General features: G+C 40.9%; 1 protein-coding gene and 2 pseudogenes across 2 annotated transcripts; 1 reads left to right on the top strand and 2 right to left on the bottom strand.

Annotated features, from left to right (window-relative positions):
• Positions 1-4,340: 4,340 nt before the first annotated feature.
• On the top strand, positions 4,341-4,944 carry LOC118629826 (annotated as a pseudogene).
• A 9,270-nt stretch (positions 4,945-14,214) lies between these two features.
• On the bottom strand, positions 14,215-61,071 carry PTPDC1 (protein tyrosine phosphatase domain containing 1). Of its 2 annotated transcripts, XM_036261159.1 has the most exons (10): positions 61,030-61,071; positions 56,496-56,583; positions 33,907-34,078; positions 31,607-31,687; positions 31,264-31,382; positions 30,119-30,256; positions 26,840-28,056; positions 18,596-18,781; positions 16,640-16,750; positions 14,215-14,536 (listed from the first exon to the last, which is right to left on the bottom strand). In XM_036261159.1, exons 2-10 carry the CDS (start codon positions 56,575-56,577, stop codon positions 14,420-14,422), a joined length of 2,223 nt encoding a protein of 740 aa, XP_036117052.1. In that variant the 5' UTR covers positions 56,578-56,583; positions 61,030-61,071; the 3' UTR covers positions 14,215-14,419. The 2 variants fall into 2 exon arrangements, with proteins under 2 accessions (XP_036117052.1, XP_036117053.1); XM_036261160.1 differs by lacking the exons at positions 56,496-56,583; positions 61,030-61,071 and adding an exon at positions 34,549-34,766 and having other exon boundaries at positions 33,907-34,080.
• LOC118629648 lies at positions 22,148-23,159 on the bottom strand (annotated as a pseudogene).
• Positions 61,072-64,109: the final 3,038 nt, after the last annotated feature.

Raw genomic sequence — 64,109 nt, 5'->3', positions numbered from 1 at the left:
ACAGCAAAGTGGGAGAGGCTGCTGGCTTCAGATTCATTGCACTGGTTAAACAAGTAAATCCCTCATTAGAAATTGAGGCACAATGACAAAGTGAAAATTTTCAGTAGAAATGTTCAGGGACAGAAGAAACTTCCAAGAGACCTTTTTGAGCCTGGCTCTGCCCCAGAGTGTGTGAGAAGCAATAGTTGGGGAAGTTGAACCTTCTCTTTCAACTTTGAACAACAGGCCCATGGAAGCAAACACCCACACTCCACCCATGGGCAGAAGGTCTGTTCTGGACACAACGGCCCCCGAGGATGCTTGTGGTAACAGTTGTAACTGACACCCATGAATGGGGCCCAAGTCTAGGTGAGACCCAGGACTGCCCAGTGAGCTCTCCAGGACAGCTACCCTGTGACCCAACAGGTTTTTGTATTTTTTCTCTTTTGTTCTTCCTTTAATAGCTCCCATCTCCTCAGTTCTTTTAAATGACAGAAATGATATCATCAGCACAGAGGATGAGCCCTGCATACCATGGCCTGTCAATCATGCAAGTAGAGTCTTACTCTGATCAAATAGCCTACATCATGAATATGTCAAACATTCTATTTTATTTCCCTTTAGTTATTGTTCTAAGTGCACATTCCAAAGACAGAGGAATGAACAATAATAAACATATCTTAGAGGCAAGTCTGTGGTTGACTCAGCAGGATTTAAAAAATTCCTAGTAGGAGACTCTAGAAACCATCTAGGCTGCTCTCAGGAAGGAATCTGACCCAGAAGGTAAATTGACCCAGAGTCACCAATGCAGTGTCAGAGCCAGAGCTGAACTAGAAGCCCTAGCTCTAGCCACATCACAAATACACACATGCGTGCTTTCAACCTACTCCTACCTAGGAAAATACTAATATATCTTAAGAGAAATTATTTTTTTTCTAAGTTTGGTACACTACTAATGAAAACATACTTGATACAACCACACTGAGATATTTTATCTCATGGACTGACATTCTGGGTAATTTCATGTGGACTTGGGTATGCAACAGTCACTGCTTTGAATATTCAAGTGTACATGTATATACACTTTTGCATATAAAAATGCACATCAAGGTTAGGCTTCGGGTTTGTTTGTTTCCTCTATAAAGTTCTACTTTAAGCTGGCTTTCTTAGCTAGATGTATAAATTAGAAGTGACTATTAAATGGCTTTAATTTTAATGGCTTTATTTTTTACACTTGAATTATTTTGAACCATATGATATTCCTTTTATTACTGGATATTAGCAGTTTCTTTAATGGTTCAACCAAATGCATTGGGTAAAGAGTGAGAATTTAGAGATTCTTACTTTGTGAAACAATGTTTACATTGACTTACCACTTCTTAGCAGAACGTTTTGCACAAAATTTTGCTGTTACTCTGACATTCTAGAAGCCTACAGGTGTTACCAGAATACAAGAGTTCCATTTTAGCAGAAAAGACAATAAAACATAAATAATTTCCAATAATCTATGCACTTTTTTCCCCTCCCAAAGGAAAATACTTTCTTAAGGAGATTGGACCATCATTCCACCATCACATCAAGGCAAACATCAACAAACTAAGGAAATGAGAGAAGAAATCTATTAATTTCATCACTATTCAAATAATATTATCTCATTATGCAGTGCTGATTGAGTCTGCTGACCCTGTCTGGTTGGTATTAGCTTATACTTGCTTGTTCTTATAAAAGTTACAGCTCTTCTCTTTTTCAGCCTTCCTGCAGTCTGACTGGGATGCTCATAAAGCCTAATATAAATCTAAGAGAGAAATTTATAAAATACTTAGAATGAAAAGAGGAAAAAGAATGTGTTCCTGCCCTGGCCAGTTTGACCCAGCGGTTAGAACGTTGGCCCAAAGACCAGACAGTCGTGGGTTTGATTCCAGTCAAGGTCAAGTACGTACCTGGGTTGTGGTTCAGGCTCTGGCCCTGGTCAGGGTTGTGCAGGAAGCAACCAATTGATACGTCTCTCTCACATCAATGTTTCTCTCTTTCTGTCTCTCTCCCTCCATCCCATTCTATCTGAAGGTAAGTGGAAAAATATCCTCGGATGAGGATTAAAAAAAAAAAGAATATGTTCCTTAGGTAGGTCTGACACTTCCTGTTCCATGTCCTGAGTAAAAATACATGGGTCACTTCTTTTCACATGAGCATGTAGATACCTATGTGCACAAACCATAAGAACAATAAAATTCAAGTCCTTTTCATCATCCTGCATGAGCACAATTATTTTGTGAGCATCCAACCATACCAAAACAGGGCTTAAAGGTTCATTGATTAGGATATAATGACACAGAATGTTGTTTATGATATGAGTCAAAAATCACATTGCAGAAAATATATGAATACGATTCCATTCATGTAAAACAGACACTGCACATAATCAAAAACACTATATATGTGTATCATGAAAAATTTTAGAATCCCATTCTGAATGTGGAATTGGGGAATGAAGACTTAAAATACGTTTGTATTGTTAGCATTTCTTAAATAAGCACATATTCTTTCCATGGTCATTAAGTTCATATGTTTCCACCCTTCAGTTTCCTGGCCTTGAATGGAATGTTTCTCTTGTCTATGGGCTGATGAAATTCTGTTCACTTGTTGAGACCCAAATTGAATGTCTCCTTAATTGTTCATCTGTTGGTGCTACTAACTTGGTAGCACCTTGTACTTATTCACCTCTATTCTGGCAGTTAGTGAAGACATGTGAATGTTTCCACCTGCCCTGCTCTTAGCATATTACTTTGTCCTTAATAGAGCTTACTACACATGAATAGTTTTATATGAATGGTATGTTGCTGAGTGAAATTCAAATTCAACTCATTTCATTAATCAGATAATATTGTTGAGGACTGACTTGTGACACCTGCCATACTCCAGGATCCCCTGAGGGGACAGTGATGAAAAAATGCTACCCCTGCCTTTCAGGAGCTCAAAGTTTATTCAGCGGGATGATCACAGAAGATTATTGTAACGCATTTTAAGAATTCACGATAGAGTTGAGCATATCTCTGGGCAGCTAACCTAGTAAGATGAGGAAAGAGAAAGATCTGAGAAGGAAGAAATGCAATTCAAGCTGGATCATAGTAAGTAGGAGTTTAGCAGAGAAAGATGAGGAGGGAAGGGGATTCTCGGCAGAAAGAATGCGACAACACCCACCAGTTCCCCCAGCTCAGTGCCCCTGGCTGCACTGAAAGGACCTGCTGGGGAAATGATTCAAGCCAGGGTCAGAGGGAGGAGGGACCACATCATGGAGAGCCTTCTTTGTTACTCTGAGGAGTGGGGATTTTATGCTACAAGCAGTGATGAGACTATGATATGCATAATTTATATATTATAAAGCAATTTGACCTTAAACCATGTCCTATTTTTGATGTTGGACAGAATTGCATAAGGTAATATAAGCAATTGGTGTTAAGAAACATGATTTTGTCTGGCTGGTGTGGCTCAGTGGTTGAGCGTCGACCCATGCACCAAGAGGTCGCCGGTTCAATTTTCGGTCAGGACACATGCCCAGGTTCTGGGCCCGATCCCCAGTCAGGGGCATGCAGGAGGCGGCCAGTTGATGTTATCTCTCATCGATGTTTCTATCTCTCCCTCTCACTTCCTCTCTCTCAAATCAATAAAGGAAAAAAAAATTTTTTTAAAGAAACATGATTTTCCCGTCCGGCTGGTGTGGCTCAGTGGTTGAGTGTCAACCCATGCACCAGGGGGTTGCTGGTTTGATTCCTGGTCGGGACACATGCTCAGGTTGTGGACCTGATCCCCATTGAGGGGCATGCAAGAGGTGGCCAATTGATGTTCTTTCTCGTCGATGTTTCTATGTCTCCCTCTCACTGTCTCTCTAAAATCAATAAAAGGATAAAAAAAAAAGAAAAAAGAAAAGAAGAAGCCCTGGCTGGTTTGGTTCAGCGGTTAGAGCATCAGCCTGTGGTCCAGAGAGACCCTGGTTCGGTTCTCACTGGGGGCGCGTACCTCGGTTGCAGTTTGTCCCCGGCTCTGGTTGGGTTGTGCAGGTGGCAGTCACTCGATGTGTCCCTTTCACATCGATATTTCTCTCTCTCTCTTCCTCTCTCTCCCTCCCACTCTATCTGAACAAAATATGGAAAAATGTTCTCAGGTGAGGATAAAAAAAAAAAGAAAGAAACTTAAGTTTGCCCTTAAACATGTGAACGTTTGCCACATCTCTAATAAACATGTGTATCTGTAAACTTCCTCCAAGACAGAATGCTGTAACCTTGAAACAACAAAAAACAAGGTATGTTAAAAATAGCTGGGTTTCGCTTTTTTTCCGTGTGGCTGCAGCCATTAGGTAAGCCAAGATGGGCGCTTACAAGTGCATCCAGGAGCTATGGGGGAAGACTCAGTCCGATGTCATGCGCTTCCTTCCCCCGGTGCACTGCTGGCAGGACTGCCAGCTCTCGGTGCCCCCCCCCCCTCCCCCCCGCCACTCCATAAAGCACGCAGGCTGGGATACACCGCCAAGGCTGTGTCTTCTATCGGATTCGTGTGCGCGTGGTGGTCGCAAACACCCTGTTCCTAAAGGTGCGACCTATGGCAAGCCTGTCCATCAGGGTGTTAACCAGCTCAGGTTTGCCCCGAAGTCTTTCAGTCTGTTGCTGAGGAGCAAGCTGGACGCCACTGTGGGGCTTGGAGAGTCCTGAATTCTTACTGGGTTGGTGAAGATTCCACATGCAAATTCTTCGAGGTTATCCTCATCGATCCATTCCGTGAAGCTATCAGAAGGAATCCTGACACCCACTGGATCACCAAACCAGTCCACAAGCACAGGGAGATGAGGGCTGACATCTGCAGGCCGCAAGAACCATGGCCTTGGAAGGGGCCACCAGTCCCACCACACTATTGGTGGTTCTCGCCCTGCAGCTTGGAGAAGGCAGTACTCTCCAGTTCCACCGTTACCGCTAACATAAGTAATGTTTGTAATGTTCTTACCTAATAAACAATTTAGGACAGCCAAAAAACAAAAAATAGCTGGGTTTCAAACTACCTCAACATAATGAAAACCATGTGTGGAAAGCCCTCAGCACGCATAACACCCAAGAAATGAAGCTCTTCCTCTGTGGTTGGGAACGAAGCAAAAGTCTCACTTCCACCACTTCTACTCAGCAAGTGCTGGAAATGTTAGCCAGAGTACACGGTCAAAATCAAAGAACTTTGGCAAGAAAAAGAAATAAAAGGCTGCCCTGGCTGGTTTGGCTCAGCGGTGAGAGCATTGGCCTGTGGACCAAAGAGTCTTGGGTTTGATTCTGGTCAAGGAATCAACATACTTTGGTTGCATTTTGTCCCTGGCCCTGGTCAAGGTCATATGGGAGGCAACCAATCGATGTGTTTGTCTCAAATTGATGTTTATCTCTCTGTCCCCCTCTCTTCCTCCCTCCCACTCTAGCTGAGATAAATAGAAAAATATTTTCAGGTGAGGATTAAAAAAATAAGTAAAGAAATAAAAGGCATACAAATTGGAAAGAAAGACGCGATCTCTGTTTGAAAATAACATACTTTTACATGTAGAAAATCCTAAGGAGTCCAAGAAAAAAACAACAACTGTTAGAACTAATAAATGAGTACAGCAAACTAGCGGGATACAAAATTAACACACAAAATTCAGTTGCATTTTGGTGCACTAAAATGAAAAATATTAATATAAATTTTAAGAAAAAAATTTTAGTTTCTTGAGAAATAAATGTGTTTGTTCTTTTCTTACAAATCCCCAATTATTGTCCATCACAGTCTATTGTCATCCTGGTCTTGGTTCTCTGATTAGAATGGGCCCTTCTAGCTGGAGTGGAATTTAAAAGTCCTTGCTGGGTTGATGTAAGGACCTGTCTGGCTTCCCACATGAGGATTCCATTGTCCTAGTATTGAGTTTACTTAACCTGAGCCTTGGGCTTGGGCTCCCCACTGGAGCTGAGACCTCTCTGGGCCCTGAAGAAGCAGACACGAGGGGCTGGCCATATAAATCTAAGAGTTTATTGTTTAAAAAGAATTCATAATGTTGGATTATTTACTTGTTTTACTATTTAATGTTTACTTTGTTTAGCTGTTTGACAAAGGGTTGTTTTTTAGAAAAGATGAGGAAACATAAGCTTTCTAGCTCAGTTAACAGTATCCACAACATAAACCCCTGTTCAGAGCACGTAAGCTCAGAACAGAAGCAGCATACCTTAACTGTAAGCAAGCTAAGATAAAAAGGAGACTCCCGAGGGCTAAGCTCACAAAGTGAAAATAGCCACAGTATGTACTAAGTTCCTCCTGAATCAGGTAATCCTGTCTTGCTTTTTTTTTTTTTCTTAATCCTCATCTGAGGATACTTTTTGTCTATTTATCTTCAGATAGAATGGGAGGAAGGTAAGGGGGGGCAGAGAGAGGGAGAGGGAGAGAGAAAGAGAGAGACATATCGACTGGCTGCCTCCTGGGCCAGGGATGAACCGCAACAGACGGAATTGAACCTAAGACTCTTTGGTCTGCAGGTCGACACTTAACCGCTGAGCCAAACTGACCAGGGTTGTCTTGCATTTTTAATGAACAACATTTTCACATGCAATGATAGAACCATTTTTGGAAAAACAGTTTTGTTACCAAATTCAAGGAGTTTGCCACTTGGGGTACTATATTCAAAAAGCGAGACAAGGTTGTTGCAAGGTACAGTAGTTCTATTTACATGCAGCATGTAAAGGAGACACAGGATACATATCCAAAGCCCTGCATCCCTGAAGGGAGGCTTAGTCATTGCTTATACACACTATTTGGTTAATTACATGTTGATGTCTTCTTTGCAGTTGGCTACATTTATCCAGTCCTACTTGTCAGCTCATCCTGTTTTCTGCTGCATCTGCAAAATACTGTGCTGCATTTTGACATTAACAAGAAATAACATTTAGAACTGACCCCTTTCCAAATAAAACAACTTAATTTATTATAGGATCAAAAGGTAAAATACTTACAAGTTGATCAAGGACATGAAAAACTTGTACAGTGAAAAGTACAAAAGATTACTAAAATAAAGAAGATATAAATAAATGGAAAGACATCCAATATTCATGGATTAGAAGACTAATATTGTGAAGATGTCAATACAACCCAAACAGATCTACAGACTCAACATAACCCCTATTAAATTCCAAGTAGCACTTTTTTTCCAAAATAAAATAAGCCATTTTAGAATTTATGTGGAATCTCAAGGAACCCCAAATAGTCAAAACAATATTGAAAAAGTTGGAGCCCTGGCCGGTTTGGCTCAGCGGTTAGAGCGTCGGCCTGCGGTACAGAGAGACCCGGGTTCGGTTCCCGCTAAGGGCACGTACCTCGGTTGCAGTTTGTCCCCGGCCCTGGTTGGTCGTGCGGGTGGCAAACACTTGATGTGTCCCTTCACATCGATGTTTCTCTCTCTCTCTCTCTTCCTCTCTCTCCCTCCCGCTCTGTCTGAACAAAAAATGCAAAAATGTCCTCGGGTGAGGATTAAAAAAAAAAAAAAAAGAAAAAGTTGGAGGTCTCACACTTCTTGATTTCAAACTTACTACAAATCTACAATAATCAAAAGAAGGTAAGATTGTCTTAAAGACAGACATATCAACGAGTAGAATAGAATAGAACAGCAATAAATCCTCACATATATGGTTAAATGATTTTTCACAAGGGTACCAAGATTATTTAATGGAAAAAGGACAATATTTTCAACAAATAGTCTGGGCAAACTGGATATTCATATGTAAAAGAATGAATTTGGACTCTTATACCATATACAACAATTAATTTAAATAAATCAAAGACCTAAGTGTAAACATAAAATATTAAAAGTCTGAAAATAAAAATAGGACAAAATTTCACGATGTTGTGTTTGGCAATGATTTCTTGGATATGACACCAAAGGCCCAGGCAACAAAAGAAAAAATGGACAAAGTAAACTTCATCAAAATTAAAAACATTTTGCATCACAAAAGCACTATTAACAAAGTAAAACAACAACCCACACACAAAATGGGAGAAAATATTTGCAAACCACATATTCATAAAGGGATTAATATCCAGAATATAGAGAGAACTTCTAAACTCACCAACAAAAAAACAGCCCAACTAAGAACTGGGTAAAAGTCTTGAATTTCAGTTAGCTAAAGTTTGCTGATTCTTTCTTCTGCCATCTTTTACCTACTGTTAAGTCCATCTGCGAAATTTTTATGTCACTTACCGTACTTTTCATCTGAATATCTCTATTGAGATTTCTTATTCATTGAATCTTTGTCATATTGTTTTTCTATAATTCTTTAAATATACCTTGCTACTATTCTTTTTAAAATATATATTTTTTTATTGAGGTAAAATTCACGTAACACAAAATTATCCATTTTAAAGTTAACAACTCAGTGGTATTTAGTACATTCAAAGTAATGTAACCACCACTTGTATCTAACTCTAAAACATTTTCATCATCCCAAAAGGAAACCCTGTACCCATTAAGCAATTTCTCCCCACTTCCCTCTGCCATCAGTCCCTGGGAACCACAAATATGCTTTCTGTCTCTGTGGATTTACCTATTCTGGATCTTTCACACAAGCAGAGCTGTGGTCTGAATTTAACTAGGCAAGTAAAACTATGAAAACTATGACACACTGCTGAAATTATAGAAGACACAAATAAATGGAAGGACATCTCATGTTCATGAATTGGAAGACTTAATAGTGTTATAATGACAACATTAGTCAAAGTGATCTACACGTACCGTGCAATCTTGTTTTTTATTGTTTTGGATGCTTATTGTAAATGGAAGTGTTTTCGTAATTTCCTTCTCAGATTATTCATTGCTGGTACTTCTTTGCATGTTTCATACTTTGTTGAAACTTAAACATTTTATAATATAACATTAGAAATTATAATATTATAATGTAACATTGAAAATCTGACTCTTTTCCCTCTTCAGGGTTTGTTTTTTGTTGCTTGCTATAGGTTGTAGCTGTTTAATGACTTTTCTACACTAGTTTGGTGAAGTCTGTATTTTCTGTCATATGTCATCTCTGAAATCTATTCCTTTAGCTTGTGTTCATCTAGTATTTGGATGGAACTTCTTGAACACTAAGAGATAGAGGGATAACCCTGGCTGGTTTGGCTCAGTGGTTGGAGCATCAGCCTGTGGACCAGAGAGTTCTGAGTTTGGTTCCTGCAAGGGGCATGTACCAAAAAGAGAGAGAGGGGTGGGAGAGAGAGAGAGAGAGAGAGAGAGAGAGAGAGAGAGAGAGGAATAGAAACATATACAACATATAGATAAGTAGGTAGGTAGAGAGAGAGAGAGAGAGAGATTGAAACCCCAGCCTTTGTAGATTGGCTCTGAGCTCTGTACTTCCCCTTTAACACCTAGCCAGGCTATTTACTACTCTGCCCAAGTCTTCATTTCTTGCTTCATTGAGCCAAGAGGTCAGCTGGAGGTAAAAACCAGGGTCTTCTTGCCCTGGCCGATTTGGCTCAGGAGTTACAGCGTCGGCCTGCAGTCCAGAGAGACCCGGGTTCAGTTCCTGCTAAGGGCACGTATCTCCATTGCAATTTGTCCCCAGTCCTGGTTGGGTCGTGTGGGATGCAGCCACTCGATGTGTCCCTTTCATGTCGCTGTTTCTCTCTCTCTCTCCCTCTCACTCTATCTGAACAAAAAATGGAAAAATGTCCTCGAGTGAGGATAAAAAAACAAAACAAAACAGGGTCTTCTCGGGTTTTTCTGAACATGCATCATGCCCAGGCGTGTATAATAGCTTTCTAAATTCCCTAGTATACACTGGCACTTTTGAATGTACTGTTTTTCCAAATGAACGCTCCCTAGATTTTCCTCTCAGGCTCTCAGCCCTCTCTTTTTGCCTCAACTGTGCCCAGGCAGCTGCAGATGATGTGTTTGCCTTACAGTGTTCTCAAGGATTGCTCATGACTTTCCCATCTAAGAGAGTTACAAGTTAGGTGAAACAGAGACAAACACCTTCCATCAGTCCTTCAGGCAGCGATTTTCCTCCTTTTTCAGTTCATGGCACAAATGAACCAGTTACTAAAATTCTGCTGCACACCAAAAAAAAAAAATAGATTTTTTTGCTGATCTGACAAAAGAAATAGGTATAATTTTGATTCATTCACACCGGATGGCTATTGTGTTGGCTGCTGTCAATTTTTTTTTTTTATCCTCACCCAAGGACATTTTTTATTTTTTGTTCAGATAGAGTGGGAGGGAGAGAGAGGGAGAGAGAGGGAGAGAGAAACATCGACATGAAAGGGACACATCGAGTGGCTGCCACCTGCACGACCAACCAGGGCCGGGGACAAACTACAACCGTGGTACGTGCCCTTAGCAGGAACCGAACCCTGGTCTCTCTGGACTGCAGGCCAACGCTCCAACCGCTGAACCAAACTGGCCAGGGTGGTATTTTTGTATTTATCTTCAGATGGGGGGGAGGTGAGGGGGTAAGAGAGAAATATCAATTTGAGAGACACATCGACTGGTTGCCTCCTGCATGTCCCTGGCCTGGAACCTCAACCAAGGTATGTGCCCTTGACCGGAATTGAACCCGTGACTCATTGGTCCATGGGCTGACGCTCTAACCACTAAGCCAAACTGGCCAGGGCTACATCTTTATTTTTTAAGAGAAGAAAATGACAAAGCAATGCACTAAAACACAACCGAGGAGTGTTTGCAGACTGTGTTCAAATGGTCATGTAAGTAGGAACCTTTTCCAAAAAATAACCTTCTCCAAATAGGCAATCGTAAAACATTTTGTCATCATAATCAAGAATGCTAGGCAGCAAGGGCATAACAGCCTTCTGTTGTGATATAAGTTGCAGTAGATACATAAAATTTTTTTTTAAAGATTTGTTTATTGATGTTTTCCAGAGAGAGGAAGGGAGAGGTAGAGCAACACTGATGTGAGAGTGAAACATGAATCGGCTGCCTCCTGCACCCGCCTCCCCAACTGGGAATTGACCCTGCAACCTAGGCATGTGCCCTGACTGGAACTGAACTGGCAACATTTTGGTGCATGGGACGACGCCCAACCCACTAAGCCACGCTGGCCAGGGCTGAAACTTTTATTTTCAATGCAAAAGGGCTTATGATATTCAAGTCTTCTTGCGACATTATTTTCAGTGACTGCATGTTTTATTGGCTGGCTTGGAACGAAGGTTCACCACAGCTCCCCTAGTGAATGGCCCCATTGTGATTACTTATAAATCAGTTTTGTTGTGTCAGCTAATTAAAGATCAGCTCATGCCTAAAAACATGACTAAAAAATAATGCACCATTACATAATAGGATTTGTGGCACTTTCGTCCTGCCATTTTATCTGTACACAATGATCAACCATCTAACATCGAGAAGACTCCTTAAAATAAGATGCTAATCCTGGGCCACATTTACAAAAGTAAATAGCACCAAAGGGAATATTGTTCTTGATTTACTTGCACTGAAAATATATCAGTGCTTACTAATTTGGAACAACAAAGATCCTATGAGTAAACTGTCTCTTTTAACTGAGCCCCAAAATTATTTGGGGGCCTTCGAATATCAAGAATCTGAGGCATGCACTCTGTCTATAACACAGTTTCTGGAACTCTTTTCAGAGAATAGCCTGAAATAGCACCCAGGCGTAGGAGTAAGCTTCTCCATTTAAGAGATGATAGAACTTTATCTCTATTGGAGTATGACATATGGCTGTTTTCATGGAGTCCAGACTGATGAAGGCACATACTCTTTGTCAGATAATACTGGGAAGCTGGCTAAAGATATGACTAAGTCGATCAGCACAGTACTTTTGAGTTATGCAAATACACAAAGCATTACTTCATCTCAAAGAGCATCAGCAAATGCTACAAAATAGAAAAAACCAAAACTGGCAGAAATCATGCACTTTCTAAGTGTGATATGCTGGAGGTCCTCTGAGGGTAACACACCCAGTTTAGCCTTTTCCAGGGGACCAAAAATGTGGGGTATTTCACTGCCCTTATGGACAAGATGATGCTCTATGACACCATAATAGAGACTAACGCTAAGAGGGCCTCGAGGCCCCGTATGGGCCCTTCCTGCTGGGCAGCTCTACCTGGCTAGGAGCTCCATGGGCAGGTGGCTTCACAAGGGAGAAGAGCATGGCTCAGTCAGTCAGACTGGGATTCCTGCCTCGGGCAAGTATGAGTAACATTCTCTCTTGGTCCAGTAAGAGAAATAAGCAAGACAATGCCTGAGCTCCTGGGGTAGTCACTTCTGAATGTGTGTGTGCTCTTGGTCCTTCCCACTTTCGTTGAGCTGAATTCTGTAACCCTGTAACTTCTATCTATAGGTAGATTTCTATTCTCTGGGCAAGAAAAAACTTCTCATCCATTCATATAGAAAGTCAGCAATCTCTTCAGCCTTTAGATTTTCCTCACCCATTCCTCTTAGAATTCTCCAATCCTGATCCCCTGACCTCTTGGGTCATTCTGAACCAACAGACTGGGGACTGAAGAGAGCTTTGCTAGCTGACTAGTCAGCCGACAACTTAGTTTTCTCTGTAGGATAAACTAACCACAACTGCACCTTTATCATCAGGATGTGTATGACTCTCAAGATAAAGAAGTACAAGACGAGGGTTTGGATTGTTGCTTTCACTTTTATTCAAATAAGTTCAATTGTACACAGCCTGATTAACTCCCCCACCTCCTCTCCTTTCCAAGCTAGTGCACTCAGATTTTAGCTGCGTAGGGCCAGGGTCACATCGTGGGTGTGTAGGATCTGTCCTTTAATTTTGTGACAATTATTTCAGACTCACGGCCCATATTCCTCACAAATGAGCCGTGGTGCCACTTGGCCACATGAGACCGACCAAGAAGAGAACAGACATCTTTTTGGGTAAAAAACATTTTTATAACTTACTTTGTATAAAATATAATTGTTTTCTCCCCTACTTTCCCAGATCAGGCACTTGAAAACAAGAAATGTCAGGAATGAGCAACCCAGCTCATTAAACTTTAATGGATCTGATTTCCTGAGAGACCTCAACAGCGTGGGAGAAATGGCATTTAGTGTTTGCCACCAGAGTCAGTAAGACCGATAATGACTAAAATGTTTTTAATGTGCTTGATTCACAAAAGCAGAAGTTGGAGAAATTTCATTTGTTGCAAATTAGCTTTTCCTGATATTCTGTCTTTATGATTAAGTAGTAACTTCTTTAGTTTGAAATGGGTTTAATATCACCTTTATCAGGAAAAACTTTGATCTTCTCTGGCTTGGCTTATGATACCCCAACAGTTTATTTGAACATTGGTTATGGCTTCAATAGCTGACTATAGTTTCGTTCTACAAGGAAGTAGTTGGTGGTTGTATCTTATCTACAGCCAGCAGGGTGACTGCAACCTAAGTGGGTAAAATTCAATAAAAAATCGTACTTATCCTAGTCCGAAGGCAGTTAAAGGCAACTGGGTCTACAGAATGGTAGCCTGGGAGGGGTGGGCCAGCTCTCACACCAGCCGCCATCAGACGCGGCTCTGGGAGCGGCTACAGCCCCAGAGAGCAGGGCTGCAGAGCCCACACGAGACCGAGACCGGCCTTCCAGTGGAGTCCCACTTAGAGCGGCTTCCCGCAGTGTCTGCCACTGACCCCAACTTCTCTGTAAAGATGCTACTTGGCACAGCAGCCCAGGGGATGGGAAAAGGCTTGACATGTGAGAACCACTCCTGCCATCTGGCGACAGCAGAGGTTGGCGACACTGTGTAGAAGCCTGAGCAAGTCTACTTTCTACAAGTAAAAAATCCCAACCATCTCAGTCATTCCTCGAATGGAAAACTAAACTACTCTGAAAAATAATACACTTTGAAACCCTTTGCCACACTTATAAAAAGAAAAAACAAAAAATCTCAGCAATTTAAAAAATCCTTTAAAAATGTTGTATCAATAGCCTTCTTATTAAGAAATATAAAACACTTGGTTTAAGACACTTGGTGACTTCCTCACATCATGCAGCAGGGATGGATACACAGTGCGGTGTGACTACTGATGTCTATTTGGTAAAAACTGTAGAAAGAGTTCCATCAACAAGATAATTGTTTTGGAAAGATGAGTTACAACTTTTTCCAAAATGTCAAAAAAAATAATAATAAATAAGGATGTAAATACTACAGACTTAAAATATTAATACAACAATATTAATTCAGTTAAATAAATAAAAGTGGCACCAACTTTATGGCAAATTTTTAACACAAAAATGTAGCTCAACACATTTTAAAATAAACAAGTGCTCCACACAGAAGCGGCCATTCTTAGCACAAAGCAAGAGCACTGACATGAGGCGCTGGGAGACACCGCCTCCACACTGGAACCTGTTCACCTATGAACAGAAATGTCGCCTGGACCTTCTGGTCTGAAATATTAGCCATGAAGGGAAAGTCAGAGGCACTAAACACTAATCTTTGGGTTGTCTTTCATCATTTTTCTTTTTTCTTCAAGTATGTGCTTAAATATTTTCCTTAGGGTGCTGTAAACAATTGGTCCATTTTCAGAATCAAAATTAACCTGGTGACAAAGAAAATTTATATTCAGGAGACTGTAATAATAATTTTAACCAGTCTAAGTTGGGAGAAAAGAAATGGGTAGGAAAAAACTAATACTTATAAGCAAAATAATATATAAATTTAAAAGTTCACACATTAATTTAAAAAAAGTATTAGAATTGCCAATAACATCAATGCCAAACTTATCAATGAAAACCTAAAGACTTAAGTCTGGTGCCTGGATATGCGGTGTTCTCATACACTGCTGGGAAGCAAGTCGACTGTGAGTGCAGGGAGTCTGGACCCAGAGACTGATCCCTGATACTACCAAGGAAGGGTCTCGTGCACCAGCTGCCAGTGCTGCACTGGGGTGGCCGGGCCAGCAGACTGGCTCCCCCACCTGCCAACCACGGAGCCTCGGGTCATCCCTGACCTTTCCGTGAGAAGAGGGTTTCTGTGAGTACTAAATATGAGAGCCTAACATGTGTGACACATATGAAAACCTATGTAGTGGTTTCCTTTCCCCTTGGTGGGAAGGCACCATGTATACACATGTGAACTGTCTGCCCAAGTTCATGGTGCTACAGGGTTAGGAGTGACGCAGGATGAGGAGCCAGAGCAATCAGCACGCCTCCACTCCACCCCGAAATAAATGTGTGACTCCTGTGACAGGTCTAGATCCTGCCAGTGGACGGGGGGCAGGCTCTCCCCTTGTGAAGGGCTGGGAAGGTCTGTGATTTCACTATGCTCACATGCTAACACGTTCATCTGCCAGTTTGGGGACACTGGGTCAGAGACAACCTTATAACTTGAATAACATAATCACATGTGGGTCCCCTTGCCCTCTGAGTCACACAGGGGTGATGCTCACAAGCAGGGCAATCTGCACCAGAGCTGAGGACCCCAAGGTGGGGCTGCAGTAGCCTGCCGAGCTCTGGCCTGAAAGGACACATGACCTTCACTACATGGGAAGCAGACGCCACACAGACGTCCTCAGAGTCCAGCACAAGGGCTGTCATGGACTCTGCTCACATGGCTGTGCACAAGGGGAGAGACCCAGGAACTGTCTCCTGATGTTTTACAGACAGATCAGGAACAACTGTATCCTCCTAAAAGGCCAAAGGAGTTGTAAAGAATTCTCACCACTTTAGGAGAGACCAATATTAAGGATTTTTTTCCCCCAGTTAAATATTGTCTACCCTATTTGCAGAAACTTCTTACTAACAGTTTCAGCTGTTATTTTGTTAAACACCAAACCAGAACCTTCCCCATACGGCAAGTAGCCTCTTGGTCTATGAAAGTCTTTGAAAACGTAATAAGATATAGATGTAAAGGATCACATGATTGAGGTTTGTGCTGTTGACTCAGAAAACTTGGTGCCATGGAGCTCCAGATGAGGAACAAGAAAGAACAAGAAAAAAACCTGCCAGAAAAATATCACGCTGGAAAGAGTGAAGGGGAGACTGGTGAATGAGCACAGATAGTAACTGCTATCATCACCAATGCATGCCACAGACACCGTCACTGAAAAGCTGGGTTCTTTGTTTAATGACATTTTCGTATCATAAGTGAGAGGTACCAACCAATTAGCTGAATGTGTGAGGGGAACCTTTTACTTGGCAGGAACCCGGCTCTTTTCTTCAGCCAGGAAAGATTGCTGTAAGCCAGAAGGATGTGCAAAGGAAATGTTTTGTACTGTGTGCTTAGGATTTGCCAACCAGGACATGCTACTGAATCGTCAGTGTTGGAAGCTGAATTCTCACTGGATGAGTTCTTGTTTAGATCCAAGGTAGAACTAACTGGCTCAACAACAAGAGTCTCCTACTAGCACATCATGTAAAAGTACTTTCTCAATACCCAATTGTTTCCCTCTTTATAAAAGCTCTTTGTTCCAATGTGCTCCTTAAAAAAACCGCACAGGTCAGCTTTCTCTAACATCACTGTTTGGAAACTGATATTTTTTTTTTACCAAATGTCTGCAACAATTTTCAAGAAATGTCAAACATTTCCATTAAGAGGAAACACTGTTAACAGTTTTATTTTAGAGGAGGCTGCTGACCTCTGGATTCTAACTTACAGAGATCATGCTGCTGTGGTGTCAAGGGGAAGGAAGACTGCCACCCACCTTAGTGAAAGCTTTAATGGCGTGGGCAAGGACGGCTTCCTCCACGTCCACGGGAACTGTCTGCAGGCTCACTATGCAGTGCAACACGCAAAGAATAGTCTGGTGCTTGCCCTGTTTTTGCAGAAATCAAAATCAAACAAATTTTTAAAAATGCCTCAAGAAATAAACTCAAAGCACATGCAGACCCAGGAACTGGCTTGTGACTAAGTCCTCAAAACCTCCCACACTACACTCTCTACTATGGATTCTACCAGTGATTACTATTATGTGTTTGAAAGCTTTCAGGAAATTAAATCAAAGCAGGTTAGTTATTACATGAAGCACAATTTCAAATGAAATGTCTGCCTTGAAGTGAACTGAAGGGATGAGCCACTTATTGTTTCTGGACACAATCTTGTCGGCTGGGCTGTGTACGCTGACACGGCACGACAACCAGGGACCTGGGTGCCCTGCCCATGCAGACCCTATGGAGGGAGGATGGGTGGAAGAAGAGACGATGCAGCCCTCTGGGAGCATGCTGGAACTTAAGAGAGAAGGTCTCTGTCAAAGGAGCCACAACTTGATTCCTGGGCTGTGCACACTGGAGAAACAAGGATACACCCCACCACTGCACAGTGAGCATCAGTACACACTGCCCTTAGAGACACGGGCTGCGCCCTGGACGGTTCCTCAAATGACACATTCTGAAATACAGAAACACCTGCAAACATAAAGGATCCAAACAGTGACGCTTACAAAAGTAAAAACCCTGACGTGATGTCAATGCCTACGTGTGGGCTAGGAGAGAGGACGGGAGCACACAACGCAACAGGACGCACAAGCTTTGTGCTAGGACCATCGAGCTGGCATCCTGCTCTGACACAGCCTGTGTACCTGGGGCATGTTACCTCACCTTCCCTTTTCAGTAGCACAGGCCATCTACCTTTCCAGGCTACAGGACTGAACAAAGATGAAAACAGAAATTACATCCTAGGAGGGGCCTGGCTCGCTATCACCCAAGAAGGGTAACCACCTCTTTCATCCCCTCTCCAGATTCATCTCTGTAATCTAACTGCTGAGAAAACAGCCTAAGAAAAGGACTCCCAGGACAGGCACAATCTCATCTTAAAGCCGCGTGTCACAACACTGCGTGTGTGTGCACTCTGGTGGTAGTATAAGACGAGGAACAGGAGACACGGCAGCACAGCAGGTAACACAAGTGGATTATGAGATAACACTGTTTCCTAAAACAAAAACAAAGCCCATTTTTAAGTGAAAATTATTTAACCTCTATATAGTTAAAAATATTTAATTGTATAAAAGGATCTACAATGACAAGTCAGTCTCCCTCCCTCCTTCCCTAGATCCTTTGTCTCCTTAGTACATTTCCTAAGGCAACCAACATTATTGTTAGTTTCTTGTTTTTCCTTCTAGTCTTCTACATTTTATCCGTGGATTATATACATATGTATGCGACACACTCCCCTTTCAAAGAAAATACAAATGAGTGCATATTCTAAGCTACCTCACAGCTCTTCACATTATACACTCATGGTAAATAAGTAGAAACAAATACTTGAAAGTGAAAATGGTTAATTATAATATATCCCCACCAAATTAGAGTATTATCTGTCCATCAATATTTATGAAAAACTTACACTAAACATGGGAATATACCTATGTTATAATTGTGAGCAAAAATGAAGCATGAAGTTGTATGTGAAATGATTTTTACCAAGTTAACATGAAGCGGTAAGTCTGAAAGACTAGAAAATGTTCTAAGTGGCTCTCCTTGGATTATGTGCACTTCCCTTTTTATTTTTGTATCTTCTATAGTTAGTATTTCTTCTTTTATCTTGGAAAAACTTAAATTAGACTCAGATATGGGATTCCACATGCATTCTCTTTTTATAATACATTTTTTAAATGTGTGAACTTATACAGTTGACTTCATCCAGTGGTCCACAGCTCCTTTACCTTCTCTAACAGAAACAGGGCCTCTGCTGCATCTGCACGCCTGCCAACCAGCATGCTCACGTCCTCTTGGGTTATCACAGGCTCCTTCAGCTGCTCCACCCAAGACCACATCAAACTGCACAGGATGAAAGGATCCCTCTCACCACATATTCTTTCCCAAGCTCCATCTCGGGAATTCAGCTCTTTCTAAAAAGAAAGAAAGAAAAAAAGAGGGGAGAGAGAAGGAAAAAGGGAGAAGGTACGTTCCTGTTATATGGAAAGTGTTCTACAAATACAGAATGGGTGAATGAATGAAAGGTAGCAATTACTATGCTTATTACTATTGTAAACATATATTTCATTTACTAAAACATAAATCTGAAATTAAATGTCCTGTCAGAAATTAAAATTCTTATCTTACTTTCCCCAGCTCTCTGTGAGGTCAAGTTTTTTATTTTTGTTTTTTAATAAATTTTCTTTATTGATTTTAGAGAGAGGAAGGGATAGGGAGAGAGAGATAGAAACATAAACATAAACGACTGTTACATCATTATGCTTTCTGAAATCTTCAGTGGGGTTAGGAAAGATATAAGAATGACAGAAAGTATTAAACACATAAGCTGTATCCTGGCATTCGGACCACCTGACCGCAAGCATGCCAGGTAACTCCTGGGACCCTTAGTTTCCCTGTGACACAAAGAGCCTGTAAGTAATATCATCTGTCTCAAAGGACTACCATGAAAATCATGAGACAAAAGACGTGAAATGGTCCAGTATAGGCACAGGTGGCATTATGCTACTTAAATCATATTCATTTTACTTTATCTTTTACATGCTTTTTTATTTCGCAATTACAGTGATGCACAATATTATATTAGTTTCAGGTGTACACCACAGTGATTAGACATTTATATAACTTACAAAATGATCACCCTGATAAATCTAGTACCCATCTGACACCATACAGTTATTATAATATTGACTATATTCCCTATGCTGTATTTTACATCCCTGTGACTACTCTGTAACTACAATTTTTACTTCTTAATCCTTTCACCTTTTTTCACCCAGTCCCCCAAATTCCCTCCCCTCTGACAACCATCAAACTGTCCCCTGCATCTATGAGCCTGTTTCTGTTATGCTTGTTTGTTTTTTGATTCCACATATAAGTGAAATCATCTGACATTTGTCTTTTTCTGCTTTATTTCACTCAGCACAACACCCTCTAGGTCCACTCATGTCATTGCAGATGGTAAGTTTTCATTCTTTTTTTTTTTTTTTTAGGGCTGAGTCATATTCTATTGTATATATGCACCACTTCTTCCTTAATTCATCTATTGATGGGGCACGTAGGTTGCTTCCATATCTTGGCTATTGTAAATAATGCTGCAATGAACACATGGATGTGTATGTCTTTTTGATTGAGTGCTTTGTGTTTCTTTGGATAAATACCCAGAAGTGGAATTGCTGGGTCCTTCTTTCTTGCTATAGCCTTTGTTTTAAAGTTTGTCTGGTATATGTATTGCTACCCCAGCCTTTATTATTTTTTTCATTTCCATTTTCATGAACTATTTTTTTCCATCCCTTTACTTTCAGTCTGTGTCTGTCTTTTGATCTGAAGTGAGTCTTCTGTGAACAGCATATGTATGGGGTCTTGCTTTATTATCCATTCAACTACCCGATGTTTTTTGATTGAAGCATTTAAACCATTTACAATTAAAGTAATTGACAGATATGTATTTACTGCCATTTTATTATTCATATTTTTTATCTTATTTTTCTTCTTCTTAAAGAACATCCCTTAACATTTCTTGTAATACTGGTTTGGTGGTGATGAAATCCTTTAGCTTTTTCTTGTGGGAAGCTGTTTAATCTGTCCTTCGATTCTAAATGATAACCTTGCTGAGTAGAGAATCTTGGTTGTAGGTCCTTGCTTTTCATCGCTTTGAATATTTTGCGTCAATCCCTTTTGGCTTCCAAAATTTCTGCTGAGAAATCAGCTGACAGTCCTATGGGAACTCCCTTGTAGGTAATTAAGTGCTTTTCTCTTGCTACTTTTAAGTCTTTGTCTTTAACGTTTAGCATTTTATTTGTTTGTTTTATAGTAGCTTTATTCATAACTGCAAATTCATAATTGGAAGCAACCAAGATGTCCTTCAGTAGGTGAATGGATAAAATAAACTTTGGTATATCCAGACAATGGAATATTATTTAGCACTTAAAATCTCATGAAAAGACATGGAGGAACCTAAATGCACATTACTAAGTGAAAGAAGCCAATCTAAAATGCAACATACTATATTAGCCTAACTATATGAAATTCTGGAAGAGGCAAACTTATGGAGACAGTAAAAAGATCAATGGTTGCCAGAAGTTGGGGACTGTGGCAGGGGTTAAATAATAAATAGATGGACCATGGAAGGTTTTTAGGGCAGTGAAAATATTCTGTATAATACATAATGATGGATATTATGTCATCATGCACCTGTCCAATGCACAATAAACACCAAAAGTGAATCATAATGTAAACTATGAACTTAAATGACCATGATATGTCAATGTACCATCATAATCACCCAAAGTTCACAGTTTATACCATGATTCATCAATTGAAACAAATGTACCACACTGCTAGGGGATGTTGATTATGGGCAAACTATATTTATGTTAGGGGCAGGTGGTATATGGGAACTCTGTATGTTGTTCTCAATTTTCCTGTGAATCCGAAACTATCCTAAAAAAATAAAGTCTATTTTTTAAGAAGTTGTCTAAAGTCAGCACAATACTGAAAAATTGCTTTTTAAATATCAGTTATAAAATAAACAGTAAGAATTAATAATAGTCTTTCTGATTGTCCAATAATGTTGAAACAATGAATGTACTGAAAACAAAAATGATACAGCACTTTGGCAACACCCAACAGAATAAACTTGATTGGCTAAATAAAGTGACTGCCTTTTCATCCTCATTTTTTCAAATGCCTCTGCACCAAGATATTACTGGCAGAGATAAGAGTAGGAAAGAGACAAAGAAAAAAATAATCCCGTGTGACGAAAGAAAAGAAATGTCACATAAACGAGGGTTGTATAAGCAAAAAGTAAAAAAAATAAGGCACATGGCATGTAGAGGACATAAATAGGATGTGTTAACAAAAGTCAGATTGAATCCAGAGTAACTTGACAACATAATGAACAAAGCATTCACATTTCCCCAATTAATAAATGGTCTATTAACTTTTTTGACCAATGTACAAAATTTCAGAGAGAGTAAGGGAGATGGAGAGAAAGAGAGAAACATGGAATAGAGAGAAACATCTATTGGTTGCCTCCTGCATGCCCCCTACTGGGGATCAAGCCTGCTACCTGGGCATGTGCCCTGACCAAGAATCGAACTGGCAACCTCCTGGTGCATGGGACGATGCTCAGCCAACTGAGCCAGGCCGGCCAGGCTGATGATATATATTTTTAAGAATCAAAAAATGTAATGAGAAAAAGCTGGACATAATTAAGAAAAGGCTATGTAATTTATTCACCTAAAAATGGGAGCTTAGTAAACAATGATCAAAAACGCTTCTTAAGAATTATGTATATTATTAGATCTTCTGTAGCTGTCAGGCACTGAGGACACCTTGTCCTCCAAGTACAATTCTAAAAAGCATAGGTAAGCCCTAGTCGGTTTGGCTCAGCGGTTAGAGTGTTAGCTCATGGACCAAAAAGTCCCGGGTTTGATTCTGGCCAAGGGCACAAACCTCGGTTGCAGTTCATCCCCAGCCCTGGTCGGGGTCGTGTGGGAGACAGCCATTCGATGACTCTCTCTCTCTCACATCGATGTTTCTCTCTCTCTCTCTCTCTCTCTCTGCCCCTCCCATTCTATCTGAAGATATTTAAAAAAATATCTTCGGGTGAGGATTAAAAAATAAAAAGCATAGGCAAGTCACAGGTGCAAATGCATCAGCTGAATGCATGACTGCTAATGAATCTACAATTATTTTCTTCTTAAATAGAGGGCAATCCAACATGAACTTTTCATAGTATCCACGTTCTCCACAAATATGGACTCCATACTTCTTAGAAAGCTCTAAGAGATAAGACTCCATTTGATTCAGGGTTTTCCCAAGACACTTATCTGGATCTAAACCCAAAGCTGCTACTTTGATGATGATTGCATGAAGGTCAGATCCTATTATCTCTCAGAGTAAATCTTGGTTTCTCTGCCAAAGGCAAGCTAAAGGTTGAAAATAAAGCCTTTTACACACATTTTCTACTCGAAAATGCTGATAATAAAAAAGTATAGAACCTACTTATATTCCTTCCACTTCTTTTTCCTTAACAACTTTCAAAGCTTATAGAGATCTTCAATATCATAACCTTCCTATTTGGGGCACACTTGTTCTTTATCCACATTCCTTCTTCTTACGGTACAGCAAGAGGGGAAGAGCCACTGTTTCTGCATACAAATCAATGGTACGATGACTCACTGTCTGATATGTGTAGCTATCTAGTTCATCTGACTTCACTTGGTTTTCAGCTGGTCTTTGATTTGCTAAAGCAATGATCTGATACCCAGCAGCAATGCACTGCATCATACTTTTTTTTTTTACTCTCATCCAAGGACATTTTTGCATTTATCTTCAGATAGAGCAGGAGGGAGGAAGGGAGGAAGGGAGAGAGAGAAACATCAATGTGAGAGAGACACATCGACTGGTTGCCACCCACACGACCCCAACCGAGGCCAGGGACAAACTGCAACCAAGGTCCATGCCCTTAGCGGGAACTGAACCCGGGACTCTCTGGTCCACAGGCCGATGTTCCAACTGCTGAGCCAAACCGACCAGGGTGCACTGCATCATACTTTAACAGCTGTCCTTCACACCACTGATCAGAGCCACCACCCTCACGCTGGGCACAGTGGCATGCATGTGGTGGGCCTAACCTTTAGCATTTTAATTACAATGAGTCTTGGTGTGGGCCTATTTAGGTTCATCTTGGTTGGGACTCTCTGTGCTTCCTGTATATCTATTTCCTCCACCAGGTTAGGGAAGTTTTCCATCATTATTTTTTTCAAACAGGTTCTTGATCTCTTGCTCTCTCTTCTCCTTCCAAAACCTCCAAGATGCAAATGTTGGTATGTTTGAAGTTATCTCAGAGGCTCCTTATACTGTATTTACTTTTTTGGATTCTTTCTTCTTTTTGCTATTCTGATTTGGTGTTTTCAGTTTCCTTATCTTCCAAATCACTGATTTGATTCTCCGCTGCTTCATGTATTCTACTGTTGATACCATGTAATGTATTCTTCATTTTTGACTGTTTCTTTCATATGATTTGTATTTCCATTTTTATGTTTATCTCTTTGTTGAAATTCTCACTGAGTATCCTTATAACCAGTGTTTTGAATGCTGTATCTGGTAGACTGCTTGTCTCCATTTTGTTTAGTTCTTTTTCTTAAGTTTTATTCTGTTCTTTCACTTGGGACATGTTTCTTAGTCTCATTTTAGCTGCCTCCCCGTGTTTGTTCCCATGCATTAGGTAGAGCTGCTATGTCTCCTGTCTTGGTACAGTGGCCTTATGTAGTAGGTGTCCTAAGGAACCCAATCGTGCAGCCTCTCCAGTGCCCCCTGTGTGGACTGTATGCACCTTCCTGTTGTAGTTGAGCCTTGACTGCTGTTGGTACATCAATGGGGAAAATTTACTTATTGGCCATTTGGCTACGAAGACTGGCAGTGACCACTGTGGAGGATCTGCTGTGCAGGGACTGACCCCATAGAGGACTTGCTTCAGTGAGTCTCTGGTGCTTACTGAGTCTGCACCTGGAATGTGTCACTTATGGAAGTGACTAGGTAGTGCTTTGGCATGGTCTGAAGCTGTCTACCAGGTGCACTGGCTCTGGGGCCTCCAGAAGCTGTGGGACAAGGTCAGCTGCTACCTGTGCCCTGCCCAAGGTCCCCAGGCATGAGCTACAAAGCAATCTGTTGATGCCTGCTACATATACTAGGCTTGGAGGTGCTCAGGACAGGCCAAGCTGCCTACCAAGGCCAGCTGCTGATAGTGCCAAGCTGGGAGGCAGTTAGCAAGAGGTATGGGGCATGCTAAGGCCAGATGCTGTTTGTTTGAGATTTCAGGAAAGTCTGTAGCACGAGCCAAGACAGGCCATTAGTATGGAAAAGCCACTGTAAACAGCTTAGGTGGGCCTGAAATTTGGATGGAACAGGGTCTCAGAGAATCACCAGGGAGGGGTGAACTGTGCTGGCCAGGTTGATAGAGATTCAGATATGGTGTCCACCTGTAGGCTCTGTCGGGACGGTTCAACAAAGGAAATATGGTCTCTGCCAGAGCTTCTGTCTGGGAGAAAGCTGCTCCTCCACCCCTCACTGGACAACTCAGTTCCTTCCCATATGTTCCTGGTGCATTTCAAGCTGCTGTGAGTCTGAGTAAGTGTGTACATGGGCCCTTTAAGTGGAATACCTGGGACTCCAGGAACTCTTTGTCTCACTTAGCCATCATCCTGGCTGGCTTTAACAGCCAGAAGTTATGGGAACTTCTCCTCCTGGACTGAAATCCTGGGCTGATGGAATCTGCTATGGAGCTGGGACTCCCTCACTCCTCAGTGGGGACCTCCACAGTGGAGATATCCCTCCTTATTTATAACCGCCACACCATGGGTGTAGGACCAGCCTGTTCTGAGTTCCATCCCTACTACCAGTCTCGACATGGCTTCTTCTTTATATCCTTAGTTATAGGACTTCTGTTCAGTTAGGTTCAGGCAGTTTTGAATGATGGTTCTTCTGTAATTTAGTTGTAATTTTGATGTGGTTGTGGGAGAAAGTGATTACCTTCTGCCCCCTCATTTTATTCTTTCCAGAATTCAACTAAGTTGTTTTTATCACCGAAAGGCTTGTAACATAATGTAGAAAAGAAAAAAAAGGCAAACATACCCAAACAAAATGGGTTATGTTCACCTCTAGAAAATGCCTTCATATGTGTTACATGTTGAAGCAATCTGGCCCGTGCACTGCACTAAGCAGTGTGGGCACAAGCAGGGCTGACCCACGAGGGCCACAAGCTGTTAGACCTAAAATCAAAAGGCCTGCTGCTAGCTACTTTGACACATGGCAATGCAGTGGCAAAACCTGCCCACTGGGTGGAAGGCTTGTTCAGGTATAAGTAGGGAATAAAGAACATGCTTCATGTGGAAAAAAAAGAATATATTTAACTATTTGCTAAGCAAAACACAATTCTGATGGAGAAAGTGTGTGAAGTGCTCTTGTCCTGTCCCGCGGTTTTAAGCTGGTGTGAGGCTCCACACCTATTTTCCTGCCTCTGCATCTGGAAGGTTCAGCCCTCCTGGAAAATACACACACTTTGCTTAATTAATGGCAGGAAGCAGAAGAGCAGCTACACAAATAACTTGTGGTAAATTATGGGCTAACAAGTCAAGATTTCACTAAGTCAAGCCTCCCTCGGTCAGCCCCACATCTGGGCAGTTAACTGGTTTCTGGTAACTAAATTTATAAGGCCTGCCTTTTCTCTAGATCAGCTGCTCATTCAGGGCAGAGAGTGTGGCTGATTTAAAACTACCTTTCTAATGAATAAAAAGGAGTTAAAAATCTAAATTTCAAGTAAAAGGCAAAAACTGGACCCCAAACACCTAATCTCAGAAACCAGCAGCACACAGGTACTCTGGAGCCACTGCCATTTGCTTTCCAGATCTAATAGCTGCCTCACTGGGGCAGGACTGGGAACCTGCAGAGGCAACACTTAGTAGACAGCGTCTGTCATGCTTCCTCCTGATCTCCTTCAACACTCCTGTGGAAGAGCTCTGGAAAAGAATTTGCTCTGATTTCATTTTTGTGTCAGTCATTCTCAAAATGTGGCTCCCTGCTAGGCCTTTGGTTGGCCTAGAGACCCTTCAGGTCAGTTTATAGCTGTCTACTATGGCCTGTGCATCTGTCTGTCAGTCTGTCCTACAAACCCAGCAAGAAAGAAGGAAGCTACCAATATCAGTCATACCCATGCCTTGCTCACTTGGGCACACTGCCAAGTGCTAAGTGCTAAGTGCTTTCTTTCGCAGGAGACTGAAGCCTGCACAAAACATATTGTCATCTCTATGACACTGGGCTCCAGTTACAGCAGAGAAACCTGAAGTTCCAAAGCATTATACCAACACGTCTTCAAATTCATTCATACAAGTAAATTTGGGAAAACTCATGATGTTTCACTCTGACATAAATACTTCCCAAGCATATATAATTAAATGACATGCAAATACCTTCCACATTTCCACCTTCCTCTTCACGTCCTCCTTTTCTACAAACTCACTTAAGTTTGCCAGGGCTTTGGCTGCCAGTATTCTCCTTTCTTCAACACTCAATTCAGACTGCAAAGCAGTGTGTGGAGTGACTTCAGGTACATCTTTGCTGCTCTGGGTTTTAGGTCCAATCAAAGACGGTGCTTTGGGGCTGGAGCCACAGTCTGCTGGGCTGCAGCCACCGTGGACTTCACACTGACACAGGGTCCCTTGATGGGGAAAATGGGGTAGTTCCTTGGGAATATCTGCAACATTGGTTGTAACTGGTTCCCCAGGGTTATATGAACTTAAAACACCTGAAGAGAAGGTCCTACTCCGCTGTACTTCCTTTGGAATAATCTTTTGGAAAATTGGTGACCCATCATCTTTGAGTTGTTCTAAGCCTCCAAATTTAGCTGGATTCCAGAAAGAAAATGTACTACAGACCAGCATTTCCTTATTTAAGTCTAGCTGTGGAGTCTGTGAGGCATTGCAGTGGCTTACAGGAGTCTGCTGTGTGGGATTGTGGCAGAATGAGACCTGAGCAGGCACCGTCCACGGAGTCCCCAGCTGCTCTGCAAGAGACTCAGCCCTCTGCAAATCTGACTCGCTGTAGCTGAGCTGCCTTTTCAGGTTAGTCAGAGGCTGAAGACACTCTACATTCCGCCTCTTCCAAAGAGGGTCAAACTCTTGCTCGCTGGAAAGAATCACCTCTTGATTCGCAAAATCCACTGGCACTGTGGTAGAGGTGAAGGAGTCCGACACCTCGCTATCGGGCCTCAGCAACTCTCTATCCAGCTGCATCGTGACCACCTCGGAAACGGTCTTCTCAATTTCAGCAGAGAGGTCAGGTGCTTCTACCACTTCTTCTGCCGCCACGAGCCTGTTCTCAGCTAAGTCCAGCAGCAGTTTGCACACGAGGTGAACAATTTTTGGCACGTGTTTCAGGAGTCTAGCCTCATAACCATGAAGCAGATGCCGCTGGCGGATCAGATACTGTGTTAAGGTGACGGCATGTGCTTTGGGATCACAGCAAGAGAATATGTTGCGAAGAGGAATCAGAAACTGAGTAAATTCCCTCACACAGAGTAGCTGTCCTCGAGTCTGAATGGAATTGGGACGCTTTGCCCGAACAAATATAATAGCTTGATCAGCAGTCATTCTTGTCGCAAAAACTAAGTAACAAGCTATTAAAACACCTAAGTAGTGAAGAAGAAAACACTGAATGAGAAAAAGCTTATAGTTTTTTATTTATCACTCTTTGATGATTTAAATTTGTTATGTGTTAGAAATGTTTTAAGGATAATTTGACTTTGTAACTTTTTGCAAAGGTGTCTATATATTTACTTGTCTACATGGTACCCCTCACCCTGGCTGAGAACACTCAGTGCCCCCTGTACCCAGGGGCAGGCACAGAAACCGTCCAGTGAGGCTAAGTGTGGACTGAGGGGGATGACGGAGTAAGATGAGTAAGGGAAAGTGATGAGAGTAACCGAGGAGTGATTGAGGGACAACTAAGTGTGGACTGAGGGGATGACTGAGTAAGTGTGAAGTGAGGGAGAATGACTAGGCGAGGAGAGAGGAAGAATGACTGACTGAATGTACAGCAAGTAAGAATGACTGAGTAAGGATCCGGTGAGGGGAGATGACTAAGTCAAAGTAAATGAGGAATGACTAAGTGTGGACTTAGAGGGGACGTCTAAGTGTGAAGTGAGGGGGTGACTCAGTAAGTGTGGAGTGAGGGGGTTAGCTGGGTAAGTGTAGTAAGAGAAAATGACTGAGTAACTGTGAACTAAGGGGGAGGCTGGTGGAGCAAATGAGTAAGAAATAATGACTAAGTATAAAGTAAGGGGGATGACAAAGTTAGTGTGGAGTTGGGGGAAGCACTGAATAAGTGTGAAGTGAACAACAGTCGGTGTGGAGAAGAGAAGGGAACAACAGTTGTTGTGGAGTAAAGGGAATGGCAGTCAGTGTGGAGTTGGGGGGAACACTGAATAAATGTGAAGTGAAGGGAACGACAGTCGGTGTGGAGAGAAGGGAATGACAGTCGGTGTGGAGTTGGGGAAACACTGAATAAATGTGAAGTGAAGGGAATGACAGTCAGTGTGGAGTGAAGGGAACCACAGTTGGTGTGGAGTGAAGGGAACGACAGTCGGTGTGGAGTTGGGTGAAGCAATGAATAAATGTGAAGTGAAGGGAACGACAGTCGGTGTGGAGAGAAGGGAACGACAGTCGGTGTGGAGTTGGGGGAACACTGAATAAATGTGAAGTGAAGGGAACGACAGTCGGTGTGGAGAGAAGGGAACGACAGTCGGTGTGGAGTTGGGGAAACACTGAATAAATGTGAAGTGAAGGGAATGACAGTCAGTGTGGAGTGAAGGGAACCACAGTTGGTGTGGAGTTGGGGGAACACTGAATAAATGTGAAGTGAAGGGAACAACAGCCGGTGTGGAGAGAAGGGAACGACAGTTGGTGTGGAGTGAAGGGAACGACAGTCAGTGTGGAGTTGGGTGAAGTAATGAATAAATGTGAAGTGAAGGGAACCACAGTTGGTGTGGAGAGAAGGGAATGACAGTCGGTGTGAAGTGAAGAAAACAACAGTTGGTGTGGAGAGAAGGGAACGACAGTTGGTGTGGAGAGAAGGGAACGACAGTCGGTGTGGAGTGAAGGGAACGACGGTGTGGAGTGAGGGATCTTGATGACTGAGTGTGAAGTGGGGAAGTGGGGGAATGACTGAGTAACTGGGGAGTAAACGAGCATGATCTAGCATGTTTATCCTCTTTATGTCCAATTCCCTCATGGGAGAAATAAAATCCTGCTTCTATTTTCCAGTTAACAGTTTCTGAGCAATTCCATTCAATGGATCCATATACTGCACTTGGAACTTCCCACCCCTGCCTTTGCCATCAATTGTTGGCACATTCCTGCCTGGCACTCTACTAACCTGGGCATTTTTAAATTTGGGAATTATTCACATTCACAGTCTTTTTTTTTCCTTACAATTCTTCTTACAGACTTGTCTCTACACTAATATGTTTATTTTCCCCATACTATGATGTAATTCTATATTGCTATAAGCCATTAATATGAAGGAAAACAGCCTTAACAGTATAAACAGCAAGTGTAAAATGCTTAGAACAGTTGGTAAAACAATGCTTGCTCTTCTCATTATTATTTTAAAAGACATTGGGTATTAAAATATATTATTCCTTATATGTTTAAATATACTACAAGGCAATAAAACTGCCTCATAGAATTTACCTGTTCTACCAAGCCCGGCGTGACAATGGACAGCTACTTTTCCTTCTTGTAAGGCAAATGTCATCACCTTCACCATATCTAAGATGGTGGTAAGCGACGCTACACCATAATCCTTCCATCCGAAATTGTAGAAATAAACTGAGCAATGAAAAAAAGAACAGGAAAAAATGTCAACATACAGGAAAAATACTGGCAAGGATATGTGAAGAAAGTGAGTGGATTCATGAAGAGCAGAAAGCTGTAAGGCACGCAAATCACACTGGGTGTGTAGGCCTAGAATAATAGGCTTTTTACATTTCCAGTAAGTTTATTGTTAACATTTCTTACAAAGCACATTCTGCATTACTTAAGGCATTTCCTGCTGAAACTTAGAAAGAATTATGTCAGAAAGACTGCAAATTAATAAAGTCAATAGATCTACGCCCAAACGCCTCAGCTATGGAGAGAAAGCATACAATCCTGTTTTAAGCATAGAAATGTGTCTAAATGACTGATAAATGGCAGAAGATGAACAGATTTTCCACCCAGTAGGAAAAGAGAGCTGGATACAAGCTTCTTAAAAAATGTTCCAAAATTGCACAGGCTGATCCTTTCCGGACTGGTGAGATTCCACCCCAAAGCTCCCATGACTAAGGAGCTTCTGGAATTCACATAAGGAGCCCAGCATCCTACCCAGGTACAGAACTGCTGTATGGCAGCAAAAGCATCAGTGAGTCCTGGGTTCCAATCCCACTAACACGGTTAGGCTGTGTGACCACGGGCAAATCAGAACTTGCTAAGCCTGTGTGGCCTCCCGTGTGAAGCAGAAACAACTACGTTACTTGACTGCTTTAAGGATAAAGGAGATGCCAGGTCTGACATACTGTTAATGTTAATGCAAGCACTAATCAAATGTTACCATTATTTCTACAGGGTCTCCTCCCAAGAGCCCGCTCACAGAAAAAGAAAGCCTGCACTTTCAATAGCAATACTACAGAAGGAGGCAGCATTCTTTAAAGTCAAAGTTAGCTCATCTGCATGTTTTAGGAGCACAACTACTATGCAGTAAGTGTTTATTTCCATCATTTTTTAATCCTAAGAGCTGAGCAGACAAAAGTCTGAGTGCTGTCTTGGTAACTTATGGAGAGGAGGGTGGAAAGACTTACTGCCGGCCTCCATGAAAGCTTCTGGAAGGTACGTGAAACCACTTTCTTGTTCCAGAGGGTTCCCACAGCTGGCATGCTCGCCAGGCCGCTGCAGGTTAATGATTGTTTTTAAGCCATGGCTTAAAGAAAAGAGAAAAAATTTAGTCATATTGGGAGTTAGCATGTTTTAAAAAAGTAACCACTTTTGGCATTAATAAACGTTACTAATTGTCCTCAAATTCCTTATTTGAAATAAGTTCTTTATGCCTATCATTAAAATGAAAACGCTGTCCATTGAAGTCAAAAGCAATGGAAGAGAAACACGAATGGGCTTACTGAAACATATGAACAATGTGGCGTTTACCTCAGAAACTGCTCGATGATGCGGTACTTCTCCAGGAGCTCAGTGGATGGGCGAGCCATTGCCAGGATGCTATCAGTGACCCTGCAGATGGGCAGAGGGACTGGTGAGATAAGGACGAGAGAGCCAGCTATCAAGCCACTACTTTTTGTATGCTTTCAATAACTCTGTAAGATAAGAATCTCCTTATCCAAATCTGGCTTCCATTTTGCATTATGATTAGGGCTCTAAGAAACCCTACCTAGCTGCTTAAATCTCTCGAAAAATTTCAGGGCATAAGTATTGATGGACTGCAACAAAGCATTTTCAAGGACACTCATGAGATTCTAGTGGACATGATGGAGAAACCTCAACTGGCAGCAAAGGCGACAGGCTAGGTTACCCAAAGGTTACTAATGAGGCGGCGAGGAGGCACTTCTAGTTCTTGAGCTGTCTGCAGTACAGCTACCTATGTGTTAAATGGGAATAAAAACACCTGCCCACACCCAGCGGAGTGGCTCAGTGGTTGGGCTTCCACCCATGCACTGGGAGGTTGCCGGTTTGATTCTTGGTCAGGGCACATGCCCAGGATGTGGGCTCAATCCCTGGTTGGGGTCATTCAAGAGGCGGCCAATCGATGTTGCCTCTCATTGATGTTTCTGTTTTTCTCTCCCTCTCCCTTCCTTTCTCCCTAAAATCAATAAAGAAAAAAAATTAAAAAACAAACAAAACAAAAACACCCGCCCACAATGTGGATGTGAAGGCTTCAGCAAAAATCCCCACATGTGGTCATAAATAAATGTTGAGTTATTGCAATTTAACAAAAAATAAGAGCTTTGGAATCAGTTGGGCCTGATTTTACATGCTGGCTCTTCTACTTTCTCGCTGAGTAGCACATTACTTAGTTTCTCTGGACCTCAATTCCTTCATCAATAAAATGACATTACCAGTGCCTACTTCATGAGAGTTTAATGAAGATGAGGTAATAATCTGAAAGTGTCTAGCACAGTGCCTGGCCTGTAGCCAAATGCATGTTTACTAACTGTACAAATGGACAGAGACCCACAGATGGCTGCCCCTCATTAGGGCTCTGGTTTCACTCCATTCTGGTTGAATTCTCAAGCAGTGTTCTGGTAAAAGGTACATCAGACAGTCTAACCCAAGTTGTGGGTCACAGGAACCTGAGAGTAGTAGCATTAAACGGACAAGGCAGGATCCAAAAAAATACCAACTTTCCCCCCAAGGCAATGCCTGAAATTCAACAGGGACCCCCAAAGCTTTGGAAGCCCCAAGATTTAATAGTACTTAGTACGAGATGAGAGATGTAACATGAAATCAGCAGAAGCAAAAAAGACTCAGATTGTTCAGTCAGCATTAATAAAAAATATTAATGTGGCCTTATGCTGCATTATTAGAAATTTACTTGTCAGACACCTCAGGAACAGAGTTTGCTTCTTCACAACACTCTTTAAGAAAGACAGTGACAGACTAGAAAATTATCTGTGAAGAACAGTGACAGTGGACCCCCAACTATATCACTATCCATGTACCCAGAAAATCTAATATGAAAGTTAACAAATGTCTAATCTGTAAATGGACTCTTGCTGTATAAACTGATTCACCACTAAAATTCTTTAAACAGTGATTTCCTCTAAATGAGTTTCAAATGGGATTTGGTTTGATTATCAAAACATTTCAGATATCAATACACTGAAAAGATATACTTAACATTTTACTATTCATAATAAAAAGCACTATGATTCAGTTGCCCTTATATACCATAAAAAATGCAAGCATCTTATATTGTCCACTGAACCAACAACTTGTACCACTCCTACTGAGGCAGACTGGATGTCTATCTGTGTGAAAATGGGTCCTTTCACCCAGAGTATAGGACCAAAATTAAAACAAGGCTAAAGCTTCCCTGTATGAAACTGAAGACTGAAGACTACGTTATGTACCTCATAATTTTTCAAGTTGATAGCTCAACAGTTTTATTATTTCTAGCAAGTTCTGAAACTTAAAAGCTATATAGTCATCATTTCTGTAAGAGAGTTACATATATTATTTAACTTAAACAAAGACCCTATGGAGTGGGTTTTATTATTTGCATTTCACAGATGAGAAAACAGGGTCAGAGTGCCTGTGTGAGCAGACCACAGCTTGTCCGTCAGCAAGGCCAGGGATGGGAGGCAAGGTTCTGACTCCAAAACCCTGTCCACCCTCTTCCACAGCCTCCTGCCACCCGGCACCAGATACAGAGTCATTCCCTTTTCCTACTCAGCCGCAGGGGAGCACTCCCACAGCCCGACAGATTCGCTCACCAGGACGAGTAGATCCCCCGAATGGCCTGCTCCTGCTCACTCCAGCGGCCTGGGTTTTCGTACTTGCACGCTCTGCCCCCGCATGCCATGGAGCAGGCCACGTGTCCAGGAATGACATGCCGTAAACGCTCTCCGACTTTTGTATACTTTGGTGTTGGACGTCCTGAATTGCCTAGAACATGCAAGGAAGATATTCAAAATTCCACCCTCCAAACAGAACAGTAACCTGGGAAACAGCTTCCATTTTATCTCAGGATTACAGATGAGCTGGTGCTAACCACCCTTCATTGTGTCAAGATTAAAAGAATTTCCACTGCATCTAAGTGCACTCTATCTTAATGTAGGAAACTCAAACACAATCTCTCTCTACATGTCATACTGGTGGCAAAGAGGAAGAAACAGTAAAAACAGATCTTTTCTAAGGGAGTGAGGTTTATTCAGACATTCATTTTAGTGAAACAACACAAAACAGTCAATCATTTTATCTCCTATTACATATCTACTGACACTCTTAGCATAACAGCCAGTAAAAAGTATAATGCGGAATGGTCAAAATTTAAAAAGGCAGAAACACAACACAGCCTCTTCGCATTCCTTAAATTTAATTCAAAGGTGTGGCAATCTTTAAGAAGAAAAGGAGTTTTACTTTTTCTCTCGGGGCAAGTTGGGTTTCTCTTGGCGCAGCTGAGAGAGGACACAGCTAGCATCACCTGGAGAGAGGATGAGGAGAGCATCTTGGTGGCGGAGCTGTGCTGTCCCTGTGGCAGCCTCAGCACGGTGTCTGAGGCGGAGTGCCGGCGGCCCTGTAAGAAGGAGCTGAGGAAGGGCATGGCCGAGAGCCTCCGGGGTGGGTCCTGCATGGTGCTGGGCCCCCAGAAGGAGAGCTGGAAGGCCAGGAGATGTCAGCGCCAGTTTGCTCTGTGGTGAAGTTGCACTGAGATAAGAGCATCACTCTGCGTGATCTAACAGCCATTCAGGATAGGCTGACTTGTTTCCATAGCAACGAACAAAGAAACTACTGATTCCCACTCAGAGTTGCACAGGCAAAGTCCCACATGAATGAGCTGTGTTTTGGACAGATTGTTCAAATATGCAGAGGAATGGCATTATTTTAAATAAATTATTCCTAAATTGCAAATACTCCATTTTGTTTTTCAAACATTTAAAACATCCGACTTCCCAAACAATGACATCTAGAACACTGTAATGGATTTAGAAAAATGTCTTTATGATGCAAACACTGCCTTTTATACACATACTAAAAGGTTTAAATTCTACTTATTCTCTGAACATGTTGAAAAACATTCTTTTACTCTTCTCTGGAACAGGGCACATAGAAAGTTAGTTGTAATGAAGTGGGACATGCTGGATATCTTATAACATTATTAAAACACCATTCTATTTTTCAAAACCAAAAAAATCTTTTCTTGATAGAACTATTAAAGAAATACTCGGAGAGAACAAATAAAGACACCTGTAGGGTTGATATATTAATCAGCAGACATTCACTTATATATTTTTATTTGCAGAACGTGCAAATGCAATACTTGGTGATGACTTTATTGGATAGTTCTAGTAGCCAGGCTTCTCAAAAACACAAAATACAATTCTATGCCTGTTGTCAGTGACAGGAGGAACAGCTTGAATAATGTCTTGGCAGGGGCATACAAACAAACCTTACTAAGTATCACATTTTTTTAAGGAACTGGGTGAGGGGGCAGTTGTAACTTGAGGATAAAGAATATAAAGGGAACAGAAACTCTAACAACCACCAATTGTCTGCCTCCTTCTTGGTTAATGTCAGGCTATACCGCCTCCACCCCCCACCCATCACCCCACCCCTAGTTTTTCTGTCTGTCTCCAAAATGGTATTTAGCTATGTGCAGATGGAAATAATCTACTGCCATAGACAGGGCTCTCTTTTTTTTGTTTTGTCCTGTTTTATTTTAACAATTAATAATGCTTTAAGCAAGCACTTTTTAAAATGCACCCCCTCTCATCTCCCCAACAGGATGCCCTCTGTCAAACAAGATTGACAACCTGGTGCTCAAATTCCTACTCATAGTGTAGCACCATGCACTTATTATTTTGTGTACAGCAACAGAGAATAATTTTTTGAGTGTATCCAATTCAGAAAGCATAGCTTCCAGAGCTTTACAGGAGAGAAGAGTAGGTGCAGCGTGGAAGGCAAGTTGGAACCTGATGGCTGAAGGCCCCAAGTGCTCAAACCAAGGGCTGTGCATCTGCTACGTGGAGATCAGGGAGTCAGACAAGTTTCTGAACAAGTGTCCGTGTGGAGGTTAATGCTGCCCTGCAGAGACAAGGCCAGAGCACAAGACTAAGGACCTACTGGGGCAGTGACTATATAAATGGAACAAAATATGGGTTTGAGACAGTGCAGGGACAGACAGATGGCAGCTGGAGGACAGGGGCTGGAGACAGTGCCCGGAGTTCCTAAGTGGGCATCACAGACACTGAAGCTGCTTAACACAGGAGCCAGTGAGGAGAAGGTGTGACCATCTGGCCGGCAAGCTCCATTTGAGCTACAAGGCATGTGAGGTGGCAACTAAGAGGTCTCGGGCAGCGAATAGGAGACCTTGATGTCTGCAACTCTAAGGACATCTACAGAGGAGAGTCCAGGTGACTCTGCTCTCAATGGCTCTGAAGAGGAAAACAAGTTTGATAATGGAACTAGTCTGGATGAAGCTAAGGACAGATCAGTTAATGTGTCATCTCAAGAGTAAGTTTTGCTGTGAAATCTTAAGAACTGGGCTGACCTCAAATAAACATGTAACCATTTGAGCAGACTCAGTTATTAGACAGTCTGGGACCAAGTAGGTGTCTTTAGGGAAGTGGATCCGAAGCAGCCCACTTTCTCAGCATGTCCTCAACATCACCTGGGGCCCCCGTGGATGCTGGGATGCACCTGTAGCTAGACTGAGGCTGAGGTGGAGTCCTGCCTACCTGTGGGCCTGGTACACGGGGCAGAGGCCTGTTTCCCCCCTAGACACAACAGAACTGTCACCCCACCGTCTCATACTTCAAACTATTCCTTGGTAAAATGCCCAACCCACAGTCAAATCCATTTTTTAAAACTAGTTTTTATTTATGTCACGTGGCTTTACAATAAGGAAGTGTACCGCCAGTCCTACCCTTAACACTGTATTGACTCATCTCCCTCAAGTCTTTGTCCTTAGGCACGCGGATTTTCTGCATGATTATAATCATATTGCAAATACATTTTTTTAGTTTTTTCATAATTTTTACTTAATGGAAGCACAATAATTATGAAGTATCTAGCTTCACAATGATTATGAAGCATCATTCTTTAGCTGTTAGATATTTATGCCATTATCAATGATCTTATTTAAAAATAAGACAGACGTTTTAGGACTAGGACCTTTTTGATTCTATGGTTCTTCTTCAGTAAATTCCTGGGGATGATATGACTGGTGAACAAAACTAATTTTCAAAGCTTGTATTTTTATTCATAGATTTCAACAACTAAGTATGAAGATGCTGAAAGGGTATTTTTAGCAACTCAACACAGGTTTTTTTCTAGGGTCAGAAAGAAACACAAACTAAAATATGGATCAAGAGATTTATCTTGATAAATCTGATAGAGTTTTGGGCCAAACTCCTGGCCCCCCAAAATCTCCCATGATTAATTTTGTGGGTCAATTTAGTTATATATACCCATATTTTTGTTTCATACATCTATAAGAAAGTATATTTGTTTCTTACAGCTGCATAGTACTCCACTGTGTATATGTACCACTGCTTTTTTATCCATTCGTCTACTGATGGACATTTGGGCTGTTTCCAGATCTTAGCTATTGTAAATAGTGCTGCTACAAACATGGGGGTACATATATTTTTTCTAATTGGTGTTTCAGGCTTCTAAGGGTATATTCCTAGAAGTGGGATCACTAGGTCAAATGGCAGTTCAATTTTTAATTTTTTGAGGTAACATCCTTTGAGACAACATGGAGGGACCTGGAAAGTATTATCCTAAGCAAAACAACCCAAGCAGAGAAAGACAAGTATCACATGATCTCATTTATTTGTGGAATATAATGAACATAACAGTCTGAGGAACAGGGTAGTCCCAGAGACGTGGAAGTGGAGTCAGACTGACAATCCCCTGAAGAGGGGGTGGCGGGGGGAGAGATAAACCAGAGAACTTATATGCATGTATGCATGAACAATGGACATGGACAACAAAGGTGGGGACAGGGTGGGGAGGGAGTGGGGGAGGATCAGTAGGGGAAAAAAGGAGAAACATCTGTAACAAAAATAAATAAATTTTAAAAAAAGTATATTTGTTCTACAACCTAAAAATCAATTACAAATTTAAATTGGGATCAGTTCTAGATTGCTAATAATAAATTGTTCAGACTCTTAGACATAACATTTTAATTTTTATTTAAATTATCAATAGAAAAAAACCAGAAGCTTTATCTTTAGATAAACAGGAGCAGCAAGACTATATCAGTTTCTATTTCATATTTTATAAAGATTGAAAGTTTTGAGAGTGATTTTATGAAAGCCATGCTTTCAACGGACACTTAAAAGGTACAGAATCTTTTTCCTGATGGCCACGGAGGGCTTCTGAGGAAGCTCATTACCCTCAGCTGCATTTACCTGCTCTCCTTTTCTCTATCCTGCACATGCACTACTCATTTGTAGGCCACAAGAACCAACACAACTGTTGTTTTCTCATCTACCTGCTAACAACTGATCTATTGTTTCCTCCTTTGACAATGTATTTTTCTAAATACATAAGAAAAAGTCAGTTTTCTAAATTCCATGAATATAAAATCATAGGGGATCCTGCCTCATTACTATTCCTACCCAGCAAATACGCTGTCTCTAAAAAAAGTCAACCTCCAAGAAAAAGTAGGAAAGCACAAAAGATAATCCCCATGAGCAATCCCACACTCTCCCGAGCTGTTGTAATCATCAATGCACAAAAGGCCCCTCTCTCAGCATAATGAACACAGGCGCTGCACTCCAGTCTCCACACTTTTCGGCCACTGGCTTGCTTGCAAGGGGACAATCAACCCCACCTGATACAACTGCATTAGCTAGTTATTAATAATAGAAAAAGAGCAAAGGGAAGGCCAGACATTATAGCATGTTATTTGGGCAGCTTCACCAGAAAGCTTCAACTTTGTACTCCTAGGGAACCACCGCCTGCAGATCACTGGTGGAAGGGGTCTGTCAAAGGGAAAGATGGGTGCATGCACAGTGAAGTAGGAGGTGACTAGCCACGGTACCTTGTCTGTTAGTCAAGCCTGGGGAGCCATGGATTGGCTAGAAATGGGTGGAGCCATTGAAAGCCCATGAAAAATTGGGAATAGATAATGCCCTAAAACAAAGGAGTTCTCTCTCATTGCTCCTGACTCTTGGCTTCCTTGCATTCGCCCATATGGCCCATGGCCATGCACATCCCACATACAACAGACTAATGGTCTACAGTGGGAAACAAGCTAAACTAGCCTGATGCTAGACTGGATTTGGCTTCAACATGGAAAGGAAACTCTGGACACTGGCTCTGATTTTAGCTCTACTGAAGCCCCAGGTATATTTTTTTAATGACTGGACTAAAGGAAATGGGACCTTAGAAACTCAGGGGTTTAATTCCACAGAAATAAAGCTTTCTACAACATCTCATCCTCTTGCACAAGTCTCAGGAAATTCTTTTCCTAGGGATATGGCAAGAAATCCACCCCCACTGGCAACAGGTGGGGACATGGACCTCTCCCCACCAGTAACCCACTGACATTTTTACTCGCAACCATCCAGAGTAATATTTAAGGAACTAAATGAGATACTGGTCACTGCAAATGTGAAATTATCTACATTTGTGATAGCACAATAAACAACACAATTAAAGAGGAACCCCAATAACTGGTAATTTCTTGTTATACTCAAGATTCAGAAAGGGCTGAGAATTCCTACTTAAACACTTGTGCAAAATAGGCCCCAGAATGTGGTGGGAGCAGGAGGTCCATCTAATCTCAACCCTAAATCAATAAAGGAGTCACATCCAGAAACTGGGTTGGAACACCTACTTTCCAGTCTCCTATTTTCCACTTTTTGTGACTGGAGGCTCACTTCTCACACAGCAATTAACTATACAACTGCTGGACAGCTCAAAACGTTTTCTAATGTTGAGTCAAAATCTATTTTTCTATAAACATTCGTTGTAGTTCATCCCTCTAAAAAAACAAACAAACAAACAAAAAGCATCTCTTTGACTTGCAAGGTTTTCCAATATCTGAAGATAGAACTTCTCTAAGACCTTGCCTATTTAGGATAACTCTTGATTTTTCAGACTTCTCTAGTATATCATTGTTTCCAGATCCTTGACTATGATTCCCCCTCTTCTGAGGGCCCCTCCTCCACTCCACAGCTAAACTCCTAAAAAAGCTGGCCACATCTGCCATTTCCAATTGTCACCAGTCTCATCCTCAGTTTCTGTGTAACTCTGGTCTCTATCTGCACTGTCTGCTGGAACCTACCCTCATTAAGGTCCATGATGGCCTCTGCTTCAAGGTGGACTGGTTTTCACTACTCAGCAGCATGCAACACAGCTGAACAACTTAGTTTAAATTTTAAACACTTTTTGGAGAGGAGTTTATTTTTCATCAATTTCAAACTTACAGAAAAGTTATAACACAAAGAATATTTTATCTTGAACCATTTGAGAAGCTGCAGACAGTCTGCCCCATTACCTCAATAACTCCGCATTTATTTCCCATATACAAAGATGTTCTCTACAATTCCCCCAAATCAGAAAATTACGATTGATACATAACTAGTTGCCCTTTATTCCACAGACCTCGCTCAAACTTTAGATTATCTCAGTATTCCTTATAGAAAATCATACCATACAATGTTCATACAACAATGTACTTAGTCATTCTGTTTCTTTCATTTAGTTCATTCTCAAACAAGTTCCTTGGTCTTTCCTTGACTTCAATGTCCTTGACTTTAGAAGAGCACAAGCCAATTATTTTGTAGATCGCCTTTCAATTTGGGTGTGTCTGTTTCCTCATAATTAGATCCAAGAAGCCCTAGTGTTTATTGGTGAAGAACAGTATTTAGAAATGAAGTCTGGGTGCAAGGCATGCTCAGTGCTTTTAGAGTGATGTCACCAGCAGGCCCTCTCAGTGGACAGAGCTAAGGAATATGTGTACTACATACATGCACACACACATTTACATATGTACTTGTTTCTACATGCATGCGTGTACATTGAAATCAAAGGGTTCACCCTGATATTACCAATTCCAATCTTACAACACAGACTTCCTCACAATCCCCCACTTTCCATAACTATAATTCCCTTCTCTGATTGTGACAACACTACTACCGTTATCCTAAATGTACTTAGTTACCTGTCCAGGCTTCCTCACTGCTAAATGCCCCCTTCTCTATGTGGATGCCTCCCTCTCCCAGTTTGGACTCTAACACCCCAGGCCCGGCTGCTGTTACCACCCACCTGTGCTGACGCCTCCTCTTCACACTACCTGTGTTCTGATTCTCTATGCAGGGCTACCCTACCATGTAGGAGAGACCTCCCAACCTTACCCAAGCTCTGACACCTGGAGTTTCTAACATACCGAATCAGGTCAGCCTCTTATGTGGACATCATTCTACTCAGCTATCATGACTGCTGGGCTGCCCCCATATGGATCCCTCTTACCCTGCGTGGTCTATAGCACTGCAGCCTGACCCACCATCTGGTGCGGATGCTAATTTCCATGGTTTTGCCCAGTGGCATTTGGACTGAATAGTTCAGGAAGGGAAAGGAAAAGGAGAAAAAAGTTCCTTATTTTCTTTCTTTGTTAATTGTGGCAAAATAGATATAACATAAAATTTATGATTTTTAAGTGTGCGACTCTGTGGCATTAAGTATATTCATGTTGTTGTGCAACTAATCAACACCATCCATCTCCAGAATATCTTCCCAGACCGAACATGAAACTCTGTATCCACTAAACACTACCTCCCACTTCTCCCTTGCCCAGCCACCAGCAACGACCATCCTACTTTCTGTCTCTATAAATCTGACTATTCTAGGTACCTGATGTAGGTGGAATCCTATAATTATTTTTGTCTTTTTGAAACTAGGTTATATCACTTGGCATATCTTCAAGGTTCATCCATACTGTAGCATGTGTCAGAATTTCTTTCCTTTTCTCCCCTAGGGCAGAATAATATTCCACTGTATATACATGCTGTATTTTGTTTATCCATTCATGTGTTGATAAACACTCAGTTATTTCTAACTTTCGGTGTTGTGAATGCTGTTATGTATGACTATGGGTATAAAAACATCTGCCTGAATCACTGTTTTCAACTCTATTGGTATATACCCGGAAGTGGAATTGCTAGATCATATGGTAATTCTATTTTTAATTTTATGAGAAACTGCCATACTGTTTTCCCTAGTGGCTGTACCATTTACAGATTAGCAATATACTAGAGTTCAAATTTTCTCCACATCACCAACACTTGTTATTTCTGGGGATTTTTTGATAATAGCCATCCTAATGGATATGCACTAGTATTTCATTATGGTTTTGATTTGCATTTCCATAGTAATTAATAATGTCAAGCATCTTTTCATGTGATTATAAATATCCATGTCTCTTTTCTACATAAATATCGATTAAAGTAATTTGGTCCATTTTTTTTAATCCTCACCCAAGGATATTTTTCCATTTATCTTTAGATGGAGTGGGAGGGGGAGAGGAGAAGAAGGGGAGAGGAGAAGAGGGGGAGAGAGAGAAACATTGATGTGAGTGAGACACATCGATTGGCTGCTTTCCACACGACCCCAGTCAGGGCCAGGGACTGAACTGCAACTGATGCATGTGCCCTTGACTGGAACTGAAACTGAGACTCTTTGGTCTGCGGGTCAACGCTCTAACTGCTAAGCCAAACCACATAGGGCATTCGGTCCATTTTATTTAAAAAAAAAACACATTTTTTTTTTTATTTGAGTGAGAGAAAGAAAGGGAGAAGGAGAGATAGAAACATTGATGAGAGAGAACAGCAATTGGTCACCTCCTGCATGTCCCCCACTGGGGATTTGGCCCAGAACCTGGACCAGGAATCAAACTGGTGACCTCTTGTTGCATGGGTCAATGCTCAACCACTGAGCCACACCAGCTGGGCTGGACCATTTTTATTTTTATTTTTAATTTATTTAATTTTTATTAATTAATTTTTGTTACAGATGTTTCTCCTTTTCCCCCACTGATTCCCCCCTCCCCCTCCCTCCCTGCCCTGTCCCCAGTTTGTTGTCCATATCCACTGTTCATGCATACATGCATATAAGTTCTGTGGTTTATCACTCCCCCACCACCCCCTCTTCTGGGGGTTGTCAGTCTGCACCCTACATCCATGTTTCTGGGTGTAACATATTCCTCAGACTGTTATGTTCATTATATTTCGTATATAAGTGAGATCAAGTGGTATTTGTCTTTTTCTGCTTGGTTTCCTTCGCTTAGGATAATACTTTCCAGGTCCCTCCATGTTGTCTCAAAGGATAAGATATCTTTCTTTCTTACAGCTGCATAGTACTACATTGTGTATATGTACTACTGCTTTTTTATCCATTCGTCTACTAATGGACATTTGGACTGTTTCCAGATATTAGCAATTGTAAATAGTGCTGCTATGAACATGGGGGTACATATATCCTTCCTGATTGGTGTTTCAGGCTTCTTAGGGTATATTTCTAGAAGCGGGATCTCTGGGTCAAATGGAAGTTCAATTTTTAATTTTTTGAGGTAACAGCATATAGTTTTCCATAGTGGCTGATCCAGTCTGCATTCCCACCAGCAGTGTACTAGAGTCCCCTTTTCTCCACACCCTCGCCAACACTTGTTGTTTGATGATTTGTTGATGGGGCCATTCTGACAGGTGTGAGGTGATATCTCACTGATCCATTTTTAAATTGGATTGTTTACTTTTTAGTTGCTGACTTTTAGGAATTCTCTCTGTATTCTTATTAGATACATGATTTGTAAATAGTTTCTCCCATTATGTAGGATGACTTTTCATTCTTTTGATAGTGTCTTTTGATGTTCACAAAGTTGATAGTGTCTTTTGATGTAAAAACCACACAGTTTTGATTACTGCAGCGTTGTACTATGTTTTGAAATCACAAAGCAAATCCTCAATTTTGTTCTAAACAAATAGGCAAGCAAAAGCAAAACAAAAATAAAACAAGCCTGGTAGGAAATAGGGGATTTAGAGGTATCATTAGAAACTATCTGTGAGAGGGCTCAGACATCAGATGTACAGACAAAGACTTTAAAGTGACCAGTATAAATATATTCAAAGAACTGAAGGAAACTGCCCTGGCCAGTTTGGCTCAGCAGTTAGAGCATGGCCTGTGAACCAATGAGTCACGGTTTCAATTCAGGTCAAGGGCACATTCCTTGGTTGCGGTTCATCCCTGGCCCTCATCAGATCGTGCAGGTGCAGGAGGCAACCAGCTGATGTGGCTGTATCACATCGATGTTTCTCTCTCTCTCTCTCTCTCTCTCTCTCTCTCTCTGTGTGTGTCCCTCCCACTCTATCTGATGATAAATAGAAAAATATCCTCAGGTGAGGAATAAAAAAAGAACTAAAGGAAACCAAGAAGTAAAGGAAGCCATGATAACAAAGTTTCATCAAATAAAAATCCAGAAATGATAAAAAAGAAACAAAAGTAAATTCAAAAGTTTAACAGCACAATAATAATGAAAAAAGTAATCATTAGAGGTACTTACTAGCAGATTTAGTGCAGCAAAAGAAGAATTAGATAACTGAAAGACAGAATGATAGATATTGTGCATTTTGAAGAACAAACAGAATTTTAAAAAATGAACAGAGATTCAGAGAAATGTTGGACACCACTAAGTGTGACGGATGTATCAGAAGGAAAGTTGCAAAAAAAAAAAAAAAATAGAAAAAATATTAGAAGAAATATGGCTCAAAAATGTCCCATATTTGATGAAAAACATTAATCTACACATCCAAGAAGTTCAACAAACTCCAAATAGCATAGATAGAGATTCACACCAAGACATGTCATAGTAAAAATGCTAAAAGTCGCCCAGCTAGTGTGGCTCAGTCATTGAGCGCTGACCCATGCACCCAGAGGTTACTGGGTCAATTCTCAGTCAGGGCACATGCCCAGGTTGCAGGTTCACTCCCCAGTGAGGGGCATGCAGGATGCAGCTGATCGATGTTTCTCTCTCTCTCTCCCCTTCTCCCTTCCTCTCTTTCTAAAAATCAATAGAAACATATTTTTGGGAAAAAAAATCCTGAAAGCCAAACACAAAGAGAAAAATGATTCCCCATGTATAAAGGGAACCTCGATAAGATTTAAGCTTATTTTTCATCAGAAACAAATGGGGACCAAAAAGCAAAGGGATGATATATTCAAAATACTGAAAATTAAACACTGTCAACCAAAAATCTTATATCCAGCAATATTATTTTTCAAAATTGAAAGAGAAATATACACATTCCCAGATAAACAAACAAACAAACAAAGTACTGGGCACTTTCTTGCTAGCAGACCCAGCTTACAATAAATATTAATGGACGTTCTTCAGATTGTAAGCAAGGGATCCAGCATTAATGTGAATCCACTTAAAAAGAGAAAGAATACTGGTAAATTACAATGCTGTATAATATCAAGTACTATAATTACGTTAAGAATATAAGACAGCAAAAATATGTTTTTCTTCTCCTTTCTTCTATTAAGTGATTTGAAAAGGACTGTACAAAACAATACATATATAATTATATTGTTGGGTCTATACATTTAGAAATGTAATTATATAAGACAGTAACAGCACAAAGGAGTAGCCTGGAGTAGAGTTGTATTAAAGTAAGGATGGAACAAAAGATGATTATTCAAATCCACAAGAACAAATGAAGAAAACCAGAGAGGGCAAAAAACAAGGTTAATATAACAAACTAGTATATAAAGAACTCTTACAACTCAACAATAAAAAGAAACCCAATTAATAAATGGGCAAAGGATTTAAAAAGACATTTTGCTTAAAAAGATAACCAAATGGCCAATAAGCATGAAAAGATGTTTAATACCATTAGTCAGTAGGGAAATGCAAATCAAAACCACAAACTGGCAGTTCCTCAAAATGTTAAACATGGAGTCACCATGCCACCCAGCAATTCCTGTCCTTGGGTATATGCTCAAGAGCAATTAAAAATACATCCACATAGCCCTTGCTGGTGCGGCAAAGTGGTTAGAGCTTAGGCCCACACACTGAAACGAAGGGTCTTGGGCTCAATTCCCAGCCCCAGTCAAGGTGCATTTGGGAGGCAACCAATCAATGTGTCTTCCTCACATCAATGTTTCTCCCCTCCACCCCCCACAAACCTTCCTCCATTCCACTCTCTAAAAATCAGTGGAAAAAATATCCTTGGCTGAGGATTAACAACAACAAAAAATACATTCATGTAAAAACACGTATACAAAAATTCGTAAGAGCATTTTTTTTTTCAAATCTTTATTGTTGGATGTAAAATGTATTACAGATGTTCCACATTTTTCCCCCATTGACCCCCTCCTCCCCACTCCCGCCCCCCTCCCACCTTTTCCCACACTATTGTCTGTGTCCATTGGTTATGCATATAAGTTCTTTGGTTTATTTCTTCCCACCCCCCCAACCCCTTTCCCTTTGAGGTTTGTCAGTCTAGCAATGAATTTGTGCTTCTTAATTCCTTCACCTTTTTCACCCATTCCCCCAACCCCCCTCCCAACTGGCAACCAACAAAATGTTCTCTGTATCTATGAGAATGTTTCTGTTCTACCTGTTCATTTTGTTTGTAGATTCCATTGTTGATAGATATGTATTCATTGCCATTTTGTTTGTTCATACATTTTATCTTTTTCTTCAAAAAGACCCTTCATCATTTCATATAATAACGGTTTGGTAGTGATGAACTCCTTTAACTTTTTCTTGTCTGGGAAAGTTTTTATATGTCCATCGATTCTAAATGACAGCTTTGCAGGATAGAGTAATCTTGGTTGTAGGTTCTTGGTTTTCATCACTCTGAATATTTCTTGCCACTCCCTTCTGGCCTGCAAAGTTTCTTTTGAGAAATCAGCTGACAGCCTAATGGGAACTCCCTTGTAGGTAACTAGCTGCCTTTCTCTTGCTGCTTTTAAGATTCTCTCTGTCTTGAACCTTTTGCATTTTGATGATGATGTGTCTTGGTGTGGGCCTCTTGGGTTTCATCTTGTTTGGGACTCTCTGTGCTTCCTGGACTTGTATGTCTGTTTCCTTCACCAAGTTAGGAAAGTTTTCTGCCATTATTGTTTCAAACAGGTTTTCGATTTCTTGTTCTCTCTCTTCTCCTTCTGGCACCCCCAAGATGCGAATGTTGGCACGCTTGAAATTGTCCCAGAGGCTCCTTACACTATCCTCCCTTTTTTGGATTCTTTTTTCTTTTTGCTGTTCTGATTGGGGATTTTTTGCTTCCTTATATTCCAAATCGATGGTTTGCTCCTTGGATTTACATACTCTATTATTGAAGCTGTGCAAATTATTCTTTATTTCAGTTAATGCCTCCTTCAATTCTAACTGTATATCCATGATTTCTAACTGTTCCTTTTTTATGCTCTTGAGGCCCTCACTAAGTTTACTGAGGTTCTCACTAAGTTCATTGAGCATCCTGATAAGCAGTATTTTGAACTCAGTATCTGTTAGGTTGCTTATCTCCATTTCGCTTAGTTCTTTTATTGGGGTTTTGTTCTGTTCTTTCATTTGGGACCTGTTTCTTTGTCTCCTCATTTTGGCTGCCTCCCTGTGTTTGTTTCAGTGTATTACTTAATGAGAGGTATGGGGCTCGCTGAGACCAGATACTGCTCATTTGAAAGAATTTAGGAAAAACCTGAAGCAGGATCCAAGACAGGCCAATCCTATGGTTAAGCAAGTGGCAACAGTTTGGGTGGGCTTGAAAGTTGGGTGGGGCGGGGCAGGGCCTCAGGGAGTCAGCAGGGCGGGGCTACCAGTGTGAGCCAGGTTGCTGGAGTCCCAGATATGGCGGCTGTCTGCCGCCCCAGGGAAGGGCTCACCAAAGGAACAAAGGCCTCTTACAGCACGTTTGTCCCGGAGAAAGCCCCCTCTCCAGCCCTCGCTCCAGTGCCAAACAGCTTAGTTCTTCCCTGTATGTCTCTGGTGCCCCTTGAGCTGCCTCCCCTCCAAGCTTAGAGGGAGAGAGTCCCATAAGTTTGCACGTGGGCCCTTTAGGGAGCTGCCTGGGGCTCTGGCCGCTTCAGCTTCCCTGAGCCTCAGTTTCCGCTGGTTTTTCCAGCCAGAAGTTATGGGGACTTCTCTTCTTGGCACTGGAACCCTGAGCGGGGCACCTGGTGTGGGACAGCGACACCTCAGTCCTCAGTAAGGACCCTCCCAGCCACGGGAGCCTCCTGATTTTTATCCGCCACACTTGGGTGTGGGACCAGCCCGTCGTGCCACCGTAGTGCCGCAGCCGCCGCCGCCCCTCGCACCACCGCCGCCCCTCCTACCAGTCTGGAGGTGGCTGCTGATTTAATTCCGTAGTTGTAGGACTTCCATTCAGCTTGATTTCAGGCGGTTATGAATGATGGTTGTTCTGTAGTTTAGTTGTAACTTTGATGTGGTTGTGGGAGGACGCGATACCGCTTTTACCTACCCGCCATCTTGACCGGAAGTCCAAGAGCATTTTTTATAGTAGCCAAAAGCAGAAACAACCAAATTGTCCCTCAATCCAAATGGATAAACAAAATGTAGTATATCCATATAATGGAATAATAGTCAGCAATAAAAAGGATGAAACATTGATATATGCCACAATATGAACCTTGAAAACATAACATGCTAAACGAAAGAAGGCAGACACAAAACATCACATATATTATTCTATTTATATGAAATGTCCTGAACAGGCAAATCTATATGAACAAAAGTAGATTAGTGGTTGCCAAGGACTAGGGAAAAGGGAGAATGGGAACTGATATAGTTGGCACTATGCTTCCCGCCTCCCCTCCCATAACCCATGTCCCCAGGGTTAGCAGGAACAAAGTAGGGCAATTCACCCTTTCATTTCCTCTTTCCCAGATGGTAACAGGGCCCAGTGGGAAGCTGATCTGGTTTGTTTGTTTTTTACCCAGGAAGCTGGTCTTACACCCCTATTCAAAAGTAACACGAAAGTACAGGGCAATGCCCCATCTTCTCTACAGAGGTGTCAGGGAGCTGGTGGGAGAGCTGAGATTCCATCTCATTCGTGTACAAGAAGGCAGTGTAAGTAAGGGCTTTTGTTTGGTGGTATCAACAAGGCTGAAAGGGAAGCTGAGCTTACACACTCACCCGGTTCTCCATCTAGACATTAACAGGGAGAATGCTCACTAAAATGAGAAGAAATAGGATCCAAAATAGCTACAACACAATTGAAGAATCACTTGTCATTCCAAGAACCAAGAAAATCACAAGAATGAGAAGAGACAACCAACAGATGTCAAAACAGAGATAAATGATATGTAGAAGATATCCAGTAAGGATTTCAAAGAAGCTATCCTAAAAGTAATTCAACATGTAATTACCAATTCTCTTAAAACAAACAAATAGAAATGCTCAGCAAAAAAGTAGAGGTTATAAAAAAAAGAACCAAACAGTAATAACAGAACCAAAAAATACATAATTTAAAATTAAAACTCTCTGGATGGACTCAATAGTATAGTGAAGATGACAGAGAATATAATTAGTGACCTTGAGGACAGAGCAACAGAAATCATACAATATGAACAACAGAGAAAGACTAATACAAATGAACAAATCCTCAATGGCCTGAAGGACATTCACTAAAGAGCTAACAACATTCATATCATTGAGTCTCAGAGGGAAAGCAGGAAGAGAGTGGGACTGAAAATGTATTCAAATCTCCCAAATTTGGGGAAAGGCTTAAACCTGCTTGTTCAGGAAGCCAAAAAAAACCTAAGTAGAATACAAGGACAGAAATCACTGCCAAGTGCATTCTAATAAAACTTCTGAAAACTGAAGACAAAAATATCTTGAGCCCTGGCCAGTTCGGCTCAGCGGTTAGAGTGTTGGTCTGCGGACCAGAGAGATCCGGGTTTGGTTCCTGCTAAGAGCATGTACCTTGGTTGCAGTTTGTCCCCAGCCCCAATTAGGGTCGTGTGGGTGGCAGCCGGTCGATGGGTCTCTCTCACGTTGATGTTTCTCTCTCTCTCTTCCTCCTTCTCTCCCTCCCACTCTGCCTGAAGATGAATGCAAAAATGTTCTTGGGTGAGGATTAAATATATATATATTTATATGGAAAGCAACCAAAGAGAAATCACACAGTTCTAGGAAAAGCCCAATCTAATGACAGCCATTTCTCACCTAAAAGAATAAAAGCTAGAAGGAAGTGGCATAACATTTTTCAAGTTTTTTTTGGGGGGGGAGAAAAAAAGCATCATATGCAAGTTGTATATCTGGCAAAAATATTCTTCAAAAATGACAGAGGTGTGATGTGAATAGGACAGAGGAGTTGGAAGCTCCAAACACCCACCCTACCAACAGAAACATCGAAAACAATCAGAAGCGGTCACAGCCAATTTGTCAGAACTCTGGAAAATACTGAAAGATGTACAGCAACCAAGCAAATGCTGAATTAAGGCAATGTTTTCACGTGTTCTTGCCCCACCCACTCCCCAGCTTGGCAGCACTCTTGAAAACAGCAGCCCAAATTTCCAGTGTGGGACCTTTCCAGAGGGAGCAGAGAAGACCTCATTCAAAAACTATTGTGTGTGCTTGTTCTAACCTTTCTGGGGATACCTGAAGGACTGATATAAGGTACTAACTCAGAGCAGAAAAGTAATGGACAGTACTTGAAAATACTGTGCAATGGACACAAAAATGAACACCAGCCTTTTGGGGCAAAAGACTACTGCTGAGATACTCGAAAATTTAAAGAATAAACACCAATTTTACACAACATCTTCCAGAAAAAAAGAAGAGGGCAGAATATTCCCAACCCCTTTTATGAGGTTAGGATCACTCTTTCACCCAAAACAGACAAAAAGTACAAAAAAAATAAAACTACAATCCAATGTCTCTTTAGAATTTGAACATAAAATTCTCAACAAAATAACAAAATATTAGCAAATCGAATTCAGCAATGCATAAAAAAATTTATACACACCATTATCAGACAGGATTTAATACAGGCACGTTAAGAATGGATGAACTTCAAAAATCAATCAACATAATACACCATATCAACAGGCTAAAGAAGAAAAATCATAATGATTTTATCAACTGACACAGCAAAAGCATCTGATAAATTCCAACACCTATTCATGATTAAAAAAAAAAAATCTCAGCAAGTTAACAGAAAAGGGAAAGACTGAACGCTTTCTCCCTAAGATCAGGATGGAGGCAAGGATGTCTGCTTTCATAACTCTAATTCTGCTTAGTAGAAGTTCTAGGCCTCTACAAGGCAAGAAAAAAAAAATAGCATACATATTGTAAAGAAAAGAAATAAACTATCCTTATTTGCAGACATGATTGTTTATACAAGAAATTCCAAGGACTCTCTAAAAACCTCCTAGACCTAATAAGTGAGTTCGGCAGACTGCAATGAGATACCACAAGACACCTACTAGGAATGCCTAAAATAAATAGTGACACCACCTAATGCTGGTGAGGCTACAGAGAAATTTGATCACTTACACATTGCTAATGGGGATGTAAAATGGTACAGTCATCCTGGAGAATAGTTTGGCAATTTCATATAAAACTAAATATGCAACAATCATATGACCTAGGAAGTACACTCTTGATCATCTATCCCAGAGTAATGTCACAACTCATGCTCACACAGAAACCTGTATGTGCATGTTCACAACAGCTTTATTCATAATAACCCCAACCTGAAAACAACTCAGATGTTGTTCAATGAGTGAATGGATGAACCCCTCTGTGGTACATACATACCAGGGAATGCTACTCAGCAATAAAAAGAAACACACTGTAAATATACACAACAACCTGAATGAAATTCAAGGGAATTAGGACAAGTAAAAAAAAGGCCGACTTAAAAGGGTGTATGTTGTGCAGTTTCATTTATAGAACTTCTTTTTTAGAGAGAGAAAGTGAGAGGGAGAGTTAGAAACACCAATGAGAGAGAACATCGACTGGTTGCCTCCTGCATGCCCTCACTGGGGAATAGGCCCACAACCTGGCATGTGTCCTGATCGAGAATCGAACCGGCGACCTTAGTGCATGGGCTGACGCTCAACCACTGAGCTATACTGGCCGGACAGAACATTTTATAAATAATAACATTATAAAATGGGGTACTGGTTAATGATCATCAGAGGCTAGAGTCATGGATGTGAGTGAGTTTGGTTATACAAAGGCAACAGGAGGGATCCTTGTAATGATATAACTAACCTGTATCTTGACTGTAAGAATGTCAATATCCTGGCTGTGATGTTGTACATAGTTTTAGTACAGTGTAAAATGTACTACTGGTGGAAAATGAATAAAGGGTAAATGGGATTTTTCTGTATTAGTTCTTACATTCGCATATGACTGTACCATTGTTTAAACATTTTAATTAGAAGTGTACATATAGTCAAAGAAAAAACAGCCAATAGACCGGTCTAAGTGAAGGTCATTTGGCAGAGGTCAGGGCCAAGGCAGAGATGGCAACTAGTGCAGTAATATAGCACGTGACCTGGCAGGGTGTGAGCCCTGTGTGGTAAAAAGACATGAGCTGGGCGATGGCCAGGCAAGGCTCAAAGACCGGTTATGAAAAGGAGGACTGAATCAATAAGTAAACCCACTGGGCCAGGTTTCTCATTCTTGGACAAGAGAATTATAAACATAAAAATGAAAAAAGCTAGAATAATGGTATAATGTTTGTTCGAATAGAATGGGAAGTGCCAATACAAACTAATATGCATATAAAAGTGAACAGATATACATGCATATATACTAACATTTAATTCCTAGCTTTGTTATCTAGGGAGCTTGGGAATGATGACATTTGGTAGTAGTGAGCACATCCATTAGTAAGCCCTTCTTGGTTTCTAAATCTATTCCCCACTAAAAGGGCCCATGGAGAAATGGCTGATTTCAGAGCTGGGGCAGGGAAAGTACAAGATGAGAATGAAAGATCTTGCTGTGCCAGAAAGCAAGGAATGCAGGAATGGTGGAGACATGTAAAAAAGATATAGCCAGCAGCTTGAGGGGGCTCTTACTGGCCAAATAAGTGACAATTTGAGCATCAAAACAAACTATGGTAAAGAATTATATTCCATTGAACAAAATAAGAATCTGCACTGAAATTAAAAAGCTGAACAAATAAATGGAAAGAGAAGTTCTTCCACACAGTACAATGCCAATTAAAAAATGCAAAAGGAAGGGTGGAATTAGAAAACTTCCATTTAGGTATCTATCATAGTAATAACTAATTCAGGCAAGAAACATTAATGGATAAAATACTGTGTAAAATTTGGATGAGGACTAGTATATTTACATAGCCTCAAAGCATCACCCATAAAATATTAATTATGAAGGGAGAAAGAATGATTTGTAATGGATTAATCTTGGCAGACACCACTTTACTAAAGGAATAAAACTTAACATTTCCAGGGATGGCGCAAAATGACATCTTGTGTCCCATGATGAAATGCACAGAATCACTTATGTGATGTTTCTGCCAAAATGCATAACCTCAATCCTATCATGACAAAATAGGAAACAAAACTGAATTGAAGAACATGCTGCAAAATAATGGCCTATGATCTTCATAAAGATCAAGAAAGAACAAACTATGGTCATTGAATGAGGGTCTCAAAGTTAGCAGTTTATAGAAAAATTTGTGTGCTGTTCTGTAAATCTGAAATTATTTAAAAATAACTAACATCACAAGAAGAAATACAACCAGACATCATGGGCATCCTGATGAAAGAGAACAGCATCATCCATGAAATATTGTTGCCAATGAAAAACAACCTGACTAGACTCTACATTCCTCTACCAATTCAGTTTATAGAAAACACCATGTGGCTATAATCTGCAAAGTACAGATTGTGACAAACTCGACAAGGCAAAATACCTGGTTTCTTCAACAAATAAATTGTAAGAAAATAGAGAAAGAGGGAACTGGGGAAAATCCCAAGTGAAAAAAGGTGTAAGATAAATATTGACAAATTATAACATATTGACCTTTGTTGGATCCCGATTCACACATACATACATCTATGAGATAATTAGGAATTTGAACAGTGTTTAGATATTTGCTAACATAAAGCAATTATTAGTTTTTTTAGTTATGGTAATGATGACATGTTTAATGAATGAAATGAAGTTAATGGAAGCACAAGGAGTGGAGGAAATGAGTGAGCTGCAGTTGTTAAAGCTGGGTGATGGTACCTCTATGGGGAAGGGGTGGCACATCCATGGGCATCTTTACTGTATCCAGTACACTATTGTAATATTTGAAATTTCCCAAAATAATAGTTTGGTTTTTTCAAAAAGTAGCAGAACCAAGATTTAAATCTATGTCTGTCTCATTCCAAAGCTAGTTCTTGATAAATTTTCTATTTCCCTTTAGAAATAATTTAAATACTTTATTTTTGTAACTCCTAATTTTTCCCATAATTCATTAGAAAAAGTACTTCCTATCTCAATGTTAACCCAATAAAGAATAAGTGACTACCTTTACAGATAAGATACAGTTTCAAAAAGTTAGAAATAAATAAATACATTTTTAATCCTCACCTGGGGCTATTTTTCCATTTATCTTCAGACAGAGTGGGAAGGAGAGAGGGAGGGAGGGAAGGAGAAAGGGAGGGAGGGAGGGAGAAAAGGAGAGAGAGAGAGAGAGAGAGAGAGAGAGAGAGAGAGAGAGGAGGAAAGAAACAGAGAAACATCAATGTGAGAGAGACACATTGACTGGTCGCCTCCAGCACAATCCTGACCAGGGCCAGGGACTGAACTGCAACTGAAGTATGTACCCTTAACTGGAATTGAACTCACGACTACTTTGGTCCAAGGGCCGATGCTCCAACTGCTAAGCCAAACTGGCCAGGGCAATTTTTAAATTTTTTTTCCAAATAAAAACCAAGCTACATTTATACAATGAAGACAATTTTAATTAAAAAGGTGATTTGAGGAAAGGTAAAAATCAGCTTACCTAGTGAATCACAATAGAGGTGTTACAACCTTCATGGAGGTGTTTGGAGATATGCAGGGTTTTTTGGTTGTCACTGTAATTTGGGGACGTTACTGGATTCAGTCAGGGGGAAGGCAGGCATACTAAACACCTTCAGTGCTGGAGCTCTCCTGCACAATGAAGAGGTACCCCCTTTCTAAAGCCAACAGAATCCCCAGTGAGAAACATCAACCAAGAGGTAACATTCATACAGAAAAAAGGACAGGAAAAAAGGTTCATCTTACTCTTACACTTTTTAGCTAAAGAGTTACTTGGGGAAAACAACCCATTATTCTACAATGGAAACAGCAAGTGGACAACATTGTCGCATTGGTTTTAGATAGCACTACTAAGCCAGGGGCACTAACACACGGCATGTGTGGCGCATAGACACTGTCCACAAATAGTAGTGAACAGTTGTATTGGTCCCTCTAGAGTCAGACACAGTACAGACAGACAAAGGAGGATCTAACAAGGTTAGAAGTGGGAAACACTGGTTTTCTTGGTGAAAGAGAGCTCCCCCTGGTGGACTGGTTAGATTCCAACCAGCTTACAATCAATTGCGAACCAATTACTCTCAGTACTGTAACCGTTGAACTCTAATACCTTTAGATCCGTACTCCTTTACTTTACCTCATATTATCTAATCCATACTTGGGAGCAGGAGGGATCCTGCAAAGTTCCCTATATGGAAGAACTAAAGTGAATGTGGGCAAAACCCAGAGTGGTCAGTAAGAAAATCATGCAAGGGCTACTGTCTAAAAAAAAAAATTACCCAACATCTCTGGGCTGACTGAAATGCCCAAGTGGCATAAAATCAAGGCATGCTCCCAGCTTAGAACTTGCAACACTAAAGAAGAGTGAGGGACAAGTGGCAGTAAGAGTTCAAGTCATAGCCCCCTTCCTTCTCGGGTACCATGTGAAAAATCAAAACTGTGGGAAGACAACCACAGAGACAAAAACTGGGAGGGCTAGCGTGCTTCTGAATGTGATTTACAAGTGACACTGCAAGTAACCAAAGAAGAAAGAAATGAAAGTTTGGTTCAAAAGGATGAGAGGAACAAATGGATAATTTCAGTAAGAATTACACAGGAGACAAACATTGTTTTCAACATTCCTTCTTAACAGGCCAAGGTCATTATTCAAGATTTTGAAAAGGAATTTAACAGGTCAAAATGGTCAGGCAAAAATAAACAAAAAGCCACAAGTAGTACCTGCAACCTGGGATTCCGATATGAATGAAGAATCATGCCTTTCCTTTCATGTCCATTCACATAGTTAGTTTTATTAAACTCTAGTTCACACACAGAGACAAAAATAGTATATTAAAGAACAATTACCTTTCATTTTTGCAGCATGCCCACTGTTATTCACCAAAGTGGAATATGGTTGTTCATTCTGAGGCAAGACCCCTGCAGCCATGGTCGTCTGTGGGGAGAAAGAAAATACTACTTTTTGAAAGTTTTCCCATTGAATATTCATTTATTAATCATCTGTAATGTGCTAGACGTCTGCAGTCTAACATGGTAGTATTAGCTAAATGGGTACTGAATGCTTAAAATGTGGCTAGTACAGATTTGAGATGTGCTGTAGGAGTCAAGTACAAGATCTGGAAGACTTAGTACAAAAACAAAGAATGTACAATATCTTACAAATAGTTTTTTACATGCATTCTACATTGAAATATTTTTGATGTACTGGGTTAAATAAAACACATTATTAAAATAAATTTTATCTGATCCTGTTAATATTTAATGTTTCAACTAGAAAATCTAAAATCGAACAAGTGGACCACATGATCATCTACTGGACAGTGCTGTGCTAGAAAGTAAGGATATTATAGAGGAAAACAGACATACTTTCCCTTACACATTTACAGCCTGTTAGGAAGATGAGAAGTAGACACAAATAATGCTAATATATGCTCAGTGTCACAAGACAGGTTAGACAAGTGGGAGGGCTTTCCAACCTCAGGGTGGCTGCAAGGCATCAAGGAGAAATTTGAATTTGAACTGGGCTCAAGGAGTAACATTTATTGTGGACTTGACAGTATACCAGGCAATTGAATAGAACCCTTCATTCTTTACTAATTCAGTTGAACGTTTAAAAAATTTATGTGACTTTCATCTATAGTTAAATTATTCTTAGGGGAGATGCTTTTAGTTTTTTCCCATTGAATATGATGTTGGCTGTAGGTTTTTCATATATGGCCTTTATTATGTCAAGATATGATCCCTCTATTCTCACATTGCTGAGCGTTATCAGAAATGGGTGCTGAATTTTGTTGAATGCCTTTTTCAGCATCTATTAATATGATCATATGGTTTTTAGCTTGCGTTTTATGTGGTGTATCACATTTATTGATTTACGAATACTGTACCAGCCTTGTATCCCTGGGATGAATCCCACTATGTCATGGTGAATAATTTTTTTGATGTATTGCTCAATCCGATTTGCTAGTATTTTGTTCAGGATTTTGGCATCTTTGTTCTTCAGGTATATTGGCCTGTATTTTTCTTTCTTTGTAATGTTTTTATCTGGTTTTGGAATTAGAATTTTACAGGCCTCATAAAACAAGTTTGGAAGTCTTCCTTCTTGAATTTTTTGAAATAGTTTGAGGAGAATGGGTATTATGTTCCGTAAAACTCCCCTGTGAAGCCGTCCAGGCCTGGGCTTTTGTTTGCTGGGAGTCTTGATTACATCTTCAATTTCCTTAGTTGTTATTGATCTGTTTAAAGTTGTCCATCTCTTCCGGTTCAGATTTGGGAGACTATGTGTTTCTAGAAATTTGTCCATTTCACTTAGATTGTCCAATTTGTTGCCATATAATTGTTCACAGTATTTGTTAACAATCCTTTGTATTTCTGTGGTGTCAGTTGTTCCTGCTTCTCTTTCATTTCTGATTTTGAGTATATGGGTTCTCTCTCTGTTTCTTGGTGAGTCTAGCTAAAGGTCCATAAATCTTGTTTATCTTTTCAAAGAACCAGCTCTTTGTTTCATTGATCCTTTGAATTGTTTTTTGGTCTCTATGTCATTTATTTCTGCTCTGATCTTTACTATTTCTTTCCTTCTACTTGCTCTGGGGTTTGTTTTTGTTTGCTTAAATTGAGAGGTTAGATAGTCTATTAGAATTCTTCTTGTTTCTTGAAGTAGGTCTGTAGTGCTATGAACCTCCCTCTCAGGACTGTTTTCAATGCATCCCATAGATTTTGTGTTGTTGTGTGTTCATTTTCATTGGTTTCCAGGAAGTTTTTAATTTCTTCCTTGATCTCCTCGGTAATCCATTCATTGTTTAATAACATGCTGTTTAGACTTCATGTTTTCAAATGTCTTTGCATGTTCTGTTGCAACTGATTTCTAGTTTCATGCCATTATGATATGAGAAGATGCTTGATATGATCTCAATCTTCTTGAACTCGTAGAGACTTAGTTTGTGTCCTAACATGTGATCTATCTTTGAGAATATCCCACGTGCACCTGAGAAGAATGTGAATTCTGAAGTTTTGAGGTGTAATTCTCTGTAGACATCGATTAAATCCATTTGATCTGGTGCATCATTTAGTCTGTTTCCTTGTTAATTTTTTGTCTAGAGGATCTATCCAGTGATGTCAGCGGGGTGTTGAAGTCCCCTGCTATGACTGCATTGCTGTCAGTTTCTCCTTTGAAGTCCTCCAGAAGATTTTTAATATATTTTGGTGCTCTCATATTGGGTGCATATATGTTTACCAAGGTTATACTTTCCTGCTGGATAGATCCCTTCAATAGTATGTAGTGGCCTTGTTTGTCTCTAGTTATGGTCTTCATTTTGAAATCTACTTTATAGATATGAGTATAGCTACCCCAGCTTTTTTTCCTTTCCATTTGCTTGGAAGTTTTTTTCCATCCTTTCACTTTCAACCTATGTGAGTCCTTTGTTGTGAGGTGGGTCTCCTGTAAACAACATATATATGAGTCATGCTTTCTTTTCAATTCAGCTACTATGTGTCTTTTGATTGAAGCATTCAATCCATTTACATTTAAGGTTATTATTGATATGTACTTCTTTATTGCCATTTTTATATACTATGATTATATTTTTCTTCCTATTTCTTCTATTAATTACAGCAGTCCTTTTAACATTTCTTGCAAAGCTGGTTTGGTGCTAATATATTCCCTTGGCCTTTTTTTTTGTCTGGGAAGCTCTTCATTTCACATTCTATTTTGAATGATAGCCTTGCTGGATGGAGTAGTCTTGGATTCAAGGTTTTTCATTACCTTGATTACTTCATGTCATTCCCTTCTGGCCTGTAGTGTTCCTATTGAGAAGTCAGCTGAAAGCCTTATGGGGGTTCTTTTGTAGATAACCTGTTGCTTATCTCTTGCTGCCTTTAGGATTCTGTCTTTAATTTTGGGCATTTTAGTTATTATGTATCTCGACATGGGCCTATTTAGGTTCTTCTTACTTGGGGTCTCTGTGCTTCTTGAACTTGAATGTCTTCTTCCTTCACCAAATTAGGGAAGTTTTCTGTCACTATTTCTTCAAATATGTTCTCTAACCCTTACTCATTTTCTTCTTCTTCTGCAACTCCTACGATGTGAATGTTGTTAATTTCCATGTGTCCCACAGTTCTCTTCTTCTTCTTTTTTTTAATCCTCACCTGAAGACATTTTTCAATATTTTGTTCAGATAGAGTGGGAGGGAGAGAGAGAGAGAGAAACATTGATGTGAAAGGGACACATCGAGTGGTTGCCACCCGCACAACCGAACCAGGGCCGGGACAAACTGCAACCGAGGTACATGCCCTTAGTGGGAACCAAACCCGGGTCTCTCCAGACTGCAGGTCAATGCTCTAACCGCTGAGCCAAACAGGCCAGGGCTCTTCCTGTTTTTTAATTGCTTTTTCCTTTTGGTTTTCTGATTGGTTGATTTTCTTCTACTCTGTCTTCTAATTCACTGATCTGGTCTTCAGCTTCCTCTATGCTGCTGGTTATTCCTTCCAATGTGTTCTTTATTTCTGCTATGTCATTCTTCATTTCCACTTGGTTGGTTTTCAATGTTTCTATATCTTTACTCATGGTGTTGATGTCCTTGCTCATGCTGTTGAGCTTCCTGAAGATCATGGCTCTGAACTCTACCTCTGATAATTTACTTAACTGCATTTCATTTATCTTATCTTCAGTAGAGTTCTCTTGTTCTTTCATTTGGGATTTGTTTCTTGTTTCACCATTTTGGCTATCTCAGTGGGTTTTGGAGCCTGACAAATTTTCCCTATGGGTGTTGGTGTTCTGCTGTTTGTGGCTCCCTCTATGGGTTTGGGTAAGTGTGAGAGGATCTACGTTAAACACCACTGTCAAGTCTTTCCTGGGTAAATGTGCAAGCCCAGGAAAGGTTCTAGCTTTTTGCCTGGAGGCTATTAGTCTCAGTTACTTAAGGAACCTTGGGTTCTAGCCCTCAACTGAATGAAAAACTCCCTCAGGTATTCAGCATAAAAGGATTCCCAGAGGGTGGGGCAGATGCTGATTGTTAATAAGCCTCAATTTCCATTTCTCTGGCCCAGCTGGGTGGGGTTAAATCTCTAAGGGAGGGGCTGCTGATTCTCCCCAGGGCTCCAGGAAGGGGCTCCCTGAGCAAGGTGGCCACTGTCCTGTGTGGCCTTGACTCAGCTAAAACTCTCAGCACCCTCCAAATCCCAAGTGTCCCCACACAGTACCAATCCAGTCCGCTCTACCTCTGCCAGAGCCCAAGGTGAGTTGCTGTAGCTAATTAAGTGTTCTGTCCTGGCCCTTGCGCTGTGGAGCTGGCTTGGGATTTTAACCCCAAGAGAGCTGCTCACAGTTAAAACAGTTGCTGTCCGTGGGCTCTCAGCCTGCCCTCAAGCGCCTCTGCAGACTTACCAGGCTGGATTCAGTGTCCTTTTTTCTGTCCCTGGTTATATGGGTCCTCTCTAGCTGCTTTTCTGTTGCTTTTTCCCGACGATTTGTCTTTATTTTAGCTGTAATTCCAGGTTGGTCCTAGGAGATGGACCTAGGAGATGGACCTGTGTAGCTTCCATTCACTCCACCACCATTGTGGAATCCCCATACACATCTTTTTGTAAAAAAACTTTATCAAGTACTGTGTTGGACCCATACAAAAGAAGTATAATTTGTTACCACCACACCTGTGCTGCTCAGAGTTAAACACTCCTGGCATCAATGTCCAATGACTATTTTTTCTTTCGTTTCTTCAGTTGCTTAAAACAAGGGCATCAATGTGTGCTTTGCTGAAAATTTGGACCATGCGTTTCTTACAGACCTCCCCCGGCTTTTAATTGCCTTTTTCTTATTGAACAAAGAAATGTAAACCTTCATCATATCCCTAAGATCTTTCAACTTCTTTTTTTTTGTTTTTATCCTCACCTGAGGATATTTTTCTATTTATCTTCAGGTCGAGAGAGGGGAAGAGAAAGGGAGAGATAGAGAGAAACATCGACATGAAAGGGATACATCGACTGGTTGCCTCCTGCATGACCCTGACCAGGGCAGGGGATGAACCACAACCTAGGTACATGCCCTTGGCTTGAATCAAACCGGGGACTCATTGGTCTGCGAACCGACTCTCTACTGCTGAGCCATACCAACCAGGGTGATCTTTCAACTTCTTCTTTTTTTTTTTTTAATCCTCACCCGGGGACATTTTTGCATTCATCTTCAGACAGAGTGGGAGGGAGAGAGGGGGAAAAGGGAGAGAGAAAAACATTGATGTGAGAGATACACATCAAGTGGTTGCCACCCACATGACCCCAACCGGGGCCAGGGACAAACTGCAACTGAGGTATGTGCCCTTAGCGGGAACTGAACCCGGGACTCTCTGGTCCACAGGCCGACGTTCTAACCGCTGAGCCAAACCAGCCAGGGCCAATCTTTCAACTTCTTAATCATGCTGTGGTTATCTACCATCTACCTACCTTTTGACAATATTTTTCCCATGTCCTCTAAATTCCTATTCTAATGAAGATGAGAAGCTTCCCAGGCCCACTGCCTTGCTGTCAACATGAAATGTCTCTTATTACACCCTTGAATTGAGGCTTCTGGTCCTTAGGTGCTGCTTGGCTTTGATTTATCCTTAAATAATTTTTTCACAAAAGGTAAACTACAGGTAAACTTTCTAAGTCCTTTCATTATGAAAATATCTTTATTTTATCCTTGTACTCAGCTGATAATCTGGCTACTTACAGAATTCTAGGTTGAAAACCATGCCATGTCAGAATTTTGAAGGTATTTTCTGCTGCATTCTAGTTAACAATATTGCTGATGAGAAGTGTGACACCAACCTGAGACTTGTAACAGGTCTACTGCAGTTCTTTGGTATTCTGAAAAGTCACAAGGGTGTGTACTGGGAGCAGGCCCTTTACATTCACCTTGATTGGTTCCTGCTGGGTCCTTTTAATATGCAGATTGACAGCTCCTTCAGCAGCTAACATAGACTGGAACCACATACCCTGAGGAGTGAGGAGGTGTGTACCATCCTTATCTTCTTTTTCTCAGGTGGGAAACCCATCTGAACTCACACATTTGTAGCAGCAGAGCTGGGACACAGAGCCAGCCTGCATGCTCCTGCCACCAATCTGCTGTGCCATACAAAAAGATTAACTCAATATACACAATTTATTGAAAGGTGCATCTTTTCTCTCTTCCTCATTAATGCCAGGCATTTCAAATATTTTTAACAGAATCATCTCATTGATTTACTTTGCACATCTTTATTTAGTGAGGCAAAGTAGTTGTTCAGAGGTTTAAAAATGAAATTCTTACTAGTAAACTGCCTGCTTCAGAGCTTAGCCTTGTTTCCTACCGGACATTTGCCCCTTTCTTACTGACCTGCAAGATATTCTTCTATATTAAGAATATCAATTCTTCATCATTTATGTCAGATATCTTTGTAACAGTTTATCATGCTTTAATTATGTTAGTGGTGGGTTCTGCCCGCCTTCTTACTGTGTAGTCTGTTTCCTTGGACTCTGCTAGCTTTACTGCCACGATAAGAAAGACTTTCCTCCAATTAGAGATGTGAATCCCATTTTAATGCCTCCCACTCTGGATTGCTAAACATCATATTCCGTTGCAGGATGACAGCACTACTGCTAAAACACAACAGTCTAAAGAATTAAAGATGGCCCATCTTCACAGAACCTCTTATGTATCCTAATGTGACTATACTTTGAGAAAGTAAAGTAAAAATTATCTTTATTTGTAAATTATCTACATTTGTAAAGCTTAAATACAATGTTTTTTTGTTTGTTTGTTTGTTTGTTTTTTATCAAACAACAGGGATACATGCTTTCTATGAAAAAGTAATAATCTAGGAAAACAGTGGAAGAATGGAAGTTTTAAATGTCTAATTCCAAGAATACTGCATATGCTTACAGTTAAACTACCAGTTCTTAAAGATCTGAGATGCAATAACTATTAGAGAAACAGAATAGTCCAAAACCTGTCTAAGTCTGAGAGGTAAAACAAAAATCATCAGCCCTACTTGTGTCCGCAGAACCCTCAGAAGCACAGTGCAGGTTCCTCTTCATTCTTCTTGTGGCTGTTCACCAGCTGCCCTCATCTAAAGTCTAGTCTGAGTTCCACTGCTCTACAAATTCAACCGCTTTCCTCTTTGCTCAAGGACTGGCCATACTTTCATCCTGTTTTATCCTACTTAATCCTTCTATCTTTCTCTAGGAAATCCCTATTACTCACTCAGCAGGTCTCATTACTGACTTCTCTTCCTCGTTATTTGAAATCAGCAATGGCAGCTCCAGAGCTGCCTTCATTTGAAGCTTAACTTGGCCCCATTGCTAAGAGGCTTTTACCTGCTGCTCTGGGTTCCATGAGGCCTTTCTCTTCTGGCTGGTGGGAACACAAACTATTTTCCAGTCCTCTGAGAGCCCTGAAAATTGGTCTGTCTGCTCCTTCCTGTGCCTTTCCCTGGCCTCGGGTGGTTTGTA

This window comes from Molossus molossus, unplaced genomic scaffold, assembly GCF_014108415.1.
Source record: "Molossus molossus isolate mMolMol1 unplaced genomic scaffold, mMolMol1.p scaffold_m16_p_14, whole genome shotgun sequence".
Taxonomy (NCBI): domain Eukaryota; kingdom Metazoa; phylum Chordata; class Mammalia; order Chiroptera; family Molossidae; genus Molossus; species Molossus molossus.
The sequence above is the reverse complement of the archived record's forward strand: the minus strand, read 5'-3'. Positions and strand labels throughout refer to the sequence as shown.

Coding starts and splice junctions, on each gene's coding strand:
- PTPDC1 (XM_036261160.1), bottom strand. CDS start 34,766: ATGCAGGACCCACCCCGGAGGCTCTCGGCCATGCCCTTCCTCAGCTCC. Junction 30,257..31,263: donor AGCTTTCATGGAGGCCGGCA/GTAAGTCTTTCC, acceptor TTCATTGCTCAG/TTTATTTCTACAATTTCGGA. Junction 14,537..16,639: donor CCATTAAAGCTTTCACTAAG/GTGGGTGGCAGT, acceptor CTTTGTCACCAG/GTTAATTTTGATTCTGAAAA.